This window comes from Procambarus clarkii, chromosome 31 (assembly GCF_040958095.1).
Source record: "Procambarus clarkii isolate CNS0578487 chromosome 31, FALCON_Pclarkii_2.0, whole genome shotgun sequence".
In the NCBI taxonomy this organism is placed as follows: Eukaryota; Metazoa; Arthropoda; class Malacostraca; order Decapoda; family Cambaridae; genus Procambarus; species Procambarus clarkii.
In genome coordinates, this window is record NC_091180.1 from 29193814 (window position 1) to 29265902 (window position 72089).

The window sequence follows — 72089 nt, forward strand, 5'->3', positions numbered from 1 at the left end:
TTGAGGTTGAGTTCCGTTATATAATAGACAAAAAGGTTTTGTATAAGGCGGGTGTATAGAGGCAGAGACGGTGCTGGCCTGAGGCAAGGATGACGTAGTGGTGCGAGGCGTGATGCTACAGGTGTGGCTGCCAGGGAGAGACAAGGGAGTGGACCCCATCCACACCCCCCGACCCCCACTACACCTGTAGCATCACCCAGGTGTGGTCTTGGGGGGGGGGGGTGCCGGGGAGGGGGAGAGATGGTGTGGGGCGACAGGTAAGTTGGAGGAAGTCGTGACGTCACTACAGAGTTGCTCATCAGCGAAAAAGTTTGATTTAATATATTACTTTTCACCTCTTGGTTATTATCACACATTTCACTGTGGGTCTTGTTTCATGTCGAGAGATTACCTCCATGGGTTAGAGAATGGACTGTTGCTCAGTATAAGGAGACATTGAGTGTGTTTGAACAGCACCAAGTTACCAGCGTTAAATTCCTGTCGCACCTGAGGCCAGGCGAGCAGTGTGGACCAGCCAACCACAGGGAAGAGTAACTCTCATGCGTCTCCTCAAGTCACCTCAAGGATAAATCCGGAAAATGTGACTTGACAAGTAGAGAGTGAGAGGCCGTAGTGAGTGTTAAGAGTATCGCGGGGGTGTGGGTGCTGGCGCAGATAATACCCAGCTGGATGTTAGTGGTGCTGGAAGGCTTAATTCATCGTTACTGTCGAGTGTAGCAATCCTAATACACAGTTCTTCCCAGGGTTAACAGGTATATCTATGCTGGACTGATCGCGTTCAGTTCTACCGTGCCTCACAGACAACGTTATTCGACAGTAACACAAGACCGTAGTTTTCCCAATTCTGTTCTAGCTTCCAGGTGCCACCTTAAGTCTTGCCAAAAGCCGCACGTCTTGGTTCCATCTCCTCCATACCGAGTGGTCAGCCTGCTCAGCCGCCACCTCGGCTCTCGGCTCCGCCACTTCGTATAAAATATTTACAATATCTTTGTTAAAATATAAAATATTAGTGATACTCAACACACGACACGAAGAGCCAGAAGCGCTCCCTTGGTACTGTTGACAAACACGCTTCAAAACGAGTGACTCACTTTCGCTGTTGACATTAAAACGCCTCAGGGACTGAAGTTTTTCTTTTTAAGTCAAAACAAAAACCAAGTGTTGTTCTTTTCAGTATTTAATCAGCGTTTATACATTTTATTGTGTGCTGGATATTGAGCACTCAACCACAGGTGATTGTAATTTGCCATTGTGAAATTACTCTAGTGTGTGAAGGCCAAGTCGAGTGAAGGAGAAATGTTTGAAAACTAACGTGGTGATTTAGTGAGACGTCCGAACACCCTGAAAAAAACAAACTCAAGATAGTGTTGGCAGAGTATTGAGAGCAGCAGCACTCATTCTCCCCCGGACTGTTGACCGTAGTCTGACGAGGAGGGACCGTCAACTTTCTCTTGGGAACTGGACGAGGCTTGCCGCCCAAAAATATGTTTATGGCTCAATATTTGCTTCTTTAAACCGAGATAAATTTTGGTAAACCACTGTTCTTGGTGGATGTGTTGCTCTCGTCAGCAAGTGGAAAGTTCCAGAGGGAAAATTGAACACTTGTAGCGTAGCCAGTCTCGCCACCTACAGGAGAATGGGCACGGCCAGGACACCCACGGACACGCCATGGGTCACCAGCAGCATATATTGTTACTCATTGTCGGGGACAGGAAGCCTGGTAGGGTTATCAAGGTCCTCTTAGCAGCCTGGGCCAACAACTGACCTCCCAAAGGATGCAACCCACAACAGTTGCCTATCTTTCGGGTATCTATTTAATGCTAGGTGAACAGAAGCACACGTGTCCAAATGTCTTCATCCTGAACATTCACTCCTCCCGTACTTGTACACCAGTAGATTGACGGTTGAGAAGCGGGATAAAAGAGCCAAAGCTCGACCCCCCTCAAGCACAACTAGGCGAGTACAGTACACTCCCCCCCCCCCCACACTCTCTTCCACAGTACACTACTTTCCCACAGTACATTCCTCCTCCACAGTGCCCCAACAAGACAACACACTGATGACCTTCACGGCAGCTGCAACAGTTACATAAACTGTATTAGAACCATTATTTCTTTAAATGTATCTAATCACATGAGGAAACAGGCGAGTTTAGTGCAAGGGAGCGACTGTAACTATAATGTGTTTAGGGTGTGAGGTGGTAGTTTAAATTTTGCCCTGAGGGGCGAGTTTATTGGGCAGCGCCACTCATTCTGCGAGTGGACACACCGCCATAGCAGCATGTACAGCATCCCCCAATAGGAAGAAAACTCGCTGGGTTGTTCATCCTGTCACTTGTACCCAGACACAGCTGGGACTTGCGTTGTGGTGGAAATGGGGTAGTGTTATGAGAGGAAGGGGAGGGGGGGGGGAGTGTAGTCAGAGGGTAACCTATGCATTAGAGCCAACAAAACTAACGTCGAATATTTATGACAGGAATGATAACTCGTCATGCAAATACAATACTGAAGGTGCGATAATTGTGAGGTAATGGAGACGACACAGCCCTGGCCTAAGGCGAGCGCTGTGCCCCTCCAGAAACGCCGACACCAAATGCTCAAGGGAATGTCCCGTAAGCTTTAGGGTCACCTTGTGGTGGTCTCAAGGTATGTAGCGGTGACTGGCAGGTCCGTCATTACCTCACACCATGTTCACTTGTCTGATCACTGTAGTAACCTCGCCTATACTGAACACTCATTCTGTTAACCCCAGCCAGTTCTGCAGTGTTCCCAACGTCACTAAACTGTTGTACTAAATTGACCGAACTTAACCTACCAGAGGACCCACGAACAGAAAACGGGACATATGTCAATTTCGCGAGCCGCTACCATTTTTAGTACACCAGTTTTTGGTATTGGGGAAATTATAAGTTAAAAATGTGATATACTATTGAGGAAAACTGGTTGTTAATTGGCCACTGTTGCTGCTCGTTATATCTGGTGCAGATCAAATCACTAGATAAGGGTCAGAGTTTCCTTACCCGACCGACATATTATATGTGATTTACTCCAATAAATTTCCGTCATGACAAACACTTGATTTATAGACATCCAAATTTGGAATAACTTACATATAAAAGAAATGATGTCTAATTTTGTTCCATTATTATAGAAAATTATCAGTTTGATTGGTTAAGAGACTCCATCAGTGGCATGTTCAGAAAGTGTCGCTGTGTGTGACAATGAACAACAAAGTTAGCCAGAACAGCGCGTATGCTAGAGAAAATCAACTAGCAAATAAACTATGTGAAAAACAGTTGAAGTGTTAATAAGGAGTTGTGCGGGTGCAAGGTGCAACACCAGGGTCTGGAGCGTGATGGTGCGGCCCTTCACAGCCGCCCTCCTGGTGGGGGCGTCACTCATACTACAAGTGGCCGCCGTAGATGACCACAGGTGCGACCTGGGGGTCAACTGTCAGCAAGACTGTAAACCCGAAAGTCCAACCTACAAGCCCCAGAGATGTGACGAATGCTGCGAATCACCAGGTAATTTCCATATTGTTAAATTAACATGCACGTTTTTTTCTTAGCAGCCACTATTATATTTATATCATCACAGCCACTATCATATTTATATCAACAACAACCACTATCATTTATATCAGTTCATATTGGAACGCTGTAGATATGTATACAAATGTTTTAATATGAGCCGTACTAATGGAGTTACTTATACCAGTACAAGTAACAACCGCCAAAGGAGCCGGTTCACCTCCTGTAACGGACTCAATATAGCCTTATCCGCCAGCACCTGTCGACTGATTGTTCAAAATTATCTTGACCATAAATGTACACATTATAATTGTAAATGCTTGACTACGCGGCCCGGTCTCTAGCCAGGCCTACTGGTTGATGGTCTGGTCAACCAGGTAGACGCGGCTGCTCGCAGCCTGATGTATGAATCACAACCTGGTTGATCAGGTATCGTTTGGATGTGTTTATCGTGTTAACAGTGAGAGGCCGGCCAGTTATGTCATTCAGCCTGAGAGTGAACATACAGCCACAGCAGCATGTACCACACTCGGCAATAGGAAAAATTAAACTCCACGTGTTGTTAATCCTGCATTTAACTTGTACCCAGCCTCATCAGAAACTACTGTCTCAAGTGAACACACGGGCAAACATGGAGACTGACATCTTTAAATTTTCGAGGACAATATTAAATCGATATTTGAGAAAATAGCATTATTAGCCTAGCTCAAATAATGTGAGATTTATTTTCTCCTATACTTTACACACCTATTTCCTTTTCGATTGGCAGTAATCACACATTTAGTGTGATGTGATTATTTTATATTAAAGTATCAGTTATCTATTGTGACACTTATTATTATTAAAGCTGTGTAGCCAGTATGGCATATTGCAGTCACGAACCATCGAAGATCCTATACACATTCAGGATGCTAATATCAGAGCAGAAAAGTAATATTAAGATCAATGTATGCCACCGGTGATTACCACTGTTTTTGTCCCATCGTGGCCGAGTAGGTTAAGGAAGGTGTCTGGGAATCATCAGAACGCGGGTCCTAGTCACTTCATTGGTCAAAAAATTTTCTCGTTAATATATCGCACCATTGTGATTCCTATGAAAGTTACAATGAGTAAGTCAAGCGCTAGCTAGGCTTGTCTAATGGTCATTGAAGGACAATAACAAGTTAATTATAGTATAATCAATTGATCGTCCAGCTAAGAAATTCGCTTCATTTGAAGATGAAAGCTAGTGAATATTATATGGTAATATTTTCTTGCTCGTTGCAGACGGAAGTGATGAACGCAAGGACCCGGTGTTCAGGAACGACAGTAAGTATAGACTTCTTAGGTCGTCCCGTACCTCCCAGTAACAAAATCTTTATTCTTTACCGTTTCATTCAATTTCAAAACGTTTTCCTTGCTTGATTTAAACAAAAAAATTTGCCTTAATATGCTCCGAAACTCATATTGCCGTTCAATTGTATGGATCGTGTCTCTCGATATAATCAGGACTTTACTAGATACTCTTCGTGTAACTATTGTCTCTTAGTTTAAATTTCACTCTTCCCACAACTACAAAACGTCCCAGCAACATGTAAGCAGTATTACCAACAGGTTACACAATAACTAACGGGGCTTTCTTCCTAAACATACATTAAAAATCATTTATATAAATTATCTGGCGGAGTTATGGACCATTACCTTCATTTACTATATTACATAATCAGTGCTCCTGTATATGTTGTTACTGGGGAAACTGGCGTCAGTGTGGCGTGGGAGAAGGAGAGGGAAGGTTGTCAGTGTGATGTGGGAATAGGGGGGGGTCAGTGTGATGTGGGAGGGAGGGTGTCAGGGTGGTGTTGAAGGCACGTCTTGCTTCACAACACTCCAAAGAGCGTTTCTCTGCATAACGACAAGAATATTTATCCTCTTCAAAATACTAAGACCTTGGAAACCTACTTATCACAGTACCAAACATATCAGCACTGGCAAGATGTGCAGCACCAATGATGATCTAAACGACCATTCCATCTAATAGTTACGATGGCCAGTTAGTGACGACCAGTACATCGGGTGTATGAAACATGTGGCCTTACATTGTGGCTGGTTGAGCTTGAAGCTCAACAAGCCACAGACTTTCCGTCCTCGCCGAGGCCACTAAATAGTGGCCCTCAGGTAAATTCAGGTATTATACCTTGGACATTTTAAAGAACTGGTCTGGATTAATATATATTAAAATTTGTCCAGTAGATTAAAGGCCACGATGAGATCAGCCGTTATGTCTGGTTGCTGTTAATTATGTGGCTCTCATCCGAGCCTGGTATGAGAGTCGACTTAGGTCTGGGATGACTTGCCTCCAAAGCAGATGTGTGTTTCTGAAGATAAGGTCTCCATGATGTCCGAACTACACATCAGAAAGTGAACGACGACGTTTCTGTCCGTCCTGGACAAACATTATTTGGCTTATGTTGAAGGTGGATTGTTACACACATCCCGGACTGTGCGACCACAACTAATTACATTACGACATAATCAAGTCGTATAATGGTCCAGGAGAGACCGAAACGTCGTAGTTTCTTCATTTTCTAATGTGTTGTTTGGTCATCATATCTTCACGTTTATATCTTCACGTCATCACGTTATTGAGACTCATCGTCTGCATGAGGTCTTCATGCTTGGAAACAGTAGTTTACATCGATGGGGGCGCACAAGACTTGTACAGTTGAATTACCACTTTCTTTTCCTTAAAATAGAGCTCTTTCTGTAATGAACATAAACAAACCTCACTTTCGTTCTCAACTTATTTATGCACACCTGAATTAAATAATCAAGGTTGTTGCAGCTCGAACATTTACCAAAAGTTTGAATGCAGTGTGCCAAACTACGATGCCAATTGTCAAAAAGCTGCAACACCAAACAGTAAGGTTATTTTTATTATTATAAGTACAGTATTAGTGTTTTCAATCTTGCCTCTGGAGGAGGGTGATTCAATAACACGGGCCGCATCATGCAGAATAATGTGAACTAGCCAGTAATAGCATATGGATTTAGACGTCTCTGTTCTAGGGTGCTTAAGATGAAGTGCCCTGACCCTTGACCTGCCAGGTGAGGTGACCATATTAAGCATGTAATTGCCGTATAAAAAAGATAAAAAGTCAACTCGGCAGCGCCGTCATTCTCACTCGACTGGAAACACATTGTGTGCTATTAATGAACACAAATTTTCCCTAAACTCTTGCTTCCCACTCACACTACGGGACATAATGAGTGCCAATTACTCACCAATTAAGTGATGATGGATGAGACAGGCCGCTGCTTCCCTCATTGTCTGTCAGGTCGCTACAAAACACCAAACGCCGCCATGGTCCGCATCTGCCACAACCCGGCCTCTTAACAGAGCGTCGCATTTTGATATATACTTTACCTAAGGCCAAGCACTGCCGTACTAGCAAATGGAAACTTCGCGAAAATGACGCACTGTTCCGTTTTCGGTCATCTGGTAGGTTAAGATAAGGGCACTTTAGTACGACACTTTCTTGACGTTGGTAAACCTTAGGAGGAAGGACTACCGCGTCACCCCGCAGCCCGTCCTCGGCTTAGAGTGAAGCATACAGAGGTGTCACTGAAACAAATAAAGTGAGCGAAGCACTGTTAAGAAAAGTTCGAACGTAATTAGTTGTGGGTCGCACAGTTCGGGATGTGTGTAACAATCCGCCTTCATCAACATAAGCCGATGAAGATGAAGATTAAGCCACCCAAGAGGTGGCACGGGCATGAATAGCCCGTAAACATAAGCCAAATAATGCTCGTTAATATAGCCACCAAACCCTGTTTATGAATGAAAACGATTTTAAACACGACTTGCAACTGATGAAACAACCCGGCCTCGAGCCAGGCTCGTTAGAGCAGCGGCCGTCTTCCCCCTCCCCCCGCAGACGCATTGATAAATATTTACATCCTGTGTATTTTCAAATTGGTTTATTCTCGTAAGTCAAAATTGTTATATATTATTTTTTGTGTAAAGTTAGCCGTACGTTAGCTTAGGTTCTGTTGCGATTATTTGTATTTCAAGTACGTGGGTGATGCATTTATAGCGTTGTGGTTCGAGTCAGTGAAGCACTTGTTCCGGAAGTGTTCGAACGAAATCAGTTGAGAGTCGTGTATAAACCAGCCCGTCCTCCAAACAAAGATCCAAAAGTGATTCCATGCACCCGCCAAACCCCCTGTTTATGAATGAAAAGCGGTTTACACACGACTCACAACTGCTGACGTTCGAACATATCCGGAACAAGTGCTTCACTGACGAATTTTGTTCGAATCACAACGCTATAAATGCTTCACCCACGTCAGCCCGTCCTCCAAACAAAGATCCAAAAGTGATTCCATGCACCCGCCAAACCCCCTGTTTATGAATGAAAAGCGGTTTACACACGACTCACAACTGCTGACATTCGAACATATCCGGAACAAGTGTTTCACTGACGAATTTTGTTCGAATCACAACGCTATAAATGCTTCACCCACGTACTACAAATACAAATAATCGCCAACAGAACCTAAACAGCTAACCTAACCTATGCCTATATATACACAATATGCTAATATATTATAATATTAATTTATACTTGAGAAAATTCCCGTTTTGAATAAACAGCATGTTAAAATTTATGAATGCGTCTGTGGGGTTGACCGCTGAATGTAATGGACTTGAGTCGAGGACGGGTTGGTATAAACCGTTTTTCATTCATAAACAGGGGGTTTGGCGGGTGCATGGAATCACTTTTGGATCTTTGTTTGGAGGACGGGCTGCATTTACAGCGTTGTGATTCGAACAAAGGTAGTCAGCAAAGCACTGTTCGAGAAATGATTGAACTTCTGAAGATGTCACGACTAGACATTCAATTACGTAGTGTGCGAGATCATGACCCAGTTCCTGCTCAGGTTGATTGACAGTTGAGAGGCGGGACTAAAGAGCCAAAGCTCAAACCCCGCAAGCACAACTAGGTAAGCACGGAGTTTACACCTGGAGTGCTCAGGATTACAAAAATCGATACATATGTAGCCACCTGCCACAGGTAATGGTAGTCCATATGTCTTGAGCCCACTGGTAGCTCAAGACACCTTCACTATTCCTCCGGAAAGAAACGGATCAAACGGATCCAGTATATATTAACAATCGATGTAATGTTGAGGGCGTTGAATTCAAGCAGCGAAATTGAGCTTCATAACAAGAGAACAATGGTATGGAGTGTACCAGGGACACCGCAGCCTGCCTAACAGGTAATGTGGACGACTCCTGCATGACAAGCACAACCCTCCCACTCCTCTTGTCTCTCCAGGGTCATGAAGCAGCCTGCATTATCATGTGCCACTACTCTGCCAGTGTTACACATACTTTGGGTACATCTCGTAAACCTTGGGTAAATATCACATAAACCCATAACATATCTCTCGCACTCCTATGCATTACGAAATACTTAAATCTTTCCTAGGGGTTTCCGGCGATAAATGTTCCAGGAAACGCTGACAAAGTCTGTTGTGAGAAACTTAAATGAAAACAAGTGATCTGAACCAGGTATTGCAAGGTACGTGTGTGAGGAGCAAGGGACGTGGTGAGGAGCAAGAAACGTGTGTGAGTAAGGAGCAAGCTAGGTGTGAGAGTGGCGTCCAGTAGCATGGTTGAGGTGAGTCATACGGCTGGCACCTGCGCTTCCTCCGCTAACACCACTAAGTCACATCACGGTTTATGACACTAAAGATACGGAACCGGGAGTACACCTTGATCTGTAGTGACTTGCACTGGTCTGTGGCAGGGTTTAGCTTACTTCCTTTATTATGTACTCCATATATGCCCATTGTGTAGTGGGAAAGGTTATATAGGCACACAAAATGGGCTCAGGAAGTGAACCCCAATTAAATTTCGTTTAACTAAGCAAATTACAGCGTTTGCAATTAACATATACATCAAGAGTCTATACGCGGTATATAAAACTAACATCATCGTGACCGCATGTATACAAGTTATAAAGTGACACATCTATCACTACCAACAACTCACACACAAGTTTAGAAGTACATCAAGATTATCATAGATTGTGTAAACTGAGAGGTGTCAACAACGAGGGGGGGGGGGGGCATATACGGTTTTCACAACGTGTTTTATCATGTTTCAGGCGTCATGCTTTCTCTGGTAATTATAATTGATTACGTTATTTTAAGACTAATTTTAGCACTTTCGCTGTAAATATATTTGAGAGATGATTATTTTAATGCGTAATTTAAATAATAAACGTAGTAATACCAGACTGAATTTAGATATTTCTATGAATAAATTTGGGTGGTTATAAATAGGTATGAGTCACAGGCCTTATGCAGATTTCTTACTTGCTTCCAATGAATAATGCGACTGTTATTGTAAAATATACACTATTTTTTTCACTTAAATACCCGTACCTTTAATCAGGAGACTTTACTAACTCCAAGAGAAAGTTTGGAGTAGGGACAAAATGTTAAGGTGAGCGGATATAAAGAGTGGAAGTAGGTGAAGTAGAGAGCAGTTGCCCCAAGTCATCGTGGGAGCCGGGGTCAAGCCTGTACCTAACACACGGCTCTCAACCAGCTATTGTAGCAAAGATTAATATGATTTTTATTTGGATCTTACACAAGTTGCTACAAGCAAGACCCTGAAACTATATTATTAGTATTACTAGCCTCAATTTATTGTTCTTATTTTTCAGTTCAAAAGATAGCAAATTTGGCTCGGCAAATATAGGCTTTGATTATTCAAGCACTAATCAGGCTTTCGGATTTTATTTACGAAAACCTGGCCCTAAGATGTATTGAGAAATGATATTAAACATCCTTCTGGTAAAATTTGAGGGGTAGAGACGTGTTGGTCCAGGAGGCGGGGACGTGTTGGTCCTGGAGGTGGAGACGTGTTGGTCCTGGAGGCGGGGACGTGTTGGTCCTGGAGGCGGGGACGTGTTGGTCCTGGAGGCGGGGACGTGTTGGTCCTGGAGGCGGGGACGTGTTGGTCCAGGATGCGAGGACGTGTTGGTCCTGGAGGCGGGGACGTGTTGGTCCAGGATGCGGGGACGTGTTAGTCCTGGAGGTGGGGACGTGTTGGTCCTGGAGGTGAGGACGTGTTGGTCCTGGAGGCGGGGACGTGTTGGTCCTGGAGGCGGGGACGTGTTGGTCCTGGAGGTGAGGACGTGTTGGTCCTGGAGGTGAGGACGTGTTGGTCCTGGAGGCGGGGACGTGTTGGTCCTGGAGGTGGAGACGTGTTGGTCCTGGAGGCGGGGACGTGTTGGTCCTGGAGGTGGAGACGTGTTGGTCCTGGAGGTGGAGACGTGTTGGTCCTGGAGGTGAGGACGTGTTGGTCCTGGAGGTGAGGACGTGTTGGTCCTGGAGGTGAGGACGTGTTGGTCCTGGAGGCGAGGACGTGTTGGTCCTGGAGGTGGAGACGTGTTGGTCCTGGAGGTGAGGACGTGTTGGTCCTGGAGGCGGGGACGTGTTGGTCCTGGAGGTGGAGACGTGTTGGTCCTGGAGGCGGGGACGTGTTGGTCCTGGAGGCGGGGACGTGTTGGTCCTGGAGGCGGGGACGTGTTGGTCCTGGAGGCGGGGACGTGTTGGTCCTGGAGGCGGGGACGTGTTGGTCCTGGAGGTGGAGACGTGTTGGCCCTGGAGGCGGGGACGTGTTGGCCCTGGAGGCGGGGACGTGTTGGCCCTGGAGGCGGGGACGTGTTGGCCCTGGAGGCGGGGACGTGTTGGTCCAGGATGCGGGGACGTGTTGGCCCTGGAGGCGGGGACGTGTTGGTCCTGGAGGTGAGGACGTGTTGGTCCTGGAGGCGGGGAGGTGTTGACCCTGGAGGCGGGGTAAGAGAGCTGGTCGAGGTAGCTGGGATGCTGGCCAAAGCACGGTCCAGTGCTGGATGCTGGGTGACGTCATAGCTATTGTGGTACCCATGCCTCAGAGTCAAAAATATTAGCTGGTTATATTGTTGAGTGTTATAACCTCAACCCGCTTTCCTAGCAGTCGACGTTCGCATGATAAGATGGCGTCTAGTCATAATATGATCGCACTCGTGTAGATGCTTTAACATTTTTCAGTTAGTGGAAAAACCACTTACTTTGATAGGTTATGGGAGGGAGTGGTTGCCCCGGGCTCTCCCACCAGTGTACCCGGCCACAATACTGACTCACCGCACTCTTGCAACAGTCCTCCTACAACTCTGCTTTTTGTTAATCTGGTTTTTCACACATGTCCTCAATACCTGTCAGTTTCAGTATCACCAGGAATATGCATGTTAAACTTGTAAAATTATTCCAAATATTAAATAATTCTTATTACACTAGTTTAGAATTGATACACACTGATGACGTCAGCAACTCCCACGTATAGTAAATTAAATAGAAGTACAGTACATATAGTCCACGTAGCGTTTTCCGCTACATCTTCATCAGAGCAAAGTAGAATGATTCTTAGAATCATTCTACTTTGCTCTGATGAAGGGGATGTAGCCGAAAACGCGTTAAGTATTCTCTATTTTTCACATGTGGTTTATATATACAGTATATATATAATATATATATATATATATGACAGTGTCAGACTACGGAGGAAGAATTGAAACAGGAATTTCCTTAAGTACTTTCGTATATTAATACATATTCAGAAGGAATGAGAAAGAATTGATTCCTTCTGAAGATGTATTAATATACTAAAGTACTTAAGGAAATTCCTGTTTCAATTCTTCCTCCGTGGTCTGACACTGTCACATTTTTCATCCCTTGCTAATTTTCGTGATTTATACACACACACACACACACACAAATATAGGCATAGGCATCCAAAAATGTCTATCTGGAAGATGTTTCAATTATATATATATATATATATATATATATATATATATATATATATATATATATATATATATATATATATATATATATATATATATATATATGTCGTACCTAGTAGCCAGAACTCACTTCTCAGCCTACTATGCAAGGCCCGATTTGCCTAATAAGCCAAGTTTTCATGAATTAATTGTTTTTCGACTACCTAACCTACCTAACCTAACCTAACTTACCTTTTTCAGCTACCTAACCTAACCTAACCTATAAAGATAGGTTAGGTTAGGTTCGGTAGGGTTGGTTAGGTTCGGTCATATATCTACGTTAATTTTAACTCCAATAAAAAAAAATTGACCTCATACATACTGAAATGGGTAGCTTTATCATTTCATAAGAAAAAAATTAGAGAAAATGTATTAATTCAGGAAAACTTGGCTTATTAGGCAAATCGGGCCTTGCATAGTAGGGTGAGAAGTGCGTTCTGGCTACTAGGTACGACATATATATATATATATATATATATATATATATATATATATATATATATATATATATATATATATATGTCGTACCTAGTAGCCAGAACGCACTTGTCAGCCTACTATGCAAGGCCCGATTTGCCTAATAAGCCAAGTTTTCCTGAATTAATATTTCTCTAATTTTTTTATTATGAAATGATAAAGCTACCCATTTCATTATGTATGAGGTCAATTTTTTTTTATTGGAGTTAAAATTAATGTAGATATATGACCGAACCTAATCAACCCTACCTAACCTAAGCTAACCTATCTTTATAGGTTAGGTTAGGTAGCCGAAAAAGTTAGGTTAGGTTAGGTAGGTTAGGTAGTCGAAAAACAATTAATTCATGAAAACTTGGCTTATTAGGCAAATAGAGCCTTGCATAGTAGGCTGAGAAGTGCGTTCTGGCTACTATGCAAGGCCCGATTTGCCTAATAAGCCAAGTTTTCCTGAATTAATATATTTTCTCTATTTTTTTCTTATGAAATGATAATATATATAATATATTATATATATAATATAATATAATTTAAACAAATCTTCCAGACAGGCATTTTGGAGTTTTGAACAGTTTATCTACGCAATATAACAATGGTAAAAAATCTTCGTAAGATAATTCTGACAAAATTCCCTGTATAGACAAACAAACTTCAGCTATGAAACAATATGGTTAAGCATATATTCTAAGCAGCATTGATCTTACCCTAGGACTGAGAGCAATGGAAACAGTAGTGGGAGAGCTGCGAGTAATGACGGGAGTGCTGCTGATGTTGGTGGTGCTGCTGCTGGTGGCCGTGGTGGGGCTCTTCCTCTACTTCACCAACTCCCTCCCCAAGCTTCACATTCCAGTCCTCTTCAGAAACAAGAACAACAACAATAAGGAAGCTTCACACAAACCCTGCAACGGCATCGACCACAACTCTACCATAGTTAGGATTGCCAATTATCCGGTACGTATATAGGAAATATATACAGGTTCAATAAGGGTTATACAAAACTCATGCCTATCAAATAAGTTATTATCTACAATTCTCAGAAAAACTACAATAGAATAATATTTAATTTACAAAAATTTCAGCAAATTCATTGATAATATAATCCCAAAGTTCTACGTGCAAAAAATATATAAATAATATTTTAAATTTGTAACCCAGAGTAACCACTGCCCGATAGCCAACCGGTCATCGGTGAACATGTCAGGAAAGGGTCCAACTGAGGATACCGTGGAACCACCGGAGTTCCTGCCTCGTCCGTACCGTGTCCGCCAACCCTCGGAGTCTACCTGTCCCGAAGAGGGCAGCGACTTGCCTCAACACGCTTACGATAACCTGGCGCTCTCCACCTCAACTCTTCACAACACTTCCAACTCCTCCACAGACACCTTGGCGGCTGCGGTTTCCACAAACACCATGGAGACCACACTGCCCTCGGTGAACAATCTTCATTCAATTAATGGTGAAATTACCCGTGTCTGAAGCTTAGATCGATGTTTAGGTCATCCATGCTCACCTCGAAATATATAAGACTGAAATTCATGCGTACTGAAAACTGAAAGCCTATTCAAGGCCTGGTCGGAGACCGGGCCACGGGGTCTTTGATCCCCGGAACCTCTACAAGATAGGTAGGTAGGTAATATCTGAAATGGTTGAAGATATACCTTACCTGGTCGGGGACCGGGCCGCAGGAACGTTAAGCCCCGAAATCAAGGTAGGGGTACCTAAACACACATTCCACTTAATGCCAAGAGGGTTTAGCAAACGTAGATACATAATGAAGGCACAAGCCAAATGATATTGGCAGCAATTACTTCTAATAACTGCCATGTGTGGTGGGTCTTGTGTTGTTTCTGTAGTGATCAACATTGATAAACTGATCCAGATTAAAGACACATGTATTAGACATAAGATATATGTTTTCTGTTTACTACTGTGGTGGAAAAATATAATACAATTCTTAATAAGTTTAGCGTAAGCTGTAAGGTACTGTACAGTATTTAGTTATCTAAATTCCAGTTTTTATATAAAAAATGTGAAACGTCCAGAATAAAAGCTGAACGACACATGACATACTAATTCTTTAGTTTGTGAAAGATTCAGGGTTATACTTACATTCAACGTTCTATTATAAACGCTGAAGGATTTGCGAATCATATTACATTACTGACAGTTGACCATAACTTACAGATAATCACGTTTCACCTTGCCCGTTTACAGTGGTAACTTCGCCACTCTGTTGATCCACTCATCACTATATTTACCTACTTTCCCAGCCAAAATAATAACCAGATATATAAACCATATCATGTAACTGGCACAGCACACAAGTACACTACTGCATAGCAGTAACATTTTGAATTTTAAAGGATTTGAAATTTGAATTATACCATGCTCAATTTTCTACCAGAAATGTAATACAGTATTGACATAATTATATTAGGTATAAATAATAAATTAAAATGGCGAGACGTTTTTAGAGTTTCAGCATTAAAGTCTTAAGATCAAAGACAATAGTATTCAACAATTAAGTTACACGATTCTCATTGATAACTCTACGATTTTTATTGTGGTCTTTGGATTACGTTGAAGTGTGTTAAGAAGAGGATCTTTGAACGAGTGTTGTAAGTGCGCGTGTAAATATAGTATAGCATCTTGGCAAGATATATTTTTTACATGTATTGTGTACAAAGGTTACTAATCACAAATTGTAATAAAGAAATTACATATCAGCAGGCTCTAACATTATTCTATTGGTAAACATACTAAATGTAATAGTGAAGATTGTTAACAATTATAACATGGTTGATGGACATGTTCAGTTTAAACACAATGTTTAATTTGACCAAAACTAACATAACCAAGCTTAACCTAATAAGTCTATTACAGGTATACCCAAATTTTTGCTAACCTAGGAAACCTAAGCTTAAATAAATTAGTAATTAATGTAACAAATATATTATAATTTTAGAAAGTACAGAATAATTTTTAAATGGGTCAATCTGCAAAACAGCTTTTTTCCTGCTAAGTATATATATATACTTAGCAGGAATACTATACTACCATATATATATATAATTACACAGGTACTGTATATATGTGTGTGTAGCAATGATCAGGAACACTGATCTAAGTATGCAGAATAATCACATAACCAAGCCTTTCATGTTTCACTGTGGTTATTCTACATAATGTATATATATATTATTAAGTGTTAAGTTCTGTATTAATGAATACTGCTGGGTATGTGTCACATGTAACTTTTAGTCATACAAGACGTTTTATATATTTTAGGAAAAATTTTCATCAAGATTAAAGCAATAAAATATATTTGCTCAACTTAAAATATATTATTAAATGTGAAAGAAAACCTTGCCAAGAATTAAAGTAAGATGATATGAAATCTAAAGAAAAAAACAACAAACCTACAAACTAAAGAAACCAAGTAAAGTTGCCTTATATATCATTACTAATTCTATGAAAAAATTGAGGCACTTGTCATCATCAACTTACATTCAAAGATGTAAACATTACACGCACTGACAGGTGTACAACTCCATCCCCAACACTGATAGTACAGTAGTGTATATTCTATCCCACAATACACATTGATATGAACGGTGTGGACTGAGGTGGAAATGCAGGTACAGTATGCAGACACATCATGGAAGTGGTTAATCAGTATGAATGCAAAGGCTGCATTAACTTGCAAATAACTTTGTGCAAAAGTCTGTAAATAACAAAAGTGCAAAAGTGTCAGATGGAGGTGGCTGGTGCAATGTGTCTGACATTATAATGGAAGGGTATACTAACGTGGTACAGTATTACCCGATCTTATTTACGTACATGAGACGGACAGAAATGCACTGTGGAAGGATAAAGGACGAAAAATGCGATAAATTATTTTGCACTAAAGAATATATGAATATTAAAATGGTTTGGTAACATTGAAGGTATAGGCCACTGGTGAAGGGTGCATTTGGAGGTAGAACCATGGAGCAGATTATCAAGATAACAAAATTAGCTGTAGAAAACCAGACTAGATATAATCAGCTAAAGGATAAACGAGTTACTTATCACAATTCAGGGATGGAATTTTACACCTAGTTGTATGAACTGTTAAGGTTCTGCTGTGACTGTATTACTGCTGGTTGCACGTTAAGTAGTCTTTGTGTGTTCTAAGAGTTAAAGACGGTGTTATTTTAATATTTTTACTATACAGTACTATTTTTTTTTGACTGATGACTCATCCCCATGCATGTTGGAAGAGTAATAATGATTCAAGCTATGATCCTAAGTCTAAGTAGCAATGTCATACTCACTAATCATCACAACAAACCTTAAAACATGACAGGTTATGAAACCTTAACAATGGAAGATCACAGACAGCACTTACAACCATTGGTTTGGTCCTGCTCCCACAACACACAGGCTTGCACCCACTCCATTGGCTTAGTCCAGTTCCCACAACACATGAATTGGGTGCAGGCCTAAGTTTAGTCCTGCTCCCACAACCATATATTTATCTTGCTCCCACAACACAGGCCTGCACCCCACTCCATTGGTTTTTTCCTGCTCCCACAACACAACTGGACCCTCTTATTGCAACAATTTTTCCATAAATTTCACTAAAAATAAAATGAGATAAGACGTATTCAAAATTGTACAGTATACACAATCGATAAATTCTGATGTATTAAGTGAACATCCAGGTGATAAAACTTCAGGGAGTAGGAACACCATACAATATCTAGAAATTCCCTTTAATTTTGAAAATGCTCTTTAGTGCTATATGCAAGCCAGGGCACAAAAAACAAAGGTTTAATAAAGAAAATTTATTTGTATATTTCACTTTAGAAATTCTTTCAGACATAAATTATATCCACTGCCTAACATTCCAAAGCAAAAAATTATAAATGCCTATTTTTATGGAATGGGAAATGCAAAAAGATTTGACTTAATCACTGTCCACAAAGACCTCAGATCAAGAGTAACTGCCTCCTCTAAAAACTGCACTAAACCAAGTTTTGGTTATACAACACATCAACTGAATACACAATCTTTGAAGATACATATCTGAAAATTCAGAATCTCTTATAATTAAAACTAAAATGTTTAGTTTTAATTTTCCACTACAAAACACACAAATTTAAATTATACATGAATGACCTAGACATGTCGAGGTTACCTTAAAGTGTTATGCTCTCAAAATCAATGTAAGGAAAGATATGCATGGTACTGATGAATACTGGAAATGACAAGAGCATATAAAAGCCATGTATTAAATTTCGTTGTGGTCTATCGTCTCATCGGACCACCAGGACCCCAGCCTCTGCCACCCCTGCCACCTCTACCCCGACCACGAGCAGCTGTAAAAGTTACACAAATATAAGTGACAATAATCAATGCACCATAAGTATTTGTTAATGATCATGCATTTCTAGACAATGAAGTTCAAGATTTATATACAGAGAAATTACAAAAATATTATAATGCCCATTTCTTGGCATGGGAGTCATCCTTGTCCTTGACCAAGGTCTTCAGACTTCATAACATATTCCTATAAGTTATATAGTCTCCTGATATTTCAGAAACTTTACAATAGGTTTAGGAAAATATAACAAAGACAGGCAGTAGATATATTACCTTGTGCTCTTAATATAGCTGATTTACCACTGCCTGCTGCTCCACCTTTTCTGCCTGTCATATTTTTGAACATCGGTGCATTCTGCAAACATATACATATAAATCATTTGGGTTTATAAAATGTAATTTTAAAAGCACCACTTATAAAAGGGGCAAATAAACAACTACAATGATATAATTAATTTTTACAATTTAAAAACCAAATAGTTTAGTCTTCAAGAATAAAGTTTGGTCTCCAGATAAGCCACCACTCAATACTTACGTTAGGGCTGACACCTGCTACGAAAAAATACTTAAAACACAAAATTGCTGAAAGACAAAGTTTTAACAGAAAGGAATGTCTTAAATATTCACAGTAGCAAATATGATGTTTTGTTATTATGTACTAGGAATAGACAGATCAAAATTATCACTTTGTATTACTAAATATGCCATTTCCAGCATATAAGCAATAATGAAGCAAACAACTTCTGTGATCAAGCATCATTGGTTTAGGAATTTAACAAAGAGTATTTCAATACAGTATTTCTTCATGTCATGCAAACATTCTCAATGCTAATAGTATTATTCTCACCTTCAACATATCTGGTAAAATGAGGAAACGTATCTTTGAGCCACGAATGAACACATTCTCCAATCTTGCTGTCTGTCCATTGCGGTACGTCACAGTGCATGCTTCCATCTGAAAAAGAAAAATATATAAATATATAATAATTATATCACAATTTTAATTGTAAAAGAACAAAATATACAGGAATTCAACTGAGTAACCATGAATAGTAGAAAACAGTATTGTATTAATATTTATAAACAAGTGCCAAAATTATCAGTTACATGTTTTGATCATATGCACGTCAAGAATTCTCAAGCCGAATTATGTCTCAGTATACAAAAGAGTGGTGTAATAAATATAACAGCTTCAATGACTGCAAAGTGAAGTGGTAGTGGCAATGGCAGCAGCAGTAATTTTGTTGCCTACAAACACTGATACAAACTTATTACTTTCAGTAGGTTGTTTAATTAAATTAGAAATAGCAATAGACCCAGAGCCAAACCTTGAAAAGTCCACGTGCTACATCTATCCATTCCAATGTGTATTCTAACTGTGATACACTAGTTTCTTGTTTGTTAGGTACTCTTACAAAGTTCACTGGCTTTCCAATTATCCAATGCTGCCATTCTATCATATGCACTTTGTAGCCTTTACCATCATTTTTATTCTGCTATACTTCTTTTAGTTATGCCCGTGCACTCATTTAATTCCCTCGCCTTCAGTCCTGTGCACTCAACTTGTTTCTTGGTCTAACCCCATCCATCCACTATTGACTAACTACCATTTGAAATGGGTAAGGTGTGAAAAATTAAGTTTAGAAGAGGGTACATACAGTAATACCTTCTAACATGGACCAATACAATAATGATTATATTTGCCAAGAAAATATACAGGTCTGTTGTAAATATTTTAGGCAAGAGTGGGTGAGCGTGAGTGTGGTGGTGTTATATGAATGAGTGGATGCGAGTCAAATCATTTTTGCTAGAGTAGACAGAACATACCATTAGAGGTTGTTATATATTAATAGTACACACAACTGAAATTATTGGTTACAAAATGTGAACTGCATTATGGTAAAAACTCATTACACCAGGGTCGACTGTGTATATTATGCGATATTTTGTCTCCGTTTGAAACTGTACATTCAGTTTTAACAGTATCGGTCACTTTGAACCGAACTCTCGTCCATTATTTTTCTCTTGAATCCTAACTTAGGACCGGACTTGCGTCCACTACAAAAATATTTGTATAAAATTCATTTTTTTTATCCAATCGACCTTGGGATAGTATCAAAATAAGCGCCTTTAGAATGCGCACAATTTGATTCCAAAATGAAAGATGCAACATGAAACTTGATGTCCGAACACTTATATGATTATAAATAGGTTTTTGGTCAAAAATTTAAAATATTTGTTAAAATTCTATTTATTGTGCTATTATGTTGTGATTAGTTTTAAAATGTGCACCTTTACGTCGCAAACAATGATACCAAAATGAAAGATGTAACACAAAAATTTCAGAACACTGGAAAGATATAAATAATTTTGTGATGATGAGCTTCCAGAATTAAAATATTTGTTAAAATTCCAGTTATTGCTCTATTATTATGGGACTACTTTTAAAATGCGCGCCTTTTTATTGCAAACAATTTGATACCAAAATGAAAGACGTAACACGAAAATTGATGTTATCAAACTGAACGAGTATACACGTTAGGTTGCAGTGTACAAATTGGTGCTCGTTCACGGGTAACTTTAGGCTTTTCTGCGGGGAGGCACTCCAGGCTTTTGTACATTATATTCACACACATCTGTAGGGAATTTAATTGCGAACACAATTATACCAAAACAAACGACGTAGCACGAGAATTAAGGTGAGAAAGCTGAAATGAGTAGACACATTTAGGTGTCACCGCGCACTTACCCGCACGGTCGCCAGCGCTTTGGGTGCATGACCCATAAGTTGACCGTGCGCATGCCCAGTGAGCGAGTGTTAAGATGGTTCAGTAATTTAGGCATTTTACTGTATGTGCATATCATACAAATGTCCTCTGATGTATTTCCTCAATTTCAGCTCTTGGTTTGAACTGGTAGCAATAGAAGGGGTCTCTTGGTTTGAATAGCACATCTTAATCTAAGGTAGCTGATATTTTAGGATTAGTTAAATAATACTGCTGTAGATGCACAAATAGTGCACACATGGAGTCCATATTCAGTCTGTTGTAAACTAGTTATAAGGGGATGTGAACTACCAAGGAAAAAAAGAAGAGCACTACAAGTACAGAGTAAAATATTCAACAAGAACTTTTACAAAGCTTATTTTCTTGGAGAAGAAAAGTTTATTTAGTGATTTAAGGCATCCAATCCAATAAACTCTAGAAGTTGCTCCTCACCTGTACGTTCATATTATCTTCCGCCTCCAATAACTTGCCTCGGTAAACTTCCCCCAGCATGGTTTCAACTGTGACAGTATGGCCTTCAGCTTCATGAAGCACTTTAATGGGAACTCCAATCGACATTTTTGCAACTGTATAAAGAAATGTTAAAATTAGAAATCACATTTTGTATTTGAGTGTCTACAGTACAGTACTTATACACATTACATACCATTACCCTTTTATCTTTTGGTCCAATAACATAACTAAATTAATGAGTGAGGAATATTTGATGTGCATGCCTTTTTAACCCCCTTTATCCATTAACCCTAGGCAATTCTAGGTATACAATGTTGATTAACAATGAATTAACATTAATCATTGTTACGAGCAAGTTTAGCCTACTAGGTACAGTATGTTAAATAAGCATTTACCTCATAAGATGAAGCATCAGCATAAAATGGAGCAGTAGCCATTTTTGGTTGTGTGTTCAAGAGTTGTCAGATGATATATCCTTAGTTATGGATATTTTTCCATCAAGGTCGTTAACCAAATACGCTCAGTTGTGACAAACTTGATTTTCATAGTGTCATTGCCAAAGATATTAGACTACTAAATATTATCATTATCTATCCACAATACAGTACATCTCTACGAGTTTGTGGTCTCATATTGGCATTAACTTGTGGGCTACCATACATATTTTTTACCAAAATACTCTTATAGGTCCACAACCAACTGTATGAGATGGGTAGGTGATTACTGTATAGATCAACTAATTATGGGATAGGAATGGGACTACAGTATACAGTAGGACATGTTAAGAACTCCAATAAACAGCATGAAAGTGGAATATCCAGACAACTTCTGTATGAATGATATCCAAACCCCTGTAAATATAACTGGTATCAACACTAGCGTGGCAGATTTTGAAAGAGAAATGACAACATGCCCATGCACTCTGCTCTGGGTCCAGATTCATGGAATTCAATATTTATAAAGAAATGCAAGGTGCCAGTACTACAGGCACTCTATAGTGGAGAAAGAGCATGGACACGGGATGATACCAGATGACCTTAAATCAGCAGACATAGCCCCTCTACACAAAGGAGAGAGCGCAAAGCATTTTTAAGAAATTATAGACCAGTTGCACTAATGTCCCACATAATAAAAGTATTTGAGTGTGATCAAGAGTCAGGTCACCAGATTCATGGTGACCAATGACCTTCACAACCCAGGCCAACATGGATTTAGTGTGAAGATCATGCCTCTCACAGCTACTTGACCACTATGACAAAGTCACTGAGGCATTAGAAGAAAAACAGAATGTAGGCGTGGTATACACGGACTTCTCAAAGGCATTCGATAAATGTGACCATGGTGTGATAGGACACAAAATGAGGTCAATGGCAATAACTGATAAAGTAGGACAGTGGATACTCTGTTTTCTGTCAAACAGAACGCAAAGAGTAACGGTCAATCATGTAAAATCAAGTTCAAGCGCAGTTAAAAGCTCTGTACCTCAAGAGTACAGTCCTCGCACCATTGCTTTTCTATATTCTCATATCAGATAGACAAAAATACAAATCACAGATTCGTATCATCCTTTGCAGATGACACAAGAATCGGCATGAAAATGATCTCTGCTGAAGACATTGAAAAACTACAAACAGATATTAATAGTGTTCGACTGGGCAATAGAAAATAACATGGCTAACAATGATAAATTTTAAGTACTGTACTCAGGTATGGTAAAAATGAGAACCTTAAACATAATACAGGGTACAAAACAGTCAAATCTGCCCATAGTAAGAAAGCAGCATGTAAAGGATTTTAGAGCAGGGGTGCCATAGGCACAATCAGAGAAGACTATACTCAAATCCCTGGAAACAATATTTGATTGTCCCACCTCTGGCAATCATTTGCTATTTTCAAAACAAATCTGAAAAGCATTATATCCGAGCCACTGAACAAACCAGCACCATCACACTGGTAACAGTTAGTACTATGCAAAATTGCAAAAACTGTGGAGGATATGGAAAATGTTAATGAAGGACTATTTCAAGTACAGTACTTGACTTTAATAGTATCCCTCAGAATGTGACAATCTGCTTTAGCAGTAGTGGAAGCGAGACCAAGGAGGGAGTGTGGGCAATGATGGACAATGCTATGCTGACAACACAACCACACTGAACTGTCATTTCAATGTTACTAATCAGTAATCACTGCTGGGGGGAAGTTCATATAATAAAATTTATTTTAGTGGCAGAAGAGGGGGGGGGGGCAATATTTGAAACCATATTACAAATACATCTATACTATATATATATACTATATATATATATATATATATATATATATATATATATTACTTAATATATCGACCACTAGTAAATACCTTTTCAATCTTCCCATAGTATTGTCCACAATATTTATACTCAGTAAGGATTCATTTAATATCAATATATTTTAGGAATCAAAACAAAACAGTTTATTGATTTATTTAGTAAAGTATATTTGTACTATTTTCTCAAACAACTATAAACAATGTTTTAATTTATTTTGATCAATAAAATTTGGAAAAAAAGTGCAAATGCTTATGAGATGAGTGTTCAGTACTCATAAACACTTGTCAATGAAGAAATTAAAATAAGTTACGTTGTCATTTACAACCACTGAAGTGCCAAGCTTCTTATATGAATACCAGATATTTTGGGAAGGCAAGAAATCCATTAAGTGACAACATACAATTTCAGTACTGAACACAGTAAGTCAAACATAAAAAACTGGTCCCAATAGCTGCTATAATACACCACACAAGTTTCTCTCAAATGTTGTATAAAATCTTTCTATATGAACAGAAGCATACCTAAAGTGTAATACCATACTGTACTTTATTAAAACTTAAACCCTCCACACTAAATAAAGACTTCTTACATCCTTCTTAATGCATCAATCACACTGAAAGATCTATGCAGTGACTACTACATAAAAAGCACCAGTAATTCAATTTACAATAACACTTTTAGCGATGCCTGTTTTTCTTGCTGCTTTTCTTTATTTTATGTGAGCTCTTAGATACTTTGTGGAGCATAGAAGTGTCGCGTGACGAGTCTCCATTTACTCCAGGATTTACAGAATCTTTAGAATTATCTTCACTGCCAGAATTTACATCATTAGTGTCTGTGTTGTCACCCAAGCGATCACCCATTTGCTCTACAATACCACTTACTGCAGCCATGGATGTGATTGATGACTTGCTAAATAACCGTTCAGCCTCCTTAAATTTTCTGTTTCGTTTGTCATTTTTGGCATTTGTATTTTTGTTAGTAACAAGATATCTATCCCACCCTCTGATAATATTTCCATATAACTGAGTGTCTTCCAAATATGAGCCTTCAAATGCATATATCTGTCGTTCCAGCGAGGCTAAATTATCTGCTATTTCAGCACGTCTTTTTACAAGTTCAGCTAACTCTGCTCTTGTGTCATTACCCGTTCCCGGGGTACTTTTCGACATCTTCATTTTGCAAAAGACCACTACAGTATTACTATTGAGCTCTCACTATAAATATAAACACTACAATGTATTTTTGCTTAAGCAAATCTGACATAGAATACTGTAGTTGTGTCCAGTTTCTATATAAAAGTCCAGATGTACAAAATAAAAGCTCTCTAGCACCAAATCAAGCGAACAATTGGCTTTACATCAGCCTCTCAGCACTAGATAAGTTACTGGAAGTACAAAGATGAAGCAGGGACAGCAACACCCACGAACCTAGAAAAAAAGAGAGAAATTAATATGTACAAGTTTTAAAGAGTTGCTCATTAGCTACTTATCACCTGGCTACATAGCTCACAAACAGTTATTCCTGTAATACTGGAATGATGAGCTAGTCACTGATGAGCTTCTTTAAAACATACACATTAATTTCTCTCAAAATTCAACACCCCTAATCAACAAGAACCACAAAAAATGGCTTCCGATCTTCCCAAAAAATGACTTATTAAATCTTAAAACGGATTACAATCCATAAAGTTGCATGGAATTCTCTTCTGTACAGCTAAACTACAACAGTACAAATAACTTCAAAGACCCTTAGAACTAGATTACCGAAATATATATCTGCAATATATAAACATTCATAAGCATACGTACAATGTAAAGGCAACTTGATCAAGAAAACTAAGGGATGTAGTACTTCATGCTGCTTGTTATTTCCCTCCCCTCTACCCATTCTGTATGGTGAATATTAAATGAATCTTGTGCAGGTGTCTATCAGGGTGACCCCTTTGCCACTCATATCTTACTAGTCATAGCAGTCAACACATGTCTGTCCAGAGTGTGACACCCAGTTCTTAGATAGTGGCATCCTTGCTGGTTCCCTAGGACATCTTTGTTCCTGAATTGTTCTGAGGACATCAGAACAATTCAGGGACATAAAATCAACTTAGGTCTCACCCTGTTAGGTCACCACCCTATTACATTTTTTCAAAATAATCTCCAGCCAACACATAGCTTAGGTAAAAGATACTATGTCTGAAATGCAACAAACTGATCCTGAAGACGACACTCTCCTAGGAGCTCCTCTCTTGGGTCAAATTCCATCGACAAGGTATTAACACAACGGCCAGCCCCTCGCACCATCACAACTCCACAACGGCCAGCCCCCTCACACCACCAACGGCCAGCCCCTTCACACCACCAACGGCCAGCCCCCTCACACCACCAACGGCCAGCCCCCTCACACCACCAACGGCCAGCCCCCTCACACCACCAACGGCCAGCCCCCTCACACCACCAACGGCCAGCCCCCCTCACACCACCAACGGCCAGCCCCCTCACACCACCAACGGCCAGCCCCCCTCACACCACCAACGGCCAGCCCCTTGCACCATCACAACTCCACAACGGCCAGCCCCCTCACACCACCACCACCAACGGCCAGCCCCCTCACACCACCACCACCAACGGCCAGCCCCCTCACACCACCACCACCAACGGCCAGCCCCCTCACACCACCACCACCAACGACCAGCCCCCTCACACCACAACCACCAACGGCCAGCCCCCTCACACCACCACCACCAACGGCCAGCCCCCTCACACCACCACCACCAACGGCCAGCCGCCTCACACCACCAACACCAACGGCCAACCCCCCCCTCACCACCACCACCAACGGCCAGCCCCCTCACACCACCAAGACAACGCCAGCCCCCCTCACCACCAACAACAACGCCAGCCCCCTCACCACCAACAACAACGGCCAGCCCCCCTCACCACCAACAACAACGGCCAGCCCCCCTCACCACCAACAACAACGGCCAGCCCCCCTCACCACCAACAACAACGGCCAGCCCCTCACACCACCACCAACAACGGCCAGCCCCCCACACCACCACCAACAACGGCCAGCCCCCCCACACCACCACCAACAACGGCCAGCCCCCCACACAACCAACAACGGCCAGCCCCCCACACAACCAACAACGGCCAGCCCCCCACACAACCAACAACGGCCAGCCCCTCACACCACCACCACCAACAACGACCAGCCCCTCACACCAACAACAGCCAGCCCCTCACACCACCACCACCAACAACAGCCAGCCCCTCACACCACCATCAACAACGGCCAGCCCCTCACACCAACAACAACGGCCAGCCCCTCACACCACCAACAACAACGGCCAGCCCCCTCACACCACCAACAACAACAACGGCCAGCTCCTCACACCACCAACAACGGCCAGCCCCTCACACCACCACCACCAACAACGACCAGCCCCTCACACCAACAACAGCCAGCCCCTCACACCACCACCACCAACAGCAGCCAGCCCCTCACACCACCATCAACAACGGCCAGCCCCTCACACCACCAACAACAACGGCCAGCCCCCTCACACCACCAACAACAACAACGGCCAGCCCCTCACACCACCAACAACGGCCAGCCCCTCACACCACCACCACCTACGGCCAGCCCCTCACACCACCAACAACAACGGCCAGCCCCTCACACCACCAACAACAACGTCCAGCCCCCTCACACCAACAACAACGGCCAGCCCCCTCACACCACCACCACCTACGGCCAGCCCCTCACACCACCAACAACTGCTGCCATCAGTGAGGAGAAGGGTGCTGGCGTGCCCCGCAGTATCACGCCATGATAGCGGCATCAGGTAGCGTCCCTGGCGCCATGACCCTCATCTCTCCCTCACCAGGTGTTCCTCACGAAATGAATGCCTCACGCCACAGCCTCAATGTACCCGACAGTCGGCGGCCATACTCACAGTTAAAGGTGGTGTCGGCGTAAGTGGATGATGGAGGATGAGTATAGATGAGCGGCGCCGCTGGTGCTGCTGCTAGTGTTTACCCTCGACAACGGTCCCCCGCCAACACACGCCACGAACATCCACACGAACACCTCCCTTTAACACTCACATAATAAACAACTTTCATCAAACATTCACTACCTAACACGATTCTTTATTAATCATAAATTTTATTCTTCACTTTATAGTAATGTCTTATATGTATAATGAGCCACGATGGATTTTACGGTGAAATATGCATTGTACTGGAAGGTCGCGTATTGGTGTTGACCAGAGTCTCGCGCTCTCTGGTCAAAGGCGCTAACACAATTCTTTGTTTATATATCTGTGAGTTTTCAGTTGCATATAGTCCTGGGGACCATTCAGGCTTGTTCGCATCTATATATAATATATATAAAATATGTAAGAAGGTACATTGGGTTTGTGCGAGTACATTACATTGATGTTCTTACATTCTTACAAAGCCACTAACACCCAGTAGCGTTTCGGTCGTTATGTCATCGAGGTGAATTAGTATGTACTCACCTAATTGTTCTTGCGGGGGTTTAGCTTCGGTTCTTTTGTCTAGCTTCTCAACTATCAATCAACTGGTGTACAGATTCCTTAGTCTATTGGACTGTCATATATATACATTTTAAACTGTATATGGAGTCAGTCTCCTTCACATGCGTTCCTACTGCATCCACTTATTAACAACTCTGACACTGAAAAAGCTGTTTCCTTTGGGGAAAAAATTCTTTGTGGCTCATTTAGGTATTCGGTTTCCACCTATGTCCCCTTATGCGAGTACCACCCGTCTTAAATAATCTGTCCTTATCTACCTTGGCAATTCCCATGAGTATTTTGTAAGTGGTAATCATGTCTCTCCTAACTCTTCTGTATTCCAGCGACGCAAGGTGCAATTCACGCAGCCTTTTCTCATACCTCGTAGTTCTGGAACTAGTCTAGTGGCATACCTTTGAACCTTCTCTAACTTCGTCTTATAATTCTAAAAAAATAATAAATAATATTATACTTGATAAGGAATGGATTCCATGTTGGAGCCACATATTCCAGGATTGGTCTGACATATGTGGTATACAAGGTTCTAAATGATTCCTTGCGCAAATTTCTAATGGCAGTTCTGATGTTAGCCAGCCTCGCATACGCGCTGATGATATACTTTTTATGTGGGCTTTAGGAGACAGGTTTGGTGTGATATCCACTCCTAGGTCCTTCTCTCTGTCCGTTTCATGGAGGACTTTGTCTTCCAGAGACAAAGCCAGAGCTAAACACCCGCAAGCTCAACTAGGTGAGTACACACACACACACACACACACACACACACACACACACACACACACACACACACACACACACACACACACACACACACACACACACACACACAAAGTTCAATAGAATACGTGTACTATACGCGACTGGCAATGCCAGGGTCGCCGGTTCGATCCCACCTATAATCCTAGTGGGTTTTCTCATTATTTTATATCGCCTCCCTCTCCTCCCTTAGTACCATACACACACGCAGTCCACGGACCCGGGTTCGATTCCTGGATGAAATAAAGCAAATAACATATTTTTGAGACCCCGCCGGAACAGTTTCCCGAATAAGCACACGGCTGGTGGATGTTCCGGGATCTAGCCCCATATCTGCGAAGTTAAATAAATTTTTTCTTCGCAAATAGAGTGGTAGACGGTTGGAACAAGTTAAGTGAGAAGGTGGTGGAGGCCAAGACCGTCAGTAGTTTCAAAGCGTTATATGACAAAGAGTGCTGGGAAGACGGGACACCACGAGCGTAGCTCTCATCCTGTAACTACACTTAGGTAATTACACACACGCACACACACAGCTACGTGTGTGCCAGAGCTACGAGGGATGGGGTATGAGGAGCGCCTGAGGGAACTGTGCCTTACGACACTAGAAAGAAGAAGGGAGAGGGGGGGACATGATAGGAACGTATAAAATACTCAGGGGGATTGACAGAGTGGACATAGACGAAATGTTCACACGGAATAGTAACAGAACGAGGGGACATGGATGGAAGCTTGAAACTCTGATGAGTCACAGAGATGTTAGGAAGTTTTCTTTTAGCGTGAGAGTAGTGGAAAAATGGAATGCACTTCAGGAACAGGTTGTGGAAGCAAATACTATTCATAATTTTAAAACCAGGTATGATAGGGAAATGGGACAGGAGTCATTGCTGTAAACAACCGATGCTCGAAAGGCGGGATCCAAGAGTCAATGCTCGATCCTGCAGACACAACTAGGTGAGTACAACTAGGTGAGTACACAACCCGTCAACGTATAACTTCAACATACTTATAAAGGAGGCAAGCTATGGTCACGGTCCAGTGATGAGTGCCACCACGGGCGAGTGCACACTTATACTGTGCACTTAACGCTCTCCTTCCAGTGTATTTAATATTTACTCTGCCGCTCGTAAGTGAATACAGGTCTTGAATTTTGGAAAAGTCCTCCAAAGAATCACCACCACCAGCATCACCACCACCACCATCACCACCACCACCAGCATCACCACCACCACCACCACCACCACCACGGCACGTAGCAACAAGCCTCAGACAGCCGTGCTTGTGTGCTGATGAGGGGTAATGTGCGGCCACCATGATGCTCCCCGCCTCCACCTACCCTTATCCTTCTCTACCTTCTGGTACTCTACTATTTACTTCAACTAGTGCATTTCAGCGAGTGTATTCTAGCATTTGTGGGTCTATTATACACTGGCCTTAAGCCTACATACAACTGGTCCTCCATGATGGCTACTACTGTCACTGTTACCTGCACCTGCTGTTAGTTCACCAGTGTGTTTGAACAGCCAAGAGACAGCACAATATGCACATGGAGGAAAACAGGAAGATAAAATAATACGCAATAAATGGTTAAGTTCAATCAAAATACCAACGGTCTTTACCGGCAGCCCGTCCTCCTAAGTTGTCAAAACAGATAACAAAAAAGGATAACTAAAACGCGCGAACCTAACATAACCTAACCTAACCTTCGACCCAGGCGTGGAACATGTGAAAACTCCCAAACGACCCACAAAAATACTTACAAACGCCCAACAGAAAAGCGGGAAAAGCCCAACAAAAAAGTGCCAGAAATTAATTCAGTTTTAATCCTGTTTTAATGAGGCTCAAACCATAATAGTAGTAATAATAATAATAGTAATAATAATAATAATAATAATAATAATAGTTTGTTTAGCTAAAAGTAGCGCAACCACTTGGGGCTGGACGTTAGAGCGACACTCCCTTTATGCAGGTCGGCGTTCAATTCCAGACCGTCCAAGTAGTTGGACACCATTCCTTTCCCTCCGTCCCATCCCAAATCCTTATCCTGACTCCTTCCAAGTGCTATATAGTCGTAATGGCTTGGTGCTTTCCCCTGATAACTTCCTCCTTAGCTAAAAGTACATACAAAGTGAGTTACAATGAGAATGTTGGACTGCAAGACAGGGCTAGTATATATTACGCATAAAGCCACGAACCAGCGTTCAGGGCGCAGCCGTGTGTGTGGCGCAGGTCGCCTACAATCTGCATATCATCATGACATCTTGGTCCATGTTTACGTCCCTTACAGCAGCCCCGCCAACCTTGAACATCTCGATGTTTCAGGTATTGAGGTATTAACTTCCATTAATCATGAAGAAGGGAATTAGTATGATTGGCAAGTAGGGATGACCGTTGGTGAATATGTTAAACTATGTAACTACCTCATCAAAGCTGTAACTTGGTTTGCAAACGGCTTTTCCACCACCACTATCAGGATAGGTATGGGGTCCACCACCCCTCACAGGTTGAGTATGGTGCCCACCCCCCACTCACAGGATGGGTATGGGGCCCACCCCCTACTCACAGGATGGGTATGGGGCCTACATCTAAAGCTTCTGCGTGATAACAAAAACAACATTGTGTCAGTTGCACTGTTAGAACACATACGAAATGGAACCAGCGAGTCTAAATGGATTCAAAGAACAGTCACTCATATTAAAATGATGAGACTGCACGATGTATATACAGATGAAAGAGTACAGCACTTCCTTCCACCCTGGCAGATAGTACCTTTTGACATCCTGACCCCTGCATACCCCACCAAGAAACTAATCACAAACAACCCTCATGCTCAGTTTGCTGCTAAATTAAGCACCATATAACACATTCACAATATACAAGCTGAAAACAACATTGCACAGACCATATACACTGACGGATCACTCAATACAGCTACAGGGAGGGCAGGAAGTGCTGTTATTGCTCATCAGCCCGATGGTAGCACAATTCAAACGAATATCCGACTTAGTAACTGGGCGTCCACAATGCAAGCCGAGTTGATAGCAATACTGGTAGTACTTGAAATTATTGACAACACTGAAGTAGACAGCTTAATTATTTCTGACTCCCTTTCCTCACTACGAGCAGTTTGCATAAACAGTTTGCAATCAAGTAATAACGTGCTTGTCTTGGAAGCTAGACGTAGATATATAAGAATACTTAGCAAGAGGGTAAATATAAAAATGTTGTGGATTCCTTCTCACATTGGCCTGCAGGAACATGACAAAGTTGACGCCCTTGCTAAGGCTGCAGTAAATAAAGACAGTATTGAACGGAATCTGGAGTTATCAAATAGGTCCCTTAAAAGTGTCATTAGACGAGAACTCCTGGATGAATTTGAAAAAAGTAGAACAGTGCAAACTGGAACTAGCAGGTCCATTGTTCATCACAATGAAATGTGTGAAGTAAAACATGTGTATGGGGCAAGTAACAAAGTCAGTAGACTAACAGATGTTGTCACAGCTCGTATAAGACTTGGCTACAAGTATCTCTGGCAGTTCGGCTTGTATAGGGATCTAGATGAAGTAAAGTGTAAAGTGTGTGGACAAAGACAGGGACACACACTCGAACACTATATCTTGGATTGTAGTAAAATTGAGCCATTTAGAGATAAATCTAAGCTCACTCTGTATGATATGGCAACCTATCTTATTACCATGGATAAATTACCTGAAATCCTTGCACTGCATCCACATTTCGCTTCCAGTAGATGAACGACATATGAGATTCAGAAACAAGTGGAGTATTGTGAGGACTAATAATAAACAGAAGCTCTCCTATGACTCTGTAATATCCCCCATTGGTCAAACTATTGTGTATTAGCGATAAGACCTACCATTAATGTATGATGACATTATTAGATTATGTAATAATCTAAAAAAAAAAAAAAAAAAAAAAAAAAAGAGGTCTGATAAAGATCTCTTGTGCCCTCTGTAATGCTTTTGCGCTACCGCTCACAGGATGAGTATGGGGTGCACAATAAACTAGCCGCCTTCGGCGGCAACAATCATCAAAACCTACCACCACTCACAGGATGGGTATGGGGCCCACCACCACTCACAGGATGGGTATGGGGCCCACCACCACTCACAGGATGGGTATGGGGCCCACCACCACTCACAGGATGGGTATGGGGCCCACCACCACTCACAGGATGGGTATGGGGCCCACCACCACTCACAGGATGGGTATGGGGCCCACCACCACTCACAGGATGGGTATGGGGCCCACCACCACTCACAGGATGGGTATGGGGCCCACCACCACTCACAGGATGGGTATGGGGCCCACCACCACTCACAGGATGGGTATGGGGCCCACCACCACTCACAGGATGGGTATGGGGCCCACCACCACTCACAGGATGGGTATGGGGCCCACCACCACTCACAGGATGGGTATGGGGCCCACCACCACTCACAGGATGGGTATGGGGCCCACCACCACTCACAGGATGGGTATGGGGCCCACCCGCACCCCCCACATAATGGGTATGGGGCCCACCACCACTCACAGGATGGGTATGGGGCCCACCACCACTCACAGGTTGGGCATGGGGCCCACCACTACTCACAGGTTGGGTATGGGGCCCACCACTACTCACAGGTTGGGTATGGGGCCCACCACCACTCACAGGATGGGTACGGGTCCACCACCACTCACAGGTTGGGTATGGGACCCACCATCACTCACAAGATGGGTATGGGGCCCACTACCACTCACGAGATGGGTATGGGTCCACCACCACTCACAAGATGGGTATGGGGCCCACCACCACTCACAAGATGGGTATGGGGCCCACCACCACTCACAGGTTGGGCATGGGCCCACCACCACTCACAAGATGGGTATGGGGCCCACCACCACTCACAAGATGGGTATGGGACCTACCACCACTCACAAGATGGGTTTGGGGCCTACCACCACTCACAAGATGGGTATGGGGCCCACCACCACTCACGAGATGGGTATGGGACCCACCACCACTCACAAGATGGGTATGGGGCCCACCACCACTCACGAGATGGGTTTGGGGCCCACCACCACTCGCAAGATGGGTATGGGACCCACCACCACTCACAGGATGGGTATGGGGCCCACCACCATTCACAGGATGGGTATGGGGCCCACCACCACTCACAGGATGGGTATGGGGCCCACCCACACCCCCCACATAATGGGTATGGGGCCCACCACCACTCACAGGATGGGTTTGGGGCCCACCACCACTCACAGGATGGGTATGGGGCCCACCACCACTCACAGGTTGGGCATGGGGCCCACCACTACTCACAGGTTGGGTATGGGGCCCACCACTACTCACAGGTTGGGTATGGGGCCCACCACCACTCACAGGATGGGTATGGGTCCACCACCACTCACAGGTTGGGTATGGGACCCACCACCACTCACAAGATGGGTATGGGGCCCACTACCACTTACGAGATGGGTATGGGTCCACCACCACTCACAAGATGGGTATGGGGCCCACCACCACTTACAGGGTTGGGCATGGGCCCACCACCACTCACAAGATGGGTATGGGGCCTACCACCACTCACAAGATGGGTATGGGGCCTACCACCACTCACAAGATGGGTATGGGGCCCACCACCACTCACGAGATGGGTATGGGGACCCACCACCACTCACGAGATGGGTATGGGACCCACCACCACTCACGAGATGGGTATGGGTCCACCACCACTCACAAGATGGGTATGGGGCCCACCACCACTCACAAGATGGGTATGGGGCCCACCACCACTCACAAGATGGGTATGGGGCCCACCACCACTCACGAGATGGGTATGGGGCCCACCACCACTCACGAGATGGGTATGGGGCCCACCACCACTCACAGGACGGTTATGGGGGATGCATATAATATATAAACTAAACTGAAGGTTGCCAGAAAGTGCCACAAGGGATGGTGGTTGTGCAGGGCACCACCGCCCACCGCCAGTACCACCGCCACTCCTACACGAACAACACCCACCATCATGGCACCAGTCCTTGGCTACTGGGCCCTCCGCGGGGTAAGATATTATGCTTGATTCAGTCGAGTGCGTGATATGTTTGTATGCGGTAATTATAGACGACTAGCCCTGTACTTTAGGCACTAATTAATGGTATGGTAATTCCCTTGCCAACAGCAAGCAGGTCGACCCACTCCGCGTGCTAATTATATAAACTGGAAGACAGCCTAATAGCCTACACAATATTATTTTTAGTGCAGCCTACTAGACTAGCCTCATGCCATGTATGACTACCCTGTGAGATGGTGATAATAGGTAAAGACAGATAGTTCTTGACCCTAACACGGGAGCCTATCACACAAATTTAAGCGGAAACACATTGCTGTGTAACTGTCTTGATCCAAAACACAATTAAACCTGAAGCCATTCCTTAATGATGTGTTAACACACAAAATTGTACGGATTCTCTGTCTTTATTTACATTTAGTTATTTTAGTACAATTGAGTTACTTTTATTTTATATTAGATAGGCAATCCGGCGGTACCCGAGTCTCTGTCTGTCTGTCTGTCTGTCTGTCTGTCTGTCTGTCTGTCTGTCTGTCTGTCTGTCTGTCTGTCTGTCTGTCTGTCTGTCTGTCTGTCTGTCTGTCTCTCTCTCTCTCTCTCTCTCTCTCTCTCTCTCTCTCTCTCTCTCTCTCTCTCTCTCTCTCTCTCCCTCCCATTCTTTCTCCCTTCGTCCCTTCGTCCATCTCGTTCTCTCTCCCAGTGGGCAAAAGATGCTCGAGTTGATTCAACGTCGATAACAGCCATAAGATCTATTTTCAAGGCACTGTAGATAATCAAAGCTATATTTCATATTTCTTAGGAGTCAATGAGATTCAGAATAGGAGCCGATTCTTCTTGAAGCGGGCATGAAGGTCAACCCCAAACATGCTATGACATAAGAACATAAGAATGAAGGTCACTGCAGAAGGCCTATTGACCCATATGAGGCAGTTCCTATTTATATCCACCCAATCTCATTCATATATATGTCTAACCTACGCTTGAAACAATTGAGGGATCCTACTTCTATTATGTTACGCGGTAATTAGTTCCGCAAATCAACAACCCTGTTACCGAACCAGTATTTACCCAGGTCGCCATACAATCCCCAATCACCATGCGAAGTTCTGTGAGATTAGCCCCAAGCGTCTGTCCAATCTCGGACAGACAGACATTCTTCCTTATAGATATAGAAGTGTGGATTAGGCTATTTGTTTCAGTCATATTGTTGCGAGTTATTCTCTGCATTTCTATGATAATAGCCAATTAAAAGCTTTTGTATCATTAAAACATATTTTTGTTTAGACTTGTATTATATCATATGCTCAACTTTGTGATACAACGTCTGAATGTATCAGCTGTATAATCTGTCATGTATCATTTGTAATATTTACCTGAAAATATATTTGTAGTGCCAACTGTGTCTAGTACTTGCATTAGTTAAGCTTAGTTTTATTTTTCTGTTGTGTGAAACACTGCATCCTCGCGTTACCAATACCTCGCTTTGTTTATCTTGAATTGTTTAGTGTTAATGGCAACAAATTGAAGCACAAACTGGCTAAACATGTATTGCAGCTGCTGTGTAAACTGTTTCTACACTGACATGTATCACAGCTGCTGTGTAAACTGTTTCTACACTGACATGTATCACAGCTGCTGTGTAAACTGTTTCTACACTGACATGTATCACAGCTGCTGTGTAAACTGTTTATACACTGACATGCATCACAGCTGCTGTATAAACTGTTCCTACACTGTCATGTATCACAGCTGCTGTGTATACTGTTTCTACACTGACATGTATCACAGCTGCTGTATAAACTGTTTATACACTGACATGTATCACAGCTGCTGTGTAAACTTTTCTACATGGAGTCGTAATTAACACTGACGAATCTCCGTAAATATTGCATACAATTCTTACCAATCACGTGATAAAGTGAAATAAAAATTGTTCAGAAAATACTGTACAACCTCTGCAGTGAGGAGCTAGAATTATCACGGTTAGCCTAAACTAAGCTCAAGGTCGACCCCGCACTCAAGCATTTGTGCATATAACGCTTGCAACTGCCATGTTGCTCTTTAGTCAAGGATGCCAGGCTAGTTGCCACATGTGGTGTAATTTAATAGATAAACTTTCATCTAGGTGCAATGATTGCGCTACGTTGTATGCAAGAATATTTTTGTTTTCATTATAATAAGATAGATAAATTGTTAGACTTTTCTGATGAGTTTAGCTAGAAATATCTTATAATTTTTATTAATTCTGTTGGGACAGGGAGCCTGTGTATCGTTTTAAACGATATATATATATATATATATATATATATATATATATATATATATATATATATATATATATATATATATATATATATATATATATATATATATGTCGTACCTAGTAGCCAGAATGCACTTCTCAGCCTACTATGCAAGGCCCGATTTGCCTAATAAGCCAAGTTTTCCTGAATTAATATATTTTCTCTAATTTTTTTCTTATGAAATGATAAAGGTACCCATTTCATTATGTATGAGGTCAATTTTTTTTATTTGAGTTAAAATTAACGTAGATATATGACCGAACCTAACCAACCCTACCTAACCTAAGCTATCTTTATAGGTTAGGTTAGGTTAGGTAGCCGAAAAAGTTAGGTTAGGTTAAGTTAGGTAGGTTAGGTAGTCGAAAAACAATTAATTCATGAAAACTTGGCTTATTAGGCAAATCGAGCCTTGCATAGTAGGCTGAGAAGTGCATTCTGGCAACTAGGTACGACATATATATATATATATATATATATATATATATATATATATATATATATATATATATATATATATATATATATACACGTTAGTTTTATATGGAGGTCCTCCCTGACCCTCCCCCAGATGCAGACTCACAACAGTTCACTAACTTCTGGGTAGTTACTTCTAGGGGAACAGTGGCATTAGGTAATTGGAAACGTCCTCAACCATTTCTGTCCCGATTGGAATTCGAGCCCGGAATTCCCGATTATGAATCGTGAACGAAGCCAACTGTGCTACGGAGAGCAAAACATACTTTTATAAGAGAGCTGAACTGTGGAAGTCATAACAACACCGGCCTGTGGGGGGCTGTGAAGGCCGCCCTGTGGCTGCTGCCTTGTCTGGTGTCAAGTGTTGCCATGCGTCAAGTTACTATGCCAGACACATTCACCCGGCAAGTGTTGCCAGGCGCCAGTCACTGGTCCACACACATTCATCCGTCAAGTGCGAGGATGGACACCCAAGATACTTCTTGAGCATTTCCTCCACTCACAGTTAACCTTACCAAGATCAGTATTTTGTGGGTGCGATAGTCCACATCCAGACAAGTTTAGACAGTGACTTAAATAAATTTACTTCCGACCATTGCTTGTCGCCTTCTTTCTCGCGCCCTCTTTATAAAGTTAATAATGCAAGCCCGGACCACTGTCCCGGACACATGTATTCGTAATCTTGCAACACTGCAACCAGAATCTCGTGTAACCAGACATAATATAATTATATTAGGTTATAGACGTTCTTAGAGTATGTTTGGAGTTGTCTAAAGAAGTTGAAGAGTGAGAGGAACTGCCTTCATGATGAACGAGTCCATAATGGTACACATAATTATGAGGACAACTGGTGAACACTGAGCAGACAAGTGCTGGAGCACCAAGGACACCAGACGGAGCTCCGGGGACCTTGGGCAGTCATGCCAACCTCAACATTAGGCGACGCCGCCTACTAACATTCTTGTCGAGTTCATATATTGCATTCCTGGAGAGTGTAGACTTACTGGTGTCCTAAACTGGTTAAATTAAAATGCTTGTGCAGTGAAGGTACTGTACAATACCTGGAAATTGTTTTGTGAGAGGGAATGGCTGAGACAGTGGTCAGTATATATATCATAGTACTGAGTTTTGTCTTGATTTTTGCAAATGAGGCGCATCCTTGTCCCTATAGGAGGTATACTCAGAAGCAATGGTCCTGTCACTTTACTGACTACTACAGTTTTAACATTTTAGTGATTGATGATTGATGAAGATTAAGCCATCCAAAAGGTGGCACGGGCATGAATAGCCCGTAAATGGTAGATTTTTTTTTGTATCCCAACATTTTAGTAATTGCTGCATGGTTAATATTAGTGTAACTGTTCATAATTCTTGCAGAGGTTAAGGTATTATGCTTGGACTGACTGTAAAACAGATTTGTTTGATTAATCTTCCATTTGTAAGGTAGTTTTTCTCACTTAACTCATTTAGTAACTAATATTAAATATTAGATAATTATGTATTTATTTACACGAGTACAAAAATCATCCCTACGGGCTCGTAGAAACTAATGGTGCTGTACTTGACTGTTCAGCATAGCAGCACCAGCTTGGCTGCCTCTGTGTTGCCCCGGACATGTTACATAACACTGGCCGGCTATACTAGGCTTTGTACACTGCCCTTATTGGGCTTAGGGTGTGTCTTTTGGACTGCTGTATATGACATATCGGATATATCCTTAATATTTTGTTATTCTGGCATTGTTCTGAATTGTGCACATTTGTAGTATTGTACTGATAATGAAGATATCTGCATATCGGGGTATAAGTGAAATGTTTTTACCGATTCATATTAAATGTGAACATTAAATTCGCTGCACTTGAACTACACTTCAAATGTTTTCAAGATTATTTATTATCATGAGCCATGAACCAGGCCATTGTTTGAGGATTTCAAAGGCAACGCCAGACTCCACGTATGTACTGATATGATATGAATTCTGTTACAAAACATTTTTTACGATAAAAGACACTTCAGATTAGATATCATGCTTCATTCACATCTATATACCTCTACCCGCCTTCACGGTTACTAGGACTAACCGACAATTTTTTGTTTGCATTTATCTAAAGAATAAATACAGAGTATTTATACTAAATACAGTATAGTACAGTATGTACTATACTGTACATTCAGTATGTATTATACGTACTATACTGTACACTGTACATACACTTTATACTGTACAGTATAGTACAGTATAAATACAGCATGTAATACAGTATAGTATTAATAAATATAGAGTAAGAATAAATAGAAAACTAGACTTTGTTGGAAGGAGCAAGCAGAGAAAATACTTTTAATATTTCATAAACACCAATGTCCAATCTTAATACTGAACCGACAGACATATGTTTATAAAAATATATAATTTAAGTGCCAAATTTACGTCATCAGGCTGCAGGTGGCTTATCATAGTGTTAAAGTATTAGTGTCAATATAACTAATATCCATAAATTGATAAATACAGCTCTTACTCTAATAATTACAGTAATCATAAGAAAGTATAATATATGCTGCTTGTTTGATCAGGGTTGAAGATGGTATGCTGACCGTTGACCTGTACAACAATACTGTCAATGCTCACACCTTAGGGCTTAGGTCATGGTTGATTTGCAATATATAATGTAAATTATTGGGTGTACCTGTTGCAGCTGGCGCAGCCCATCCGGCTGGCGCTGGAGTATACTGGAGAGGCTTACGAGGAGAAGCTCTACAACTTCGGCTCACCGGATCACGACAGGTCTGAATGGCTAGACGAAAAGTTCAAATTAGGACTCGATCTTCCCAACGTGAGTATTGAATTTACTTTTGCACGATACGATACGTTTGTGTTAATTAAATTTCTGATTTGTGTTCATGTGTTACTTAAGAGATTACTGTGAAAGAAAGATTATATATATATTATATATATATATATATATATATATATATATATATATATATATATATATATATATAATATAATTATTTAGGGGTACCACCACTGGTTTAATTAAAGGGACCCACATCCTCGAAGAAGAAAATAAATAGTGTTCAGAGAAGACCTTGTGGATTCTCACTATATATATTATATATATATTATATATATATATATATATATATATATATATATATATATATACACGTTATAATTAGGCGTGTTAAACATTATTGTATAAACACTCTTCTTTGTAATATTTAACGTGTGTTAGGTACTGGGAAGGTGAACAACCCTTCCAGCCTCGGGTGCTGCCGTGGCAGGAAGCTCCGAGGCTCTGGGATCTAGTAGTTGGAGGATGCTGGCAAACACATTTGTATCCACTGTCTTGTATAATTCATAAGACTGATCAACCATCATTTGTACATGAACAGAAGCAGTGTTTGTGCGTCAGTGACACACTAGACCCAGCTCACTAGCATAATCAGAACTCTCGTCTGACAATCAAATACATTTCCGGTCTTTCCTTTAACTTTACTTCTCAGGTCAACAGTACTCTTACTACCCTTGCAAGATGCAGGTAAAGACTTAATATTCTAAGTTATGTCAAAAGTTCTGGGGTCTCTTGTTCTTTTGATCTGGAATTCATGCTTTGTATTTTACCTCAAAATTTATATCTTAATTTCACACCCCTTCTCTTGCTCTTCGATCTCTGTCTCTCTCTCTGTCTCTCTTTCCATTTTGTACGGTGTCTATTCTTTTACAGTGCTACATACCCTTTTGACCTGAGCACCTTATGGTTCTTATATCTATTGCAACTCAGTTCTCGTCTTCTCTCCCAGTTCTATTTATGAAAATAGTGTCACAAATTAAAACAAAAAATACAATTTAAAAAAAAAATATATATAATACATACCAATCATAATACATACCAATACATAACAATCTATAGCTACTTGGCGTTCAGTCATTAGTTATCAAAATACATAAGTAAGGAAGGTTAGTAAACTAGGTTAATCCATCTCAGGATAGAGAGAGAGAGAATACTAAACACCCAACACACTTTCTTGTAGCTGCCATACTACATTGACGGAGATGTGAAGATCACTCAGAGCAACGCCATCCTCCGCTACATCGGCCGCAAGCACGACCTGTGCGGCAAGACAGAGCAGGAGAGGATTCGGGTCGACGTGCTGGAGAACCAGGCTATGGATTACCGTATGGCATATTATCAACTCGCCTACGGCAATTACGTAGGTCCAATACACTCATGCCGTGCGTAATGAGTAGATACTATTGTGGAAAGATCTTGGTAGTACCGCTGATGCGTTTTACAAATTTACGAGTTGTTGAAATAAGTCATGCTTATAGCAGTCGTTCCCTGGGTACGACTATAGTTCCCAGGGAAGATACTGGCGGTTAGTCATTGTTTAGTGCCACTGAGAAGGTTATCGTCCCACAGAACACACACAAGGAGCAGTACCTGAAGGACCTGGCAACTAAATTGAAGACACTTTCTGACCTCCTGGGCGACCAAAAATGGTTCGTGGGAGACCAGGTATGTTATTAGTGATGCAAGTCTGTAATACATGCAGCTCGCATTTGCGTTTACCTTTGTCATTTGAATGTTGATTATGGGAACTTGCCATGATTCATTACTTACTTTGCTATAGACTTATGTCAGCAGGCTATACAGTATTTAACATTTATAAATTATAGAGCATAGTATTGTATTAGTGCTAAATATATCATACATATTTCCATGAATAGACTAATGCTTGAATGAACTGCTTACTTTTATTCTAGTTGTTACTGTTATATGACAGTGTAGGTCAGGTCAGTGGGAAGTCGGGCTACGCCATTTATAAGCAGTTTAAGGCTTACTAATACAACTTAGAATGCTCTAGAACGGAACGAACCTTGATAAAAAAATTTATACGCGAGTTTGTTCTGCGTTAATTTGCCACCGATTCACTCAAAATCTTTATAATCTATAAGATGGCAAATTTTCCAACAGATCACCATCTCAGATTTTGTACTGTACGAGTTGCTGGACGTCCACCTCCAGCTGCACGATGTCTGCCTCGCCGACGCCAAGAACCTTCAGCAGTTTATGAAACGTTTTGAAGCCCTTCCGGCCATCAAGACTTACATGGCGTCTCCCAGGTTCATGAAGGCGCCCCTCAATGGGCCCCAAGCCTTAGTGGGCAACAAGTAAATCATTTGGTTTGTGGAAGACTTATGTCAGCAGGTTAATTGTACTGTTAAAAAAAACTTAACGCTGAGCAGTGTGAGGTAGCCCAATATTTCCAGCAGCCTTTCATATCTAAACCTAATTTGAACAGCCAAGTTTGTAGAATTTTGTTTTATTTGTGCTGAATTTTAAATAAAACTAAAATCAAAATTTCTCATAGTTTTACAATATTAATTTATAAAACCATGTTTGATTCACCAACTTTACAAGATGTGCGCGGAGCTAAGAGTCTAACAGCTGAAATTAAAGAAAAATTTCTTCCTTTCATAAACCGGTTGAAACAACCCAAACCGGTTGGTTTGTAGCAGATGAGCATCACACTGCGCACAGTTCGCATTTATTATTGTTCTACGGCTGGCACGCCTAGTTATGGCCCACTGACAAATCTGTAGTAGACGTAAAATTAATGTCGGCAATTTCTGGCTTTATTCAAGGAAACGTTGAATTTAGTTTTAAGGTTGGATTTATATAATTTCCTAGATTTCAACCATTATTACAAGTAAGTAATTATCAAAAGAAGGCGCTCAGCTGGGGAGACTAAGTAGCATCATCAGTGTCGCTGGATATTCGAAAGGCGCTAAATATCACTGGGTCATTATGAGAAACAAAAGGCGAGCGATATCAAAGGTATCAGACTCGCCAAGGATGTTATCGAGAGACATTAGGAAAGCAAGACATACTATCGTCCTGAAAATCGGGACATTCTTGCTTGCACAAGGAGACACGACTGTAGTGGGACAATGTAGAGAGCGGTGTACACCCCAGAGCCCCCAACAGGACCACGCTTCTCAGCCCAGCCAGCCCGGTGTTCAGCTCCATGTATGTCGTGCAGCTGGGTCAAGCCCGGTTCTGTCTCTGCAACTGCAAGTGCTTCCTCTACATGTTGTTGCTATAGATTCAGCTACTCGGAACAAGTTCCAAGTATCTTCTTGAGTATCTTGAGATGATTTCGGGTTTTTTTTTTTTTAAGTGTCCCCGCGGTCCAGTCCTCGACCAGGCCTCCACCCCCAGGAAGCAGCCCGTGACAGCTGACTAACACCCAGGTACCTATTTTACTGCTAGGTAACAGGGGCACAGGGTGAAAGAAACTCTGCCCATTGTTTCTCGCCGGCGCCTGGGATCGAACCCGGGACCACAGGATCACAAGTCCAGTGTGCTGTCCGCTCGGCCGACCGGCTCCCCCTACGGGCTATGGTGAGCAGTAGCACGGGCTATGATGAGCCCGTAACTTACCTGGCACAGGAGCGGTGCTTTTTTTTTTTTGTTCCTCTACAGGACGACCCTTCAGCTATACCCACTTCCACGCTTGCTCTATCGGCACCTTGACCTGCACTTGATTCAATTAAGTAAAGAGCAGTTCCATTAAATGTCCCATTATAACAAGCTTTAAGGCACCAACAAGTATATAGCATCTAATTAAACTTATATAGAAAGTATTGACTCAGTTCTACTTCATAACAAGAGGCCTAGCAGAAAATCCTGCTTCATTCATTTCACTAAACTGTTGGTGCAACTAGTCTATAGTTTAATATTAATAAGCAACGTTCTGCCGTTTTCTTTGATCCTTCGAACGAAAGTAAACTTTTCTTTAGAATTCAGGCGTGTTAATGTAAAAGTATTTTCCATATTAATAAACAAGTTCAATATTATCTCAACCCATTTAATAATTTGCTTCATTGGAGGGAGGACGGAAGGTCGAGGGAGAGTTAATGTTGGAAAAGTGAGGAGCTGAGGACAAGAAAGAATCAAAAGCAGCAATCTAGAAAGCTATATGGCACCGTTATAGACTATTCAAGAGTTTCTAGAGATCATTTAGGATGCCATTATAAGAGCACAAAGACTAGCACGATTTCAAAAGTTATCAAAATTATAGGATTTCATTTTGGGATTTTAGACTAAGTTAATTTAAGCACAATTTATAATACTGAATAGTCAGGATATTCTACGAGGAGGAGCAAGACTGTCAGCAGAACAATGCGGTTATTAACATTAGGAAAGGTGAAGGTCTTTGTTCCATAAGTGGCCATCTGGTGTAGCCAGTACGTGACGTGGCCACATACTGGCCAGGGAAGTCTTACCGCTCTAACCTTCACTGTCTTTACAATATATTTTTCAATTTGTTACCCAAATTTCACTGTCTAAAATGTAAGACAGATTTAGATAGCTTTACACCAGTTTGGTCCAGCCAGTATTGATGTTTGTTTACGTGTTTTCGGACTAAGCTTCTAATTCTGATAATTACAACGCTATGCTGTTACTTTGACGTAATTAATGTACAAGTAACCATCAATCTTTTCAACAGTTGATGGTAGGGGGAGCAGACAGCTTGTGTTACACAATACATTAGTGAGGAGTCACGCCTGTAGGTCGATAAGGCTATCACCGACCCCCCATTGTGTACAGTATCTTACCTTCTGCCCACTTCCTCACTACCACACCGACGGCTTCAAGTTCAAATTAACAATTTACAAAATATAATCAACCAATACACTTTAGTATTTAAAATTAATTACGGGTCTAACGAACAAATTGACTGCTGCATTTTTATAGTTATTTTTGTAGACACGAGAAAGCACCCATACCTAAATATTCTTAGACTAATATATTATGTGTATGTTACACACTATGTGTATGTACTAAATTAGTCCTAAGGTAGTATATTAGTCCTAGGACAGGTTGTTAGGTTGGTTAAGTATTTACCAAAAGAAGGCGCTGACCCGGGAAGATTTATTAGGCTGGTGAACTTAAAAATGTTTGGCGTGCTATTTAGAGTATTCCAATAACACACAACCAAGTGAGGTATAACGTTTTGTTCGGTCCATCAATACTTGCTACAAGCACTATCACTTTTGGGGGATGGGTTCATTATAATATACATAATCATCTCTCCATACAATACGACTTAAGTGTGTCTTACTTAATTGCTGCTGCTCCTAAATTGGTGGTTTGTGTTCGGCTTTTGTTTGAAATGTTTAAATCTAGCATGTCAAAAACCGTTATTATGGAGTTTCAACTGCCGAGGTCAGCGACCCTAACCTAGCTGTCACGTCGGCCAGGAATGTCCATCGATTAGTTGTGGCAGCCGGGAAGCCATCAAGGTTTTCCCAGAATTAATTAGCTTCTAGACTTCGCAGAATGGACCGTCAACATATTTGGGTCAGGGGGAGGGGTGAATTTGTATGCATGTTTACATGTATAATATACATATGTGTATGTATAACACATATGTATATGACCATGTAGCTCGGTCGATAAAGGCAGCGTCTGGGATGATCTCGGACGTAGGTTCGAATCCTCGTCACGGCCCTTGTGGATTTGTTCACATATGTGTATGTGATCCCCATTGCTGGGGACGAAAAGGGTCAAGATGATTTGTGGAAACAATCTTACTGATAAGATCAATGACAATTCAGAAATGAGCTCCCCCCCCCCTCTTGGTGCTATACAAGATTATAGTACCAAGATTCCATGATGTACTAATCAAAAAGCGCTAAGCCAGTTTGGCTATGTAACACTGCTACACAATTCACGAACGTCTATGCATTACTCAGATCTCAACACACAGCAGAAAGACAGAGGAGCGACACTGAAGAAGGTTAACAATAAATTATTATTTTGCTCCATACAGTTATGAACATTTTTATATCTGCTGTCAGGAAAACTCTTTTCTTCCAGAAATATTGTAGTGATACCAAATATGTTAACCTGTTTACTAGAGCCCTAAACAGTGACACGGTTGGCTTTATAATCAATTGAATAATTTGTCAGAATAAGAACTAAGAATTTATTGTATATATTGTTGGAACATACATGGCTACAGTTGCAAAACTGAAAACACTTTACTTGTAATGAAAATGCTGTATCAGCACTATCTTTGGTGAGGAAAATTTATTTGTTCCCAAACTTGGCCATGGGACCGTTCAGAGGAGTCTTCATAAAACTGGGAGAAGACATGTACTTCTTAATGGTGGGCAGCGCCTCAAACCGCTTCACGAACTCTTGCAGGTTCTGAGTGTCGTCAAGGCAGGCGCTGTCCACCTCAAGGTTGACGTCCAGAAGCTCATACAGAAGGAAATCTGGGTAAGTGATCTGTGGAAAGTAACGGTAAATTATGATTTTTTTTTAGCTTCAGTTGTAACATTGACTTATTGAAAAAGCATATTTCCTATCATTAGTTATCTCCCATCAATTATCATTAAATACCGGACTAAGGACGACGGAAGCGTCAAGTGTGGCGAGCAAGCTATAGCCTATCATGTATTTAACATGTAAAAGATAGATAAAAATCAATACATACCTGATCTCCAACAAACCAAGGTTTATCTCCCAAGAAGTCTGACAGCATCTTCAGCGTTTTCTTCAGAGACTCTGCATACTCTTCCTTCTGAGTGTCCTGGAAAATAAAAACATTGACACCAAGCGTAGTGCGGTACGAAGTCTGCGACATCTTTCTTTATTTGTATTTATTAACAGGAAGGTATATCGGGTTGTGGAAGTACATGCATTATAGTAAGGTATTCCTTACATGTTACTTGTATGTAGACTAGAGACTAAGAGCTACCAGAGTCGACCATATTATTCTAAATGACATCGTAGTCTATGCATAAAGTACAAGGCTTAATGTCCAAATCTGACCAGCTGCTCTAGGTACCAAGATGTCGACCGACTTAGTCTTGTCTATCAAGTCTTGATAGCATCTTGCAAGTGCATTCAGAATTTTGGGACGGTTTCATGTAACTAACATGAATAGACTGCTAACCAGTAATGTTTTCAAGATATTTTAAACTTATTTGTGGCCCCTTGAAAACTTAACAGTTTGACAAGTTCAAGGCATTAAGGTAAATGTGATGTACATTTCTCGTTATAGTTTACAAAATTATGCGTACAAGATTTGACAGCAAATAAAGTTCCAAGTAACCGACTTACGTAGTTGCGGTACACATATTCAGCGTACGACCTGCGCATGTCCATGGCCAGGTTCTCCAGCACGTCGACCCTTATCTTCTCTTGCTCTGTCTTGCCGCACAGGTCGTGCTGGCGCCCGATGTAGCGGAGGATGGCGTTGCTCTGAGTGATCTTCACATCTCCGTCAATGTAATATGGCAGCTACAAGAAATATTTTATCTCATTTATAGCAATTACAAAATGGCCACAATTAAATTAGTTGGTGACGAGGAGTCACAATAACGTGGCTGAAATATGTTTACCAAACCACACACTAGAAAGTGAAAGGACGACGACGTTTTGGTCCGTCCTGGACCATTCTCAAGTCGATTGTGTGGGCTAAATCGACTTGAGGATTTTCGGTCCAGGACGGACCGAAACGTCGTCATCCCTTCACTTTCTAGTGTGTGGTTTGGTCAACAAAAATTAGTTGCTCACAAATTAAGTTTGTCACAATTCTTCTCCTCTGCCCTAACAAATTTTGCATGTTGTAAGCTAGACAGAACTTCCCATCCCTCAAGAGTTAACTCATTTGTGGACTTTATTGGAATCTTGCAGTTGCAGATCTCACGATTAGTTTAATAAATGAATAAAATACATATATAATTAAATAGGAAGAGAACTTACTAGCTTATTTTTTAGTGCAGATGACGGTAAGTACTTATCAAAAGAAGGCACCAAGCCTGGGAGACTATGTAGCTGTAGAGGACAGTGTAATGCAAAGTATTATATTCAATAATGTGATAATTGAACCAAAGGCTATTCCCATAATTTTATAATATTTTAGAAAAGGGAAACGGGGGGGGGGGGGGGGCCGCACTAACATATGAAATCACGTTAGTTAGGTTTGGGAGTACCAAGATACACAGTACCGCTACATGTAAAGCCTCGCATCTGAAAACCTGCAACTGACAACCAAGCCGTCTTCAAGTGGCTTTTAAATGGTTTCGGCACAAAAGCCGTCTGTTGCACAATTCTTTTTTATCCTGTGTGTAAATAGCACAAGTTCCAAGGAATGGCATTTTACACACTGCTATCATAAAATTTAATTACACATTATTATTAATCTAATAATATACATTACACGCCAAATCATTTAAAAAATACACGAGTTGATTAATGTTAAATACAATTATTGTATTTAAGTAAAAATACATACGGATGATTGCTGCGTTTGCCTCTAAATGTGTGATCATGCCAAACTACTTAAAATGTAAACATTGCTTGCACTACGTAGCCAATGTGAGGAGTGTGGAGACCGTCAAGAGACCCCCAGAGGTCTCTTGACCCCGGGGTGAAGTAACTCACGTTGGGAAAATCAAGGCCGAGGGCGAACTTCACGGGGAACCAGTCAGACTTCTCGAAGTAGTCCGGGGCAGGGCCAGCAGTGTAGGTCTTGTCCTGGAAGTCCGTCTCTAAGTAGGCCAACAACAGCCGGATGGGCTGTCCCATCTGCAACACCAACCTGTTTTAGCAACTTAGGCTACTCAATTCAAAATATTTTTGATTGTTTTATGCAAACTAAGGTTATTCAACTTAAACTCTGCAAGTAAGTATTTATCAAAAAGTGCTAAACTGCTAAATCTTTTCAAGTTCCCACCCTCCATATTGCCAAATCAAAATTTGTTCAGTTAATTGTTTAAACAAAAATAAGTAGCGACATTACGGGGCGTCCGTTAGAGCTCTAGGACCTAGTACTGTACTAGCCAGGTACTACACTTAAACCATATAGGTTGTTCAGCGCCATATGGATCATGTCCGTATACGTGCTAGTTATAACGTGCATCTTGAGTAATCTCACGGTGCTGTTCCCTGGGTAACGAGCACTCTCCTGCATGCTACCCCCCCCCCCCCCCCCCCCCCCACCACACACCTCTTGCTTTATCTTCGCCCAATAACGAGAAAGACCTTGAGTCATGACGGTTCTAAGTCCTTAACTGATTCGTGTGCATCAGTCAACACCGTTCGGACTTTTCATACAGGCACCAAAAATGTTTTTAACTTAAATGTAAGATGGTATCAGTCTCGTTCACCTGGACTGTATGGGTCTCGAGCCGCGGTTCAGGTACGGTCCAGGGGAATATAATGTATTTCCACGGAAGTGTGGATGGGAATTTATAGTATCCACGTGTTTCCGCCTGACGTGGCTTACCTGCAGCGCCACCACCATACAGGGAGCGTTCCGTCCGCCATGGCGGTGTTCACTCGTCTTATAATTCCTAAAGGAAATAGTTGGGTCGAAAGGAGGCGAGAGGAAAAGATCACGTAGATTTAGAGCGAATAAGAATAATAAAGAAAGCAGCAAAATTACAGAGAAAAATCTTAAGAAAATGGCAAACTTTTTTTTTTGCGAGCGGTCGGCGAACCCACAGACCATGGACGTGACTCAAGAATATAAAACCGTCTAGTGAACAGCGAAAGAATTCGTGCGAATCTGACAGAACCAACGGTGTAGCCTCGCTAGCTTGAGAAAACACGCACATTTAAACACTAACGACAGACAACCAACAAACGAGACCAAACCAGTTTCAGAGTAATGTTTAATGTGAGTGAGTGTGTGGGTGGGCAGGACCCATTGTCCTGCCTCACACTTTGTTCAATATTGATCAACTTGACCCATTGAACATTGTACCTATTGATCAACTTACGCTTCAAAAGCTAAATCACTATATAAACTGTGGGTACAAAGCCAAATTAAACATTATATTAACATGAGAGTAATATTGTACCTTTGAGTTCTATTTTTATCCAATAAATTTGGATAAATTTTGCTGCCATATTGACATTAAATTTAGTGTCGATATGACAACTTTAAACTATAATTGAGATTTATAAGTGCAATTTAATTAAAATTTGCCAACTTATTTGGGAACGTAGTTGACAAAGGATGTAGTTGTTACACGCACCTTCCAATTGCCCCCCCCCAAGACGCTCCCCCCCTCCAATAAAGTGGCGTCCTTCTGTGACGTCTAGAGAATGTGTCGAGACGCCACAGTCCAGGTAAATGGAATGACGTCCTCGTGGTTAGTTTAGTCTATTATGCACCCCATACCCATCCCCCCATACCAATCCCATGGGTGGCGGTTGCATCTCCTTACCACTGTATAAATAGAATATATGCTAAAGCAGCTCCTTAAGCATGTCACTTGGAGTATAATAATACCAAGGTACTTTAACAAAAATAACACGGTTTCCATTAATGGGGAAACGAGTCACGATAAAAAAATAGAAACTTCTGGTACAAAAAGTACTTATTTAGAGCTGAAACCAAAATATGGACAGCCAGCCCCAAACTTTCACTACGATACATAAAGTGTCATTACCATTTACCAGTTGCTGGTAATCACCCAATTGGGAGCACTCCATTCTAACCTATTAAAAACTAAAGTACAGTCCCAACATTATTTTTCTGAAACAAATTTAGTCATTCTGGTGAAAGAAGCCTAGAACTTTCAAGCCATTTTCCTAATTCGAGACTATTCCTCCGTCTATCCAAAATTTAAAAGTACCGATTGAGGCCTTGCAGCCTTTTTATACGACAAAGCAACACGACAGAAGGTTAGGTAAACATTACTACCTGTTGTCCTTGACTGCTTCCTTCCAACACGTAGCTGCTTAATCTGCTAAATGTTATCCAACAGTTTAATCTTTCACCGGAGGCTGTCGCCGCGTCCATGTAGCCTATACAACACCTACCAAACTACGCTATATCCGTTAACAACCCTTACAGAGTTACAACGTAACCAAACTACCTTACCTAGATCTAGCTTAGTTTTAACAACTCTGCGAGTTTATGCTAAGTCAGTATGTGACTTACAGCTTCGGTTAGAGGACGGTCGTGTACTCCAACACAACTTTCTAAAATGATAATGTTTACCAACCCATCCCCTGTTTAGATAGTACTTTTTGTAACTATGTGCGCCATAGTACAAATATTTACGTACTATGGAATTAAATAGTAAAATTTTGTACCATTCACTGTATAGTCCGAAAAATATGAAGCTTAAAAACAAATTTAAACATTCCTAGGCCGAGTATAGCATACATGTACCATATTAGGCCTAGGAAAGTTAAGTTAGTTTGTCTTTGCAACAAATAATATCAGGTCTGTCCAAATTCAATATGACCGATTTCTACTTTCTAACTGCGTTGAACGTCGGTATATTTACCTGAATTTACCCAAGGGCCACTAATGCTAGTGGCCTCGATGAGGACAGGAAGCCGGCAGCTTGTCAAATGTACTCCCCCCCACCCATTTGCCCTGATGAGCTTTTCCAGCCGAATTTTAAAAGCTAGCAGAGTTTTGGCGTTTACGGTTTCGGCGGGTAGACGGTTCCACGGGTTTCCAACTCTATGGGTGAAAGAGCATCTCCTGTTTTCTGTCCTACATTGTGGTTTGAGCTTAGCTTGAACCCGTTGCTCCTCGTTCGTCTTACATCTGACCATTTGAAGAAATTAACCGGATCGACATCCTCCAAATGGCTCAGTATATTTTGAAGGTTTCGACGAGATCCGCCCAGTCATGCCTGGTCTGCATTGTTGTTAGCCCAGTGGCCCTCAACAGTTCCTGATACGAGAGATGACTAAGCTCCGGTATGATTTTTGTTGCCCGGTGTTGCACCTTCTCCAGAGCAACTGTCTTTCTGAAGCTGAGGTCTCCATGCCTGTGGGGGCGCACCACACATACAATTGTACGATTACATTCTTTTCCCTGAAGGTACAAGGTACGCTTGATTATTCCCAGGGTTTGGTTCGCTTTTTTTAACTGGTGCTCCCACTTTTTGTGCAGCTTTTAATGAATAAAGGATTCTGACTCCAAGGTCATTTTCTTTATATCTATCTGTTGTAAGGTAGTGCTGTCAATTTGGTAGTTGTGACGTGGATTGTTATGCCCCACATGCAACGTCTTTCATTTATCTACATTAAAACACATTTGCCAGTCATCTGACCGTTTGTGAAGTTCATGTTGATCTCTTTGTAAGGTTTCAATCTCTCCTTCACTTCCCACTTTACCATAGATTTTAGTGTTATCGGCAAATTTGATGATGTGGTTTGTAATATTCTCATCTATGTCATTGATGTATATGACAGAAGGTTGACCCCAAAATAAACCCCTGTGGCACCTCACTAGGTGGCCTGATAGCTGAGTGGACAGCGCTCTGGACTCTTAATCCTAGAGATTAAAGGATCCATTTGTTTCTGCCACCCTGATGCTCCTGTTACCTGGCAGTAAATAGGTACCTGGGAGTTAGACAGCTGCTACGGGCTGCTTCCTCTGTGTGTGTGTGTGTGTGTGTGTGTGTGTGTGTGTGTGTAAGGGGGTGGAGAAAAAAAAGTTGATTGACAGTTGAGAGGCGGGCCGAAGAGCAGAGCTCAACCCTCGCAAGCACATCTAGGTGAATACTTAGCACATTTCCCCAGCACATATCTCCCATGCTCCTCATCGTTACTAAGTACTACCACAAGTGGAGTATGGGCTGTGCTTACAATAACTAATTACAGTCTCCGTGGTGTAGTGGTAAGACACTCACTTGACGTTCCGCGAGCGCTTTGTCATGGGTTCGTATCCTGGCCGGGGAGGATTTACTGGGCGCAAATCCTTAACTGTAGCCTCTGTTTAACGCAACAGTAAAATGTGTACTTGGTTATAACAACGATTCTTCGCGGTGGGGATCGTATTCCAGGGACCTGCCCGAAACGCTACGCGTACTAGTGGCTGTACAAGAATGTAACAACTCTTGTATATATCTCAAAAAAAAAAAAAAAAAAAACTTAACGGAAGGCACCAATGGGTACTGTTGGACCCAAAATATGTTCTGTTAATTTTGTAAGTACGAAAAATCTTAAACCCGTAGTTAAAAACCATGTTCTAGTATAGCACATATTAGACCTAAAATAGCGCAAATTAGACCTAGGATTGCATTAACAGGTTAGGAGAGATATAGTTAAATATACATACACACGCACAGTATATATAACATATAATTCCATATAATTCTAATGACTAATAATTTAGCAACAAAACATTATTTTTTATGAGGTCCAACAGTACACAGTGGTGCGCTCGACCAAACAGATACTGTATCTATTTTTTTTTTGTGAGATATATACAAGAGTTGTTACATTCTTGTACAGCCACTAGTACACGTAGCGTTTCGGGCAGGTCCCTGGAATACGATCCCCCGCCGCAAAGAATCGTTTTTACAACCAAAGTACCCATTTTACTGTTGAGTTAAACAGAGGCTATAGTTAAGGATTTGCGCCCAGTAAATCCTCCCCGGCCAGGATACGAACCCATGACCGAACCGATGATTATATGTGCTGTCAATCTGCTGTATGGTGTCTATTAATCTTGTTTAAATTACTAATCAAGCTGTCAATGTAATCAATCAGAGCTTTAATATAACAATGTGCTTTAATATACTTACTAAGCTCATCTCATTTTTCTCTTGCAATGTATCTTTATCATTTATCAATTCCGATAGAAATTACCTACTTAAAATTATCTGTTAGATTAAGGACCTGCCCGAAACGCTGCGCGAACTAGTGGCTTTACAAGAGTGTAAATACAACACTATCCAATGTATTCTCACAAACCCAATGTACCTTCTTGTATATATATAAATAAAATAAAATAAAATAAATAAAATAAATGACTAAGCGCTCGCGGAACGCGAGGCAAGTGACTTACCACTACACCACGGAGACTATCATTTTAGAAGGTTAGGCTGTTATCCACCTAAAGCAATAAACACAAACCGAACACATCACAGGACCGTTAACCAATGCTGCCGTCATATTTAATATTAAACAACCAAGACGAGAGAACCTTATACACTTGTACTCTATCCTCCTACACTACCGCATTTGTATTATAACATAATATAAGCTTACCCCACGGATGTTCCAGTAACCAACGACGGGAGCCATGTTGAACACTGCTTCTTGCTGCGACGGCCGCTCACCACTGAATGTGTCTCGCACTCTCGCCGGCTGCTGGTCCAGTGGTCCCGGAGGTGACCTCGGGGTCCTCGTTTGGGGTTGGGATCCAGTCGGGATCCTATAGTTGGGAGTACCGCCCAGGAATCCTGGCCCGATTACGTTATAAACCGCTCTTCATGTCCATTATTTATTTAAGTGTATATTTGCTATTTGTGCTTGCAGTATCGAGCTGTTATCTCTTGGACCCCGCCTTTCTAACTGACGGTTGTCTAGTGACTCCCGACATAATTTTGTCATATTTACTATATATTTCATTCTCAAACACCCCCCCCCCCCTCAGGATGAAGCTCGTAGCAGCTATCTAACTCCCAGGTGCCTATCTACTGCTAGATGAAAGAAACTCTGCCCATTGGTTGCCGCCTAGCTTAGCTTGACCTTGGAAGACAGCGGCCATATTTGTGTTGAACCGTAAGTTACTTGAGTGCATTAACTTTGCAGCTCCTATATAAAGGTTAGAGGGACATAACAGGCTTAGGAAGTGAACCCCAATATTTGTTTTAGTCCATCCTTGATGGACAAGTTACAGTTTGTTGATATAAACATCAACATTATATTCAGTTTTTTGATAGTTTAGCTTAATTAACACGTTAATAGTAAAAAGTTTAGAAAATTGATCTCCACGTGCTATAGGATAAGATATTTTCCTTCGCCTCAAATTTGTGACCACGTTACAAGGATGGTGATGTAATTACAGTACTGAAGTTAATGTTAGATAAAATTCGCAGATTTATTATTATGGTGCCCCCCCCCCTCCATGTGTGGTGGCGTAGCTTGATTATGGATGTGTACACAATTTTTACTCTTACATCCAAAAAAGTCCAAATTTTGTACTTTTGGTATACTAACAGACACAGCAAAAGCTGCAACAAATGAACTTACCTGTTCTAGGGTTGAATATGCAATCTTAGGCCTAATTTATTACATATACTAGGCCTAGGAATGGTTAGTTTTAATTGTTGCTTTCTTTCTCGTCCCGCTACAAAATAAATAGTATAAAACAAGGATTTTCTTGGGTGCAAAAGTGCATATTTTGTACATTCTATTCATAGTCGCTACAGGTACTATCATGCTTGAGGAGACGGGGTAGTGGTAATATCCCTCGCCTCACGCCTCGTTGGCGATTTAGTCTGGGTTCGAGTCCTAGCCAGGGAGGATTGACTTGGCGCTAATTCATAAATGTTCGCTTATGTTCACCCAGCAGTAAATGGGTACCTGATTGTTAACCGATTTGCGGGTCGTTTTCCAGGGGAAAACTATGAGCTATGGGGAGGGAAAGCTCTCAGCCTGCTAACAAGTCAGAAGGCGTCTGCTCCTACACTTACTGTACACGTCCATGGCTGGGTGTCTAAGAAAGAAAACGGAGTGTAAAGTGGAATGCCCTGGAGGCCATCGCTGGTCCCCGCACAGAACTGGTTAGCTGCAGTTTGGAGCGAGGAAGTCCACCAGTGATACCACCCTAACACTCTTTATTTACACTCGTGTATTTTCTTAGCTACTACTGACCAGCCCTTACATATTCTTGGTCTCGTGCTAGTATATAATGCCGTCATATCTGGCACACAAACACACTCAGCACCGCTCCTGTGCCAGGTAAGTTACGGGCTCATCATAGCCCGTGCTGCTTGGAACTTGTTCCAAGTAGCTGAATCTATAACAACAACAACATGGCACACAAAATGAAGCCATGAGAACAATTCTCGGAGCGCCAAGTATAACCAAAACATGAATCTACGACAAGAACTAAGCCTTCTAGTGTTAAACAGGATCAAGGAACTGAATGCTAAGCTCGTCATAAACCCCCACAAGTGGCATTGCTAAGAATACACTGCGTGCTGCACTAATTATAAGAGGAAAACGAAACAGCTGAAAGTGACAAGATCGATCAATATGATTTATCGAAGAACTCCACCTGCTTGAGCAAGCACGTGAGTTGACGCCTGCTGACACCTCCGTGAAAGGAAGAGCCATGTAGGATTCAAATATATGAGATGCCTACGAGTCCAGCATGTTACCTTACAAAATGAGACGTATATCTCAAGAAAATTAATAGAAAAATAAGAAATGAATGAGTTCAAACCTACACTGATGGATTTTCTAACCTTAGTAATGACAGGACTGGGGCAGCGTGCACTGTAATCAAAAATAAAAATGAGGACAAAATGATTGACGGAGAACCACGCCTCCTCCACGCAAGCAGCGTTCACTACTATTGTTATGACAATAACATACCTAGAACGAAACTGAAGGAGAGCAGTGATTTGCAGTGAATCCGGAGCGGCACTACAAACTAGAAAATAGGACAGATAGAAAACAAAGATGAAATTTATCAACAGGGAGAATGGTGGATTTTGGGGGGACTTAGGGTTCTATTTTTTTTATGTGGAAACATTAAGACTACGTGAAATAGTTGTGGTTGCCAGAGTGTGAATGAGAGCTGCAGTCAATTACCACTGTTTGCAATGACGCACATGCTGGCATGTCAGCTATAATCTGTACATCAACACCCTGACAGCGTCATTATTGAGGCAGTCATTTTACTCAAATACTCGATAATCCATGTCAATAAATCAGCAGTATCTTGCTGAATTGTGGGGGAAGGGGATTGGATTGTAAGTTGTGGCGAGTGAAGGAGTTTACTTCTTGCATAGGGAGGTTCGGGAAGGTGTCAATCTGCAGGTGAATGGGGACGAGAAGGGAGGGAACGGGTGGGGAACTCAGTATTTTTTCCACCACCAGTCTCCACGGGATGGGTATATGGGGTGCATAATAAATGATTAGTCAATGAAATGAGACGAATGGAGGGTGGTAGCGGAGGGACTGTTGGAAGGATAGGACGTGAGTGTGGGACGCCCCTGAGTGTGTACTCACCTAGTTGTGCTTGCGAGAGTTGAGCTCTGGCCCTTTGGTCCCGTGTATGGACGCGCGTGAGTGTGGGAGACGCGCGTGAGGGAGTGACCGGGGGGGGGGGGGGGGGGGGGAGGTCATCTACCTTTGGTGTTTCGAGAAAATCCTGTAAAATACCTACCTTCGTATTTTTGTCGTGAATGTTATCGTCATCATGAGTGAATGTAACTTTTTTGTGTGAACAACAGGTCTGGACTAAAGTATTGGAATGAAACACTTCGTAATGTTGTGGAGCTTGTCCAGGCGTAATTAACCAGACCTCATTTAACTATATCACTGCTTAATTCCTGTTACTCACTAATATATTAATTCACATTACAAATGGGTGTAAACCGCTTGAACTCATTTCATCCAAAATATGTTCCTTACATTTATGTTGCGGTGCCGCGAGTTGCGCCGCGAGAATACTTGGTAACCGCACATTCCTCAACGGTGAGTCACACTCTTACAAAACCTCCTTTCAATCATTTTTTTGGGTTAAAACTATGTCAGTATTTTCTTTCCTTCTACTAATTAAGAATGGGAAAGTATTTCAACATGGTCTAATAAATACATTGTAATTATAACATTGTACAACCTTTAAGATGTATTATGCATTGGAAGTCACGTGACTCCAACTGTTCCATTTTCTAACACTATTTCATTAATGTTCGTCGCTGATATTTTTTTTAAGCTGAGACAAGTGCAAGCAATACTGCCAGTGTGTTCATTTATAACGCACTCAATACCGAGCAATATATATATTTTTTTAGTTTAGTTCATTTATATTCTCTAATTAAACATTTTCATTTCCATATTCATGTCATAATTGTTTATGGTAGACACGTTTTTTTTTACTTAATAGGAGACATGACAGCATTATACATGATCGTTCATGATGATAATGTGTTGTCTTGACACAGCCTGAGTAACGGGCACCTGCCCAGAGTGGGATCCATAAACCTTATATTATAATTATATATAACTTACCAACTGTAACTTGCTTAGCTAAACGAATGTTGGGGTTGAGTTGCCCCAGGACGGGTCTTGCTGCATCAACAAGTGGAACATCTTGTTATAATTAACGGGCTGATGTATCTACATGAAGGATTACAAGCTCTATATAAATTAAATGCTATACTATATAATACTATATATACTATACTATATAAATGCTATTTTTGCTTTTTTTCTGCCATGTTCCCCCCCCCCCTTTTTCCGTTTTTTCTTTTTTTTTTTCAACACAATTTATACTTTAATCTCAATTAGTATTAAGTTTTAGTCTTAGTGTTTTTCCTGCACGAAACGCTTTGCGTAATAGTGGCTTTAGGCATTGTATGTACTAGCTCTATCTATAAATCCATCAACTTTTTCTATCTTACCTTGTATGTATGTACTTTACCTGAATAAATACTTGTATTTGTACATCAACTGCGGCAGATAATTCGGTGAGAAGTATACAGGACCAGTTATTTACACCAACTCCCACCCAGAAAACTGCAAACTAATAGACGAGAGCTCATTAAGGCCAGCTTAAAAACAAATAAATAAAAAATATATAGCGTAGTTGATGAGGACACTTGTGAGAGAACCAATAAAATAGTTATGAGCCCCGACAGGATTCGAACCCGCGACCTCCAGTAAGTAACCAATCCAACTGGCGCTCTACCAACTGAGCTACGAGGCACTACACTCATCAGCGGCCTTAATACTACTTATAACAAATATTTCATCCAGCATTATTGTCTCAAAACTGATACAAACAGTTCTAACACAAATGCCGTTATATTGTGGTGGCGCTTTGATAAGTTTAAAAACTTGTTATAAGAGTTACGCTGAAAATCCAACAATGATCAATTAAGTCTCGTTAACAGCAATTAAGTGCATGGTTTGGACATGACTATTCCCCCCCCCTATATATATATATATATATATATATATATATATATATATATATATATATATATATATATATATATATATATATATATATATATATATATATATATATATATATATATATATATATATATATATATATATATATATATATATATATATATATATATATATATATATATATATATATATATATATATATATATATATATATATATATATATATATATATATATATATATATATATATATATATATATATATATATATATATATATATATATATATATATATATATATATATATATATATATATATATATATATATATATATATATATATATATATATATATATATATATATATATATATATATATATATATATATATATATATATATATATATATATATATATATATATATATATATATATATATATATATATATATATATATATATATATATATATATATATATATATATATATCTGTACCAGGTAAGTCCACTACGGGCTCACCATAGCCCGTGCTACTTGCACTATTTGTTCCCAGTAGCTGAATCTAAAACAACAACAACAATGTGAAACCATGTTGCAGGTGACCAGCTATCCAGGGTTGATCTGGGCGCTCTAGATCAACCCAAATTACCCAAAAAGCCTCCTTAAATTGAGTCGGTAAAGAAGAAATCCCTCTGACCGTAGACCGTGAACAAAAATAACTACTGTACATGGGATTCATTGGGAACATAACAAAATAATACCAAAATTAGTGATGGAGACAAGTGTCCAGGTGGCACTCCCCGGGGGGGGGGGGGGGGGGGGGGGGGTGTTGAGTGTCTTCTGGCACACCTGTCTCCCAACACCAATTTTGGTCTTATTTGTTAAAAGTGAAGTTATTTCTAAGAAAAATAATGTTTTAAACTTCTACATTAGCTACCAACATTATAATAATTATTGTAATAATATAATTATAGCAAACAATTCTAATAATAGTAAACAAATGTTATAGTGGCCCTCAGATAAATTCAGGTAAAGGAAATACTGTACATCTCTAGTGGCCTTGACGAAGACAGGAAGCCGGGGGTTTGGCAAATGTCCCTCCCACTTGTCCTGATGAATTTATCTATTTGGGTCTTAAACTGCAACAGAGTTTTGGCATTTATGACTCCAGCAGGTAGGTGGTTTCGTGTTTATAATAATTAGTTAATGTCATTGTGTCAGGGAACAGACAGCCATTATGTATACTGTATATATGTTAGGCTTATATTGATGAACAAATCCACAAGGGCCGTGATGAGGGTTCGAATATTGATGACCCCCTCAGGGTCAAATTACTGACCCTTTCCAGGATGAAACCCCACAACAAGCTGTTAAACTCCTGGTTACTGTATACTATTTACTGTCAGGTGAACATAAGAACACAAGAATGAAGGTAATTGCAGGCAGCCTATTGGCCCATATGAGGCAGCTCCTATTTATATCCACCTAATCTCATTCATATATGTGTCTAACCTATGCTTGAAACAATCAAGGCTCTGATTGTTTCAGCCTTGATTGTTTTCAGAAAATCACAGAAGTGAATTTCTGTGATTTGAAAACGTATACCACTAACAAAACCTTAGAATGTGTACACTAGAGTAATGTGTTGTTGGCAGCACTTGCTGGCCTGTCTAATCTCTCATAGCTTTGCAACAAATTGTGTTTAACATTGGTACAATGCTGGTAACAGGTTACGAGGTTTACCAGAATTAGAAAAGATTGATTTCCGTCAATTGAAAGATGAACATGCAGTTGATAAAGATCAAGCATCGGATGCAGGATGTCTCTGAAGGTAATAAAATTTGCAGTCTGCTCATTTGGTATTTACAGATAAATTATACAAGTGATCAAGAAATCTGGAGTCTAATTACACCTCCCAAGGTGTGTCAGGCGAGGCAAGACCTGAGTACTGTGGTGATTCACTTGCTGGTATTATATCATTCATAATTTATAATATATACTGTACGATATGATATAGAGAAGTATTAGTAAATAATAACAAATGATAAATAAAAGTAGAGGGGAAAAGGAAGCTGTAATATTCAGAGAAGGGACTACAAAGAGTAATCGGACCTACATCAGCCCACCAACCGTGTGTGAAGTACTGTACTGTAACTCTGTGCACACCTACTCTTCCAAACAAACCATGCTTTAGCTGTAACCTTTAAAAACTGCATTAATCACTAGAGCTTGTTCAAATCCTAATTTAATATCCAAGAACGTTTAAGAGAAAAGCATAATATTTATTAAATATTTATTGTCACACTTTACATAACACTAAACCTCAGTGTGTTCTCCAGTATGATGATATGGACAAAATTATTACCACAGTGTATAAAATGAATTGGAGAGCCACAAAATGTCAACTAGGAAGCACTTAAAACTCTAGTTTGTACAGCTTGCTCCATCAATGATGCAAAGTATTTCCTGTAGTCACTTACGACTACCATTACTGTACTACTGATAATTCATGTTTATTTTTTAATATTCGACTACAATATGTTCATGAATCTTTTTCATAGCAATTCAATATTAAAATTAAAATCCCAAATTACAGTAACAATGTTGACCAGACCACACACTAGAAATTGAAGGGACGACGACGTTTCGGTCCGTCCTGGACCATTCTCAAGTCGATCCGCATCGCGCATCAAGTCAAGTCAAACGTCGTCGTCCCTTCAATTTCTAGTGTGTGGTCTGGTCAACATACTTCAGCCACGTTATTGTGACTCATCGCCTGCATACAGTAACAATATTAGGAAGAAAATATATATCCTTCATGGCTCAGGACCCACAAACACTATATTGTCCAGTCTTATCTGCGAGTCTACATAATTTTAGAGCATGAATTATTTAGTATATTACGTAGACATTCCACCAGAAGTATAGGAATAAGAGCAGTGTACAGTAACTGGAAAACAAAGTATCAAGTTGTCTATATTACTTGTAACGTTTAACGTTGTATAAAATTAAAATGTCAGTGGCTAAGAAATCTAGCCCAATAAAGCAAGCTTTAATATGATCACTTTTTTCTGTATCTAATCTTACTTATACATTAACATGCAAAGTATTCAATTTCTGTATATTAAAAAAAGGCCACTTTAACTTGCTCCAAACTTAGCCATCTTGTTATTAATTGGAGCCTTCATGAATTTTGGCGAGGCCATGTACTTCTTGATCGGCTCCAATTCCTCAAATCGTTTTAGATATTCCTGTAGATTCTTAGCATTTTTAAGGCATGTATCATCCAACAGCAGATGCTGGTCAAGCAGTTCATACATCAGGAAATCGACAAATGTGATCTGAGGGCGATTAATACAAGTATTATTAGTATAAGTATTAAGAAGAGCTATCAAAGTTACTAAAATTCATGGTATAGAAACTAGTAATTATTGAGGGATTTATTTGTTATGATTCATCGTCTGATAAAGAATGAATACATGAGGTACAATCTTAATGTCCTGCAGAAGGCTTTCGTTTCATTTTGATGACCAAAGGACTTCATAAGGATTGAGGAGGAGGAAGAAGGATGAGGATTTGAAATTCTGGAAAGATTGGATGGGGACGGTGAACAAGTGGGACAGAGTTTGGTAGACTGTTCACCTTGAATTGAAGCAAAGTGTGTTATAGTGATGATGGCGAGTGACATTCTTAGTTGGTAACAGGCGATGTGATCTCTTGGGGAGTGAAGGCAAGGCAGTCTTCCTTCGATGTGCTGTTGGTCTTATTCATCAGGATATTTTGGATCCTTTTTACCTAGTTTTTTTAAAAAAGGCCACTTTAGACCAGTTTTATTATGGTCTTTTGCCTCATGTTTTCATGCTACCAGGGCCTTTATAGTCTGGGTCAATTTTTTATTCTGGGTCGATGATGTCCATGTGAAGTAGGTTAATCTTGAGCCTTGATTGTTTTCGTTCACCTTGTCTCTTGATTGACAGGGCACTGATGACTCGGTGATTGGGTCATTCCGACTCCTTCATTGCCAGGTATGCCTGGTAGTTATCGTTCCATGCTTCAGTATCGATGCATTGTTGCTCTGGAGTGTGGTTGATCCCTTGTTCTTTCTTGTATTGGTAGTAATGGTATTTTGGTGTGGGTGCTTGGTCCAGTATGCACCCAGTTGTGCTTGCAGAGGTTGAACTTTGGCTCTTTGGTCCTGCCTCTCAACCGTCAATAAGCTGGTGTATAGACTCTCCTACGCCTACTGGGTTCTATCTTATCTACATTAGAAACTGTGTATGGAGTCTGCCTCCACCACATCATTTCCTAGTGTATTCCATTTGTTAACTACCCTGACACTATAAAAATTCTTTCTAATGTCTTTGTGGCTCATTTGAGTACTAAGTTTCCACCTGTGACCCTTTGTTTGTGTTCCACCCATGCTAAATAGTTTGTCTTTATCCACCCTGTCAATTCTGAGAATTTTGTAGGTGGTTATCATGTCTCATCTAGCTCTTCTGTCTTTCAGGGACACGAGGTTAAATTCCCATAGCCTTGCAATTTGCAATTTTCAACAAGACTGTGATCCGTTTTGTTTCGCCTACCTTTCTGGGTGCCTTCCCTGGTCGATGGCAAGTATGGTGTACAATACTGTACTTTAATTTAAAGTGTTCATAGGCAACTGCTCCCTGCTCCTCTCCGAGGGAAGACAGGTTCTGGCTCGTGTTTCCCAGTAGGCAACAAGAATTCTGCGACTGATGACCGCAATTAATATAGTACTATATCAGTATGGACAGCTTCAGGGAGTTTCTGGGGCTCACCCAAAAACTGGAGTTTAATTACATTCAATGCCAATTTTTTGTACGTTTAGAATTAGTTTATTGGGTCTTTAAAAATTTTCTTCTCTCACTATTAGTTTTAATATTCAGGTGTCTGGGTTAGTATTGGAGATATAGGTAAAGTCAATAGAGTCATCAGCAAATATAGAAAGCAAAAGGATCAAAGAGTTGGGACTCATTAAGTCATTGTTGCATATATGAAACAGAGATTCAAGTATACTATCTTGATAAGTAATTATGTTTATTGGAAGTGATCAATAACCTCATGACAAAAGTAACTTATGTACTTACGTTGTCTCCAGCAAACCATGGCCGACTTCCAAGGAACTCCGAGAACTGCTTTAAAGTACCTCCAAGAGCATCCAAGTATCGTTGTTTCTGAAGATTCTGATTGGTAAAATAGTTTTATATTAAAAAACCATGAACCATTTTACTTTTGTCTAAATTATAATTCACCTAATAGGTGCAGAATATTGTGCATGTCTCACCATACAGTATTGTATTACATTATTTATACAGTACTTGGTAGTAGAATATATTGCTTCCCATATCCCATAGTAATGTATTATATGTCATCTTATGATGCATAATATGCCTCACCATGCAGTATTACATTATGACTCTTTAAGGTAGGGTGCTGAATATACAGCTTACCTCAACATATGGTACAGTATTTCTGGAGAGGAAGAGACATGACCAGTGTGGATAAAGAAGAGAGAAGTGAAGACAAGGAAAGAAGCAAGAAGGACCAGGAAAAGAAGTAAGAAAGGGGATACCAGGAAAAGAGAATGTGGAGTGAAATTAAAATTCTATAAATACCCTTTCTCAATATTCACTGATTAAGATGCTGCATGTAAGAGGCAGAAGTTATTTTGGCCAAAAATAACTGGATATAGAGCAAGGTCATTACTGTAGTTCTTTGTAACTTTAGCTACATATTTTGTTTGCAATTGGAATAACAAATATGTTTATAATATTTATGAAATCCTATAATAGTAATTTTAAGAAGTTTTCTAAAATATAAAGAAAATAATGCAATCAAATTTAACGATGCAAAACCTTGAAATGAAAAAATTAAATTGAAGCCTTACAAAGAGATCTACGTGAGGTCCACAAAATGGTCAGAAGACTGGCAAATACTTTTAATATCAACAAATGCAAGACCTTGCATGTGTCATGTGGCTGCTGTGAGATAGTAGCCCACAGCACAACTATCAAATTAATAACATTACATAGCAGCAGATTGATGAAGAAAAGGACCTTGGAGTCAAAATCCACCAATTGCAAGTTGCACAACAGGTAGGAGCAGCAGTCAGAAAAGCTAACCAAACTCTTGGAATAATCAAGCATACTTTCAACTTTAAGAAAAAGAAGGTAGCGATTCAATTGTATAAATCTCTGGTGCGCTCCCATTTGGAATACTGTATCCAAGCATGGAGACTTCATCTTCAGAAGGTCATAGCTGTTCTGGAGAAGGTGCAACACTGGGCAACAAAAATCATTCCAGAGCTAAATCAACTCTCATATCAGGAACGATTGAGGGCCACAGGACTGACTGATTTTACTGAAACTTAAAATACTGAACAATTTGGAGGATGTTGATCCGGACAATTTCTTCAAAAGATCAGATGGAACACAAACAAGGAGCAACAGTTTAAAGCTCAACAACCCACAATGTAGGACTGAGAATAGGAGATGCTTTTTCACCCACAGGGTTATAAACCCATGGAACTGTCTTCCCACAGAAGCCGTAAATGCAAAAACTCTGTTAAATTTGAAATCCAATTAGAAAAGATCAACATAGGGGACCTTTGACAAGCTGCCATCCCTCCTTTCCATATTGAAGCCACTAGAGCACTAGTGACTTTCAGGTAAATTCAGGTAAATATATTGGAAGAGTTTCAGACAGTTTGATTGCTTAGGTTTATGTCACATGATGGTCAATACTACAGCATTACTAGGAATAAACAACTTTATAAATGACCTAACTAACTCGAACATTCAGTTTCTTTCACTTGCAGGCAGTCTACGAATTACAAATTGCTGGATTACAAAGATAAGTAAAGTTACTTTTATTCAGCACCAAGTACGGAGTTTTGAAGAGCCTGGGTAAATTTGGGTGTTATACAGATTAAAACAGGACTAATGAGTATTTACAATGTGTTTTCTTTTAGTTTACATTTATGCAAAATTGTACATATAATCATTCTGGACTTGTGTGTTGTATTTGTGACTGGAAAGTGTTAAATCTGGTGTTTAGTAAAAAACAAGAATTTAGATTAGTTTAGTTTAGAATTAACCAATATTTCACCCATCTACAGTTTGTATTAAGTTTTTAATGTGCAGTATTTATTTGCAAGATTTTTGCCAGAATGTAGCCCACCTGCAAAAAAGAGGGCCATCTTTATGCTGTAACAAAATACTACAGTGTGCAAATAAATGTAAAAACAATCCATGTTCACTAGACCCTAAATTCAGGTTTACCACATGTAAGTTAAATATTTACAGAAGCTATGAGCACATTATATTTAAAACTTTTTCAACTGAATAGGTTTGATGTTATTGATTTAGACATACTTTGCTTACTTCTGCTCATTCTGTTAAAAAATGAACTGTATAGTACATTTAATTCAACCTAACTATAGTATATCTAGAAAAATGTATAATGCAATCTTTACATGTTACATACTGTACTGGAGTGGAAACTATTTGAATTTGTGAAGTACAGTACAGCAAATATCAATACTGCACTGTACATACAATTGGGAAGCTAGGCTTCATAATATTATTAAATTTATGTTAAGTCCAAACAAGTACTGTTCTTTAATTCAATGACTAAACTTCTACACCTCTAGTTTGTAGGTTACCTGTAGTCAGTTTCAGGAGTTTTCCTACTCTTCAGTCCATGGTCTGGGGGCCAGGCTTTTTAAAATCACTTGTAATAAGAACTGTGTAATTTATGCTAAAATATATATTCCTATATGAAGGTAGTGTACCATGGAATAATCTTGAAAAACACTTACAAACTCAAGGTAACAGAGCCTGACAAATCCATTTCGAAAGTCCATGGCTTGGTTCTCAAGGATGTCAACACGCACTCGCTCTTCTTCCGTCTTGCCCAAAAGGTCATGTTTGCGTGCAATGTAACGCATGATAGCATTACTCTGAGTGATCTTTACATCACCATCAATGTAATAAGGTAGCTGAGAAGAAGAAAGGAATAGTCGGAAATAAGTACAGTAACTAAATATTTTCTATTACCTTCCAATTATACAGTACAGTATACTGTTTCATACCATTCATGAATGATCCAACACAGGAAAGCAAATGCAAGCACACAGCTGAAGCCCAAGTTCCATAGCCAAATTTTATTTATTTAAATTTACCTTGCCTAATAGAAATTCACTATAGAAACAGGCTTCAAGAACACTGATCATAATAGCTTGCAATCGAGAGCTGGAGACACGTAACATTCACTATTATAGGGTAAAAAAAAAAAGCTTTTGTAGTTAAAGATTAGGATTTCATGTCCCCAGGTAGCAAACTTTATGGCTTTTGTTTTTGAGTGGGTTGGCTAAAGCAATAGGGACCAACACTAAAAGTTTAAAATTACCATTCCATATTGACATATGAGTAACTGTTCTACTTTAGTGACAAAAATATTACATGTATATATAAAATCAACAAACTGATATTTTAGCCTAAATTCATCACAACTCTAAAAAACTAAACTGCTTTTCAATTAACTGACAATAAATCCCATAAAGCTAAACATGCATACAAAACTTACATTAGGAAAGTCTAGACCGAAGTCAGACTTAACATCAAACCAACAAGACTTGTCATAATCTGGAGCCGGGCCACATTCATAATATTTGTCTTCAAATTCTGTGCCAGTATATTCCAGCATCAGCCTGATTGGCTGAGCCAGCTGAAAAGAAAAATTATATGTCAACATTTGCACTAATTCACCCTATATTTTAAATGAGCTTTTCTGCAATTCACAAAATCACACTCCAGTCTAATGCTGCACTTTAAAACTGCAAGAATTCTTATGAACATTTTCTTGTTCAAATGAAGAGGAATTTGTATAATCTATTTGACTTTTTTCATAAAAAATGTAGACCTATTAATTATGCTGTACAGTGTTATGAAAAATATAAAACTTAAATCAACAGCTAGGTCTGTTTCCTTATTCTATACAAAACAAAATATTAAATTTGTGCATTTAATAAATCTCACACAGCATTCCAGACAACAATAATGCTAACAGATAAGATTGTACTGGTCCCAGTGTCAGGAGTGGCCGTGTCCACTCTACACTCACTATAACTATCCATCAGTGATGAGTATGGGATCATGCTCATCACACAATACCCTGCCACTTGCAGGATGAGAAGTGGTTGAACAATAAAAAAAAGTTGAGATTTTTTTTTTGAGATATATACAAGAGTTGTTACATTCTTGTACAGCCACTAGTACGCATAGCGTTTCGGGCAGGTCCCTGGAAAACGATTCCCCCCCACGAAGAATCGTTGTTACAACCAAGTACTGTACCTATTTTACTGTTGAGTTAAACAGTTAGTTAGTTTAGTTCATTTATTATGCACCCCATACCCATCTTGTGGGCAGTAGTGGAAAGGGTTACAGAGGCACATAATGGGCTCAGGGACTGAACCCCACAATTCATTTAGCTAAGCAAGTTACAATCTTGACGAGCTAGTTACAAAATTCAATATAAGTCATCACATCAACAATGGGTTCGAGATCGACCTCAAGTACAGGTTCTAAATTAAGCAACTGACATATGTGGAGCTAGTGTCACAATTTATATGTTTGCCCTGCACACCGCCCCCCATCCAGTGGGCAGCGGTGGATAGGTTACAATCACTCAGTTACTACCTACAGTTAGCAAACTGGGGATATTTGGCTAAAATTTCTGGTAGCAGATCATTTTGAATGAAATATTTACACATCGCTGGAACATTGGTTACGAGTTAAACAGAGGCTACAGTTAAGGATTTGCGCCCAGTAAATCCTCCACGGCCAGGATACGAACCCATGACAAAGCGCTTGCGGAACGCCAGGCAAGTGTCTTACCACTACACCACGTGTAGCACTAGCACCACTATACAATACCATAAGAAGGATGAGCATTGGACACAATAAATTACCATTCAGGATGAATAACGGGTGCACAATAAATAACATATCACTCTAAGGATGATTATGGGATATACAAACTACCACTCATAGTATAGTATACAATAAACAAGTATAGTGTACAATAAACTACCACTAACCTAAGCTAGAATGGCTATATTCAATAATTTGCTAAGTACATATAAAGTTTAGCATGCGTGACAAGCAATATATATTATGTTAGCTGTGCAACATACAACAGTTATCAGGGTTGCTAACAAATGGACAGGGATAATTAGGATTAAAAACACAACATTAATCTCTACCTGAGGAACATAACAAGCAACCACTATGACAGACACCAGCATGTCCTGTTAACAAGGGCCAGTTCATTAAAGACCTGCAGGAAACGCTATGCTTGTTAGTGGCTTTACAAGAATGTAAGAACTCTTCTATATTTTATATATATATCTGATATATATATATATATATTATATATATATATATTATATATATATATATATATATATATATATATATATATATATATATATATATATATATATATATATATATATATATATATATATATATATATATATATATATATATATATAATAATTAATATTAATAAATAAAATAAATAAAACTATTAAGTAATTTAATAAATAAAATAAACATTAGGTAGTGATGTGGTGGAGGCAGACTCCATACACAGTTTCAAATGTACAAGAATGTAAGAACTCTTGTAATAAAAATAAAAAATTAAATATGATAATATGATAGAGCTGGAGGTCAGGAACCTACACCAGTAGATTGACGGTTGAAAGACGGGACCAAAGAGCCGAAGCTCAACCGTGTTACTTGGAACAAGCACAAGAAGGTAAGTAGTTATACATGCAGGAAGAACAGTTAGCAGGTATAAAAAGGTAAGCCTCACTCTCCGGTAGTGAGTGGTGGTGGTACTGGGCGTGAAGGCTGACTTACGCCACGGATCTTCCAGTAGCCGAGGACGGGCGCCATGTCTGTTCTGGTACTGTGTGTGGAGTGGTGCTCTGGCCAGCCGGCCGGCCTGGCCACCAACCTTCCTCCATCACCCCCAGCCCCTCCTCCTGGCCAGCATACCTCCCTCCCTTCCTCTATCACCCCCAGCCCCTCCACGCTGCCAGCATCCTTCCCTCCCCCCACTCCTCCTCATGGCCAGCATCCCTCCCTCCCCTCCTCCATCACCCCCCCAGCCAATCCACATGGTCCTTCCTAACCTCCACCGACTAATACCCCAACTACCATGTGTCCCTCGTCTAGACTACTAGCCCCCTCACCTCACCCCGTCCACTATCTCTTCATCCCACACACTAACCCTTAAGCCCCACTAACCCCCCACTAACCCCTCGTCCTGCCCACGGGGTTAGTGGGCAGCTGCGTCCACTAACAAAGAGTGCAGCTCAACCCCTGCAAGAACAACTAGATAAGTACTACTTACGCAGCCCTTTATGTAGAATCAGATTAGCACATCGCATTTTGACCTATAAATCCCCCTAAGGCCAAAAACTGATGTACTAAAAATCATAGCGGCTCGCAAAACCAGTTACTCCATCTATCATCATTCTATTATGCAGGAAGAACCGCACGTCTATGGGTCATCCACTAATGTTAGTAGACTTCTAGATGTTACCACTGCTAGACTTAGGCTCGGCTACAAGTACTTCTGGGAATTTGTAACATTTGCTGATGTAGATTTGACTAAATGTAAACTCTGTCAGTAGAACTATTCGCATAATTTTCGTCATTATATAATGGAATGTGAAAAAATTCGCGGAATTTAGAGATAACACCATCAATAGTGTCCAAGAAATGTGTAAGTACTTCATTCATAATGATGTGCTGCCCGAAATCTTAGCGAGCGAAGTATCCAAAATTTGCTTACTGTAGGTAATGCATGCACATGACTGTAAAGCTGCCGCCCAGTTGGGTGGGTGTGCAGCAAGACTAGTAACTGTGTGACTCATCATAGATGTAAAGTGCCTTGTATAGTGACTGTTGTGAGCCTCTTGTTGATCACTTAAATTTTTAAATTTTGCCCCGAGGGGCGAGTTTATTGGGCAGCGCCACTCATCTTGTGAGTGAACATACCGCCATAGCAGAATGTACAACACTCCCCAATAGGAAGAAAACCCGCTGGGTTGTTCATCCTGTCACTTGTACCCAGACACAGCTGG

The 72089-nt window shown here is 40.6% G+C and overlaps 5 protein-coding genes and 1 long non-coding RNA gene across 13 annotated transcripts; 3 read left to right on the top strand and 3 right to left on the bottom strand.

Annotated features, from left to right (window-relative positions):
* Positions 1-433: 433 nt before the first annotated feature.
* On the top strand, positions 434-16218 carry LOC123758793 (uncharacterized). Of its 6 annotated transcripts, none has more exons than XM_045743489.2 (5): positions 434-580; positions 3151-3523; positions 4796-4837; positions 13595-13836; positions 14041-16218. In XM_045743489.2, exons 2-5 carry the CDS (start codon positions 3355-3357, stop codon positions 14359-14361), a joined length of 774 nt encoding a protein of 257 aa, XP_045599445.1. In that variant the 5' UTR covers positions 434-580; positions 3151-3354; the 3' UTR covers positions 14362-16218. The 6 variants fall into 6 exon arrangements, with proteins under 6 accessions (XP_045599445.1, XP_045599442.1, XP_045599440.1 ...); XM_045743486.2 differs by having other exon boundaries at positions 475-599; XM_045743484.2 differs by having other exon boundaries at positions 476-612.
* A 1481-nt stretch (positions 16219-17699) lies between these two features.
* SmD3 (small ribonucleoprotein particle protein SmD3) lies at positions 17700-27966 on the bottom strand. Of its 2 annotated transcripts, XM_045743493.2 has the most exons (5): positions 27756-27913; positions 21471-21604; positions 19100-19207; positions 18526-18607; positions 17700-18248 (listed from the first exon to the last, which is right to left on the bottom strand). In XM_045743493.2, exons 2-5 carry the CDS (start codon positions 21594-21596, stop codon positions 18178-18180), a joined length of 387 nt encoding a protein of 128 aa, XP_045599449.1. In that variant the 5' UTR covers positions 21597-21604; positions 27756-27913; the 3' UTR covers positions 17700-18177. The 2 variants fall into 2 exon arrangements, with proteins under 2 accessions (XP_045599449.1, XP_045599447.1); XM_045743491.2 differs by lacking the exons at positions 17700-18248; positions 18526-18607; positions 19100-19207; positions 21471-21604 and adding an exon at positions 23943-25230 and having other exon boundaries at positions 27756-27966.
* A 7067-nt stretch (positions 27967-35033) lies between these two features.
* Positions 35034-43336, top strand: LOC123758792 (glutathione S-transferase Mu 4). Its single transcript, XM_045743483.2, has 5 exons — positions 35034-35188; positions 40665-40802; positions 42004-42183; positions 42393-42488; positions 42948-43336. Exons 1-5 carry the CDS (start codon positions 35153-35155, stop codon positions 43146-43148), a joined length of 651 nt encoding a protein of 216 aa, XP_045599439.1. The 5' UTR covers positions 35034-35152; the 3' UTR covers positions 43149-43336.
* A 3618-nt stretch (positions 43337-46954) lies between these two features.
* Positions 46955-56480, bottom strand: LOC138370340 (glutathione S-transferase Mu 4-like). The gene is made up of 6 exons (XM_069334638.1): positions 56453-56480; positions 55023-55216; positions 49437-49580; positions 48111-48290; positions 47482-47577; positions 46955-47273 (listed from the first exon to the last, which is right to left on the bottom strand). The coding sequence occupies exons 1-6, from the start codon at positions 56463-56465 to the stop codon at positions 47073-47075; spliced, it is 828 nt and encodes a 275-aa protein (XP_069190739.1). The 5' UTR covers positions 56466-56480; the 3' UTR covers positions 46955-47072.
* A 4283-nt stretch (positions 56481-60763) lies between these two features.
* LOC138370342 (uncharacterized) lies at positions 60764-67841 on the top strand. Its single transcript, XR_011230107.1, has 2 exons — positions 60764-61085; positions 64419-67841. It is a non-coding gene; the product is annotated as an uncharacterized lncRNA (long non-coding RNA).
* Positions 62191-71014, bottom strand: LOC123758906 (glutathione S-transferase Mu 3). Of its 2 annotated transcripts, none has more exons than XM_045743673.2 (5): positions 70858-71014; positions 68519-68659; positions 67752-67931; positions 65020-65115; positions 62191-63252 (listed from the first exon to the last, which is right to left on the bottom strand). In XM_045743673.2, exons 1-5 carry the CDS (start codon positions 70891-70893, stop codon positions 63052-63054), a joined length of 654 nt encoding a protein of 217 aa, XP_045599629.2. In that variant the 5' UTR covers positions 70894-71014; the 3' UTR covers positions 62191-63051. The 2 variants fall into 2 exon arrangements, with proteins under 2 accessions (XP_045599629.2, XP_069190740.1); XM_069334639.1 differs by lacking the exon at positions 70858-71014 and adding an exon at positions 70197-70253.
* Between the last annotated feature and the right edge of the window lie 1075 nt (positions 71015-72089).

What these genes read in the sequence shown, in the direction of transcription:
- LOC123758792 (XM_045743483.2), top strand. Translation starts at nt 35,153, where the DNA reads ATGGCACCAGTCCTTGGCTACTGGGCCCTCCGCGGG. An exon ending in TAGGACTCGATCTTCCCAAC is followed by an intron (nt 40,803 to 42,003) that starts GTGAGTATTGAA and finishes ACTTTCTTGTAG; the next exon opens with CTGCCATACTACATTGACGG. An exon ending in AACTCGCCTACGGCAATTAC is followed by an intron (nt 42,184 to 42,392) that starts GTAGGTCCAATA and finishes ATCGTCCCACAG; the next exon opens with AACACACACAAGGAGCAGTA.
- LOC123758906 (XM_069334639.1), bottom strand. Translation starts at nt 70,238, where the DNA reads ATGCTGGTGTCTGTCATAGTGGTTGCTTGTTATGTTCCTCAG. An exon ending in GGCTCTGTTACCTTGAGTTT is followed by an intron (nt 65,116 to 67,751) that starts GTAAGTGTTTTT and finishes TTTACCAATCAG; the next exon opens with AATCTTCAGAAACAACGATA. An exon ending in CATGGTTTGCTGGAGACAAC is followed by an intron (nt 63,253 to 65,019) that starts GTAAGTACATAA and finishes AATCGCCCTCAG; the next exon opens with ATCACATTTGTCGATTTCCT.
- LOC138370340 (XM_069334638.1), bottom strand. An exon ending in GTTACTGGAACATCCGTGGG is followed by an intron (nt 49,581 to 55,022) that starts GTAAGCTTATAT and finishes TTGGTGTTGCAG; the next exon opens with ATGGGACAGCCCATCCGGCT. An exon ending in AATATGTGTACCGCAACTAC is followed by an intron (nt 47,578 to 48,110) that starts GTAAGTCGGTTA and finishes TTTATTTTCCAG; the next exon opens with GACACTCAGAAGGAAGAGTA.
- LOC123758793 (XM_045743489.2), top strand. Translation starts at nt 3,355, where the DNA reads ATGGTGCGGCCCTTCACAGCCGCCCTCCTGGTGGGGGCGTCACTCATA. An exon ending in CGAATGCTGCGAATCACCAG is followed by an intron (nt 3,524 to 4,795) that starts GTAATTTCCATA and finishes TGCTCGTTGCAG; the next exon opens with ACGGAAGTGATGAACGCAAG. An exon ending in CCCGGTGTTCAGGAACGACA is followed by an intron (nt 4,838 to 13,594) that starts GTAAGTATAGAC and finishes ATCTTACCCTAG; the next exon opens with GACTGAGAGCAATGGAAACA.
- SmD3 (XM_045743491.2), bottom strand. Translation starts at nt 24,978, where the DNA reads ATGAAGATGTCGAAAAGTACCCCGGGAACGGGTAATGACACAAGAGCA.